General features: G+C 50.1%; 2 protein-coding genes and 1 pseudogene across 2 annotated transcripts; 1 reads left to right on the top strand and 2 right to left on the bottom strand.

The window, feature by feature from the left end:
- The first annotated feature begins 1029 nt into the window (after nucleotides 1-1029).
- Faah (fatty acid amide hydrolase) lies at nucleotides 1030-23120 on the top strand. Its single transcript, XM_051171300.1, is given in 16 exon segments — nucleotides 1030-1496; nucleotides 1498-1596; nucleotides 13046-13159; nucleotides 15398-15532; nucleotides 15721-15854; nucleotides 15951-16157; nucleotides 16390-16430; nucleotides 16661-16785; nucleotides 18280-18405; nucleotides 19034-19131; nucleotides 20464-20563; nucleotides 20813-20853; nucleotides 21565-21604; nucleotides 22036-22144; nucleotides 22577-22722; nucleotides 22935-23120. Coding segments are annotated over 16 exon segments (1740 nt in total). The 5' UTR covers nucleotides 1030-1400; the 3' UTR covers nucleotides 23064-23120.
- Nucleotides 23121-32919: 9799 nt separating this feature from the next.
- LOC127212029 (40S ribosomal protein S19-like) lies at nucleotides 32920-33356 on the bottom strand (annotated as a pseudogene).
- Nucleotides 33357-34638: 1282 nt separating this feature from the next.
- On the bottom strand, nucleotides 34639-45977 carry LOC127211940 (40S ribosomal protein S16-like). Its single transcript, XM_051172034.1, has 3 exons — nucleotides 45803-45977; nucleotides 36141-36565; nucleotides 34639-34674 (listed from the first exon to the last, which is right to left on the bottom strand). Exons 1-3 carry the CDS (start codon nucleotides 45975-45977, stop codon nucleotides 34639-34641), a joined length of 636 nt encoding a protein of 211 aa, XP_051027991.1.
- Between the last annotated feature and the right edge of the window lie 24213 nt (nucleotides 45978-70190).

Here is a 70190-nt window from a genome sequence, read left to right as displayed (position 1 = left end):
TTACAGCAAACACAAAGGACAACAAACGTGGCCACTAGGCCTGGGAAATGACCAGTCTCTCAATCTATACTCCTGGGGGGATTGCAGGCAGGCACCAGCACACCCAGCTAAATTACTCTGAAAACAAGAACAGTAACAACAAAAAGAAACAAAAGCCACAGTGTTTGCTCACGACTTTAATCCCAGCACTCAGAGAAGAGGAAGAGACAGGCGCATCTCTTTGAGTCTGAGGTCAGCCTAGTCTTTAAAAAAAAAAAAGAAAGAAAGAAAGAAAGGAAAGATTGAGGCTTAGTTTATGACAGGGGACAGGAACTTTGATGAGAGAACCTCACAGGCTCTAACAGTCTTCTAAGATACACATAATTACCACCCCTATCAGATTTAGAGGTAAAGACACCCAGGAACTCCATTTTCATTTAGACTTCTGAGATACCCTACTTTCACCCCACAGTGCCTCATCCCCGAGGCAGCAGCGGCCGTACTGCTTCATGGTTAAAGCACCCGCTTTGAGTAAGACTTAAGTTTGAATTTTCACTCAGTCACCAGTGTGACTCAAAAAAGTCATTTAACAACTCTTGTCTTCAAGTTACCTCGCTAGTAAAATATAGAAATGCCTTTCTCACAGATTTCTAGGGGGATAAATGAGATGAATCACATAAAATCCTGTGAGAGCAATCTAGCCAGAATTAGGGTGTGCATGGCGCTATTTTATGGCCCCCAGTGATGAGCACTAGGTCCCCGGGGAGAGGACTCTGTTTCAGACGAAGCTGCTGTTGTTACCTGTGTAAAGTAGATGAGGAAAAAGACAAGACGCCCAGAGACTCAAGGTCTGGTGGTTGGAGGAGAGGCCACCTGGTGGACGCCTCAGAACTTCCTGTGTCTAGAGGGCTAGCCCTGAGCCCAGGTGAAATGGACGTCAGGCTGTGCAGGATGCCAACAACGCTTGGCTCCCTGGGAAAGATGCTGCTGAGATACTGGAGAGGTTAATAAATTCCTCTGCCCCCTGTCTGCTCAGGCCGGCCTGTTCTGGGGGTCTGGCTTGGTTGTCCCGGTGGAAGTTTGAGCGGTGGCGTGCGCAGGGCAGACATGCAGCCAGGGGCCAGGTTAAGGAAACCACCCGTCCTGGTGCTTCAGAGGGCGCCCACGCGGACCTCAGATGCTCCGCCTGCCTCAAAAGGCCGGGTCGCCGGGAACGAGGCCAGCAGGCGGCCAGGCTTGACCTTGACGGTTGGAGCAGCTAGCTTTTTCTGCTGCCCGGCAACGGCGCGCTCCCCGCGGGCCCGCGACTGCGCCTGCCCCTCCCTCCAGCGGAATCGCCGGAGATCCAGGCCGGGTTTTGCAGCCGAGCTGTTGGGTTGCGCGTGCTGATTCCTCTTGATAGCAGTCGGCTGCAGGAAATCATGGTGATGAGCCAAGCGTGGACCGCGCTGTCTGGAGTCTCTGGGGTTGCCGTAGGCTGCTGCTTGTTGGCGGCGGCGGTGGTCCTGCGATGGAGCGGGGCGCCGGACGGCCCGAGGCGCGGCGGCCAGGGCGCGGCGGAGGCAGCGAGCCGGCCTGGAGACCATGGACAAGGCGGTGCAGCGTTTCCGGCTGCAGGTGAAGGAGGGCTCCGAGGCTTGGGTGGGCTGGCGTGGGAAGCACGGCTTGGGCAAGGCAACACTTTCAGCCGCCTGGAGGCCAGAGGGCCAACTGGCGGACTACGCAGATGTGAGCTCTGGAGCAGAACCCCCCTCCGCGAGCTAATGCATCTGGTACTCTTTCCGCGCCAGGTGCAGCGCAGAGGAGAAACGGAAAAGAAAGGGGCAGGACAGGTGGTGGAGGCAGGCGCTGTACTGGGTCAAAGAGGAGATTTACCCCGTACTAGGGAACCTCGATTTGCCGACTATCAAAACGCTACCAAGCAAAACCAAACAAAACCCCCAAAAACGTTAGCGTAAGAACCAACGGAATACACTAGGGTTTAGGACTTTGGAATCATGGAGTGAAAACATAGATGGCCCAGGGCGCCCAGAGAGTTTAAAGTTCATGTTCGTTAATTTGTGCAGAGGGATCTTAAGAGAGGGGTGTAAGTCGGGCGTGGTGACGCACGCCTTTAATCCCAAGCAGTAGGGAGGCAGAAGCCGGCGGAATTCTGTAAGTTCGAGGCCAACCTGGTCTACAACGTGAGTTCAAGACGACCAAGGCTACACACAGAAACCTTGTCTTGAAAACAAACAAACAAACGAGGAGTGGAAATAGACGCCTACGTACGTGTGCGGGGAGTTAGTGGCCAAGCTTCTCTGGAATGTTGTCTTCCGGCTTTCTGCCGCCCACGGGCAGGGTCTTTGAGCACCGTTCTGGCTGCTTCTCTGGATGACCGGCCAACAGGTTTCATTTGTCTCCATACCGCCCTAGACATTTCAGTGTGTAGTTTGGGGAGTGTGAGAAAAGAGTTTGTGGGAAGGAAAAAAAAAGTGTCCGCAAGAGGGGGCTTTTTCCTTCTGTTGTATGAAACACAGACCCCAGTTAGAAGCCCAGATGTTGAACTCTTAAGTGTGCCTGTGGGCTGGAGGACAGAAGAGGCATGTGCAATGAGGACATCTGGAATCACGGAGGTGTTTCTGGGTCAGTATCAGGGAGGATCAAAGAAAATTGCATTTTCAGGTGTTCAGTTGTAGTGAGTAATTTTTTGAGCAAGAACTGCATGAAGTGCGTTGTGGAACTTGGCTCACAACAGTGGAGAGAAATTAGGACTGACCTTTGGATACCCAGCTGTGGTCCTGGAGTGCTCGCAAAACTGTGGCTGGCTGCAATACTTTAAATTTACTCCTCACCTGGGGCTGGAGAGATGGCTCAGTGGATAAGAGCATTGCCTGCTCTTCCAGAGGTCCTGAGTTCAATTCCCAGCAACCGCATGGTGACTCACAACCATCTATGATGTGATCTGATGCCCTCTTCTGGCCTGCAGGGTACATGCAGGTAGAGCACTACATACACAATAATAAAAATAAAATCTTTAAAAAAAAAAAAAAAAAAAAAAAAAAAAAATTTACTCCTCACCATCATTAAGTCCAGGGTATATCTTATGTCTTTTTTATTTTCTTTTTTTACATATACATTTATATAATTACACACACATATATAATAAATTACATACAGCAGGGAGAACCACGAAACAATCAAGAGTTATATAAATGTCACATTTATAGTGTTTTGCCTATTTGTATTTGGCAGCCTTGGAGAAAGCATCTTTCTTATGTTGGTGACTCTAAAATTCTGAATGTAAATCAATATCTATCCCATCTCATCTCTAGCAACTTAAAACATCTATCTAGACCTAAAAACATCTTAACCCCTAAACAACTAAGCTTAATTGTAAAACTAAACTATCTGGTCTTCAACTGCATCAGAGATTTGAGAAGGAATAAAATTAATTACCTGAGTAAACAGGAAGTGTAGGTTAGCAGCTTCCAAAATGAGAAAAAAAAAAAAAAAAAAAAAAAAAAAAAGACAGAGACAGTTCTCTGCCTAAACAGTCACCCAAAACTCTCTATAGTGCTGGAGCATCTTCTTCAGCCCTAGGGCCCAATATATCTGACAGACATATTTGTGAGGCAGGAACTATTAAGGACTTGCTTATCCTGTCTTGGCAGTTTGGCCATCAACTCTGCCTGCATCCAAGCTGCCCATTTTTAGGCAGAATTATGTCTGTGGCCAAAATGAGAACGTTTTGCACAGAGGCTGGTTTGCCACATTTGAAGCCAACTCCATAAGGAGGTTCTTTGATGCTCATCATCTTTTTATTATTATCTAATTAGTATTATTATCTAATTAACCTAAACAGCTTGCAATACCACTTTCAAAGTATTGGGAGTAAACCTTATATCATAGTTGTGTTGTGTGGGTGCAATACTTCATATTAGAGTAGAAACAGATATAATCTGTGCGAAGAATTTGAATTCTTAAATTTGAATTCTTTTTTTTTTTTTTAATTTTTGGTTTTTCGAGACAGGGTCTCTCTGTGTAGCCTTGGCTGTTCTGGACTTGCTTTTGTAGACCAGGCTGGCCTCGAACTCATAGCGATCCGCCTGCCTTTGCCTCCCGAGTGCTGGGATTAAAGGTGTGCGCCACCACGCCCGGCTTTAAATTTGAATTCTATACCAATGTATCAAAATTAAACTTATTTTGCATGAATGTACAAAATTCCATACCGATGAATTGAAAATACCCTTATTTGTGTATTGAAATAAAAGTGTATCTGATTCCAGCCTCTGCTCCCCACGCTGTTTGAAAAGCCTGCCATCAGTCAGTGTTTAGAGCTGACTCCTCCTAGGTCGGGAGGTTCTGATCCCACACTGGCCACCTCCTCTTCTCAAGCACAGGTTCTGCATTTCGTCTCTGGTGGGTCCCTCTTGCGATCCTCACGATGAGCCTGGGTTAGGTCTGGGGAGCCTTGGCTGCTCCCCCAGGTTCTTCAGTGCAGGCCAGCTTTCAGCGCAGCTTGGTGAGCAGGCGCAGGAGTCGGCCCACAGTTCCTGCTTACTGGAAGGAATATTCCCAGCCATAAGGAATATTCTCAGCCATAAGGCTGAGAGGGCTGGGGGGCTGGGAGAAGGCTGGCTCTTCCTGCATCCCCCCACCCCCCAGCCCCCACCCCGTTCCTTCTAAAGTAATTGCCCTTCAGTCTCTTACAGAGCTGAAGACTTAATTCTCTCTCTCTTTCTTTGTTTTTGTTTTTTGTTTTGTTTTGTTTTGTTTGAAACACGGTTTCTCTGTGTAGCTCTGGCTGTCCTGGAACTCCATCTGTAGACCAGGCTGACCTTGAACTCACAGAGATCCTCCTGCCTCTGCCTCCTGAGTGCCGGCTGGGAACGAAGGTGTGCACCACCACCGCCAGGCAAGAGCCTTTTTAAAAAGAATGTCTTAGGGCAGAAGTTTTGGCTCTAAAATACACACTGCTGTTTGCATATCTTCCTGGAGCCAACGCCTAGTCTCAAACACCAAACTTAAGCTTTTTCAGGAAGGGAAACTACCTTTGTGCTTTCAGGGGCTGGAAGCCAAAGGAGCCTCTGGGATAGTTTTACTTGCTTCCTCTTTGTGTTTTAGACAGGGTCCCATGCCTCCCAGCCTGGCTTTGAACTCAGAGCAGCCCAGGATGCATTTGAAATCCTGCTTCTCCTGCTTCAGCCACGCAAGTGCTGGCAAGGTGTGCTACTGCACCCATCTTTCCCTGTGCTTTTTAGCAAACAGAGAAGATGTCCATATTCATATTATCATTCATTTTCCCACCACCTCTCTTTGTGTCTTGCAGTCCAGGCTAGGTTAGAGACCAGCTCAGGAGGCCTTCCCACTCCAGTATCTGGGACTTCAGGTGTGGCCCGCCATACCTGACTAGACCTCATGGGGGGGGGGTAGGAGGGAGGAGTTTGGTGTAAAAATCAGCCCAGCTTTGGGTTCAGCCCCTTCCCTTCTTCACCCCACAGAACCTTCCTACTGGGCTCTGGCTTCCTTGGGGGAAGAGAGAGGTGCCACCTGGGGCTGGCTCCCAAGCGTCTCTCCTAATGCTTTCTCAGCCCATCCCTGAATAACAGATGGTACCTGGGGAAATAGGAGCCAGCGTGCTGGGAGGACAAAGCAGTTTAGTGCCTCTGATGACACTACACAAAGTTAACTTCATGCCAAGGTAGACACAAGCAAGATACCAAGGAGGACATGAGTCACAGTAGTTAACACAATGGGTCTCTTCTCCGGACTCTGAAGCCACTCTAGGGAGAGGCCTATTGCTTGTTACTGTTGACCAATGCAAGCTTATCAGCAGCAGCCTTTCCCCTGTTTCCCCCACCTGCATATGGTTCCTGTCCCAAGGCCCTTGCACGTGTTGCGTCATCTCATGCATTCTCTTGGTAAAAGCTCACTGATCCTACAGATGACTCCCTTCGCCAGACCCACTGTGCTCTGTCCCCCGAGTCTCCCTTGTCCTCTTCTTTGAAATGATTCCACTGGTGAGTTGAAAACATGGTTGCACCATTGAGAATATCTTCACCATCGTTGTGAGCAAATGGAGGAGACATCTTGAAATAGAACAAAAGAGAGAAAAGCCGTGAGAGAAACGGAGACCACCCAAGAATCTGAAATTGGCACAATAGATGTTCAGGAGACACAAGAAACAGTTGGAAGATGGGCAGTGCTTAAAAGATAGGTACAGTAGCTTGCTCTTGAGAAGTGTCTCCATACTGGGTGGCCAATACAGTTAGCTGGAGGTTATCAATCCCTGACCCTCTGTTCCGCATGCAAAACCAAGCTCCCTGATGTTCACAGACCTGCCTCTCTGGGGTGCAGACTTTGGTTATTTGGGCAAGACACGATGTCTCAATTGCCTGATGCTAGCTGAAAATTTAAACGTTGCTCTCAGCGACTGTGTCATCAACTGTCAATAGGGAAAGAACTAAAATGTGTATGAGAGTGGGGGTTGTCTTAGTCAGGCTTTGTGTTGCTGTGAGGAGACACCGTGACCATGGCAACTCCTTTTTTGTTCCTGTTTTTGTTTTTCTGGACAGGGTTTCTCTGTGTAACCCTGGCTGTTCTGGAACTCACTCTGTAGATCAGGCCGGTTTCAAACTCAGAGATCTGCCTGGCTCTGCCTCCAGAGTGCTGGGATTAAAGGCGTGTACCACCATGGCCCGGCAGCTTTTATAAAGGAAAGATTTGATTGGAGCTGGCTTACGGGTTCAGAGGTTTAGACCGTCGTTGTCATGGCAGGAAGCATGTCTGTGAACAGACAGCCATAGTGACGGAGACCTAGCCGAGAGCTCTACATCTGGATTGGCAGGCGGCAGGAAGACAGAGACGTTGGGCCTGGCTTGAACATCTGAAACCTCAGAGCCCACCTCCAGTGACACAATTCCTCCAACAAAGCCATATCTACCCTAACAAGGCCACAGCATCTGATAGTGCCACTCCCTGGTGACCAAACATTCAAACCTATGAGTCGGTGGGGACCGTTCCTATGCAGACCACCAGAGGGGCTGTTGATGGCTTCTAAGTGTCATGTGCAGGGAGGGGTTCTGCAGGTATCTTTAGCAAGGAGGGTAGAGGTGCAGGCAAGCTGCCAGTGGTAAGTGCTCCAGGGTGGGGGGAGGTGTTATGCAGATTTTGGCTTTCTTTTTTCTCTGTTCAGTCATTTAAAAAAAAAAACAAAACACTGAAGAGAGAATGTATTCCAGGGTCTCATGTATTCCAGGCTGACTTTGGACACACTACGGATGTTCTCATGGTCCTCTGGCCTCCACCATGTCTGTTTTTGTTTGGTTGGTTTAGTTTTAGGGATGTTTGTTTGTTTGTTTGTTTGTTTGTTTTTGAGACAGGGTTTTTCTTTGTAGACCTGGCAGTCCTGGCACTTGCTGTGTAGACCAGACTGCCCTCAGACTCAGAGATCTCTCTGCCTCTGCCTTCCTAGTTCTGTTTTTTGTGGTTGTTTTTGTTTTTATTGTTGTTGTTCTGTTTTGGTTTGGTTTGGTTTTTCGAGATAGGATTTCTCTAGTTTTCTTGGCTGTCTTGAACTCACTCTGTAGACCAGGCTGGCCTCGAACTCACAGAGATCAACCTGCCTCTGCCTCCCGAGTGCTGGGATTAAAGGCATGCACCACCACTCCCGGCTTGTCTTCCTAGTTCTGGGATTGAAGGTATTTCCTACCATGGCTGGTATTATATATTCTGGGAATCAACCCTAGTACTGTGTGAGCATTAGGAAGCCATTTTACCAACATAGATATATTCTTAGACCCTTATTTTACTTTGTTGTTGTTTGTTTTGTTTTTTGAGATAGAGACATTATAGCTCTGGCTGGCCAACAGCTCACTTGTAGCTCAGGCTGGACTCAAGATTCATGATAATCCTCCTGCCTCCACCTCCCAAGTGCTGGTATTACAAGCATAATCTTCCATGCTCAGAAAAAATATGAAGCACAATTTGTGTTCATTGTTGGAAGGGAGAGGCAAGAGATAGTTCTTTATACAGTATGATTGCTTTGTGGAAAAAAAAACCCAAATATGGACAGCAATAGTGTGGGTTTTTCACATACTCTTTTGTCTTGTTCATCAGAAACTGGTTTTTTGTTTGTTCGTTTGGTTGGTTGGTTTTCCGAGACAGGGTTTCTCTGTGTAGCCTTGGCTGTCCTGGCTGGACTCACTTTGTAGACTAGGCTGGCCTCAAACTCACAGTGATCTGCCTGCCTCTGCCTCCAAGTGCTGGGATTAAAAGTATGTGCCACTGTGCTGGCCATCAGAAACTGTTAACTCTGTTTTTTTTTTTTTCAGAACAAGGTCCTGGCAGAGTGGACAAATGCTCACTTTTTATATCCTTGGTGTGTGTGTGTGCTGTACTTGCTTTCATGTGTATTTGTATACATGTGTGTTCCTGTGTGTGGAGCCCAGATGTCAGATGGTTTTCTCTACCATTGTCCAACTTACTTTTTGAGATAGAGTCTCTCCTTGGACCTGGAGATCACAGTTCAGCAAGACCAACTAGCCAGCAAGGTCCAGGAATTTCCCTGTCCCCACCTCCCTTTTATTATTATTATTTGTTATTATTTTTAATTATGTGTGACTGTGTTCTGTATGGGGTATACGCGCATGTATGCAGTGCCCACGAAGGCCAGAGCATCTGAAGTTACAGGCTATGGGTGCTAGGAGTCAAGCCTGGGCCCTCTGCAAGAGCAATATGCTCTTAACCTCTGAGTCATCTCTACAGCCCCCTAGATACTTAAACATATATGTTATATTTATATATAATATTTATATAACATATAACATAATTATATTAGAGTTATCTGGTATATTGGAAAGAGATCATGGATCCACATTTTTCTTCTGTGTAACTTGTATTAACCCCTTTGGAGGCAGAGGCAGGTGGAACTCTGTACGCTTGAGGCCAACTTGGTCTACAAAGTGAGTCCAGGATGGCCAGAGCTACAGAGAACCGCTGTCTCGAAAAACCAAAAACAACAAAAAAAGAATAAAACCCCCCAAATACCATCAGGAGCACACTCTGGCCTCTGCAGACGTATGGTGTGCAGACATTTTAAGGGGAAAAGGCCAGATGGGATTTCTCCCTTTTATAGACCTAGCAGGAAGGCCAGCTCACAGGGGCAAAGGCTTGGGCACGGCAGTAATTTGGGGAGCAAAGGGTAACACTAGATGAGGGTCTCGGTAGAGGGGAGGAATATGGCCAGTTTCCAGAGCCACTTAAAGGGCTTGATGCCTGAGTCGATGCAGTGGAGAGACAGAGAAAGAAGGTGATGAGTGCTTAGTCACCGGACACCTGGGCATGGATGCAGACTTGCCTGATTGAGGGTCCTGGGACATCCCGAGGTGGAGCCATATTGTAAGTGTGGGAGCTGGTGATTGCAGGAGGAAGGACAGGAGTCTCCCCATGAACAGCCGACCTGGCAGAGTGGGATGGGTGGAATACCTGAAGGGAGTCAGAAACGACAGGGCGTGGCAGCCAAGAGAGCTGCAGAGAGAGAAGACAGCATCCGAGGAACCTGGAGGCGGCCATGTCTCTCCCCTTGCCCACCTTCAGACCGTGGCTAACATGTCACCCCATCCGGTAGACCCGCCCGTCCATCTATCTCTCATTTCCACTAAGGCCGTTTATCTGCAGTGTCACCTTACATGGGCTGCCTACCCGTGGCTTGTTTACTTGCTTGTGTGTGTTGATTTTTCTGAGTGCAGGAACCTAGCCCTCTTATTCGGTTCTCCATGCGTGACCTCTCACACAGTCTTTTGCGTATGTTTGCTGACTGGCTAAATGGACGTATAACAGAGGGGCCCTAGGAGAACCTGAAGAGAGGGTTGTGTGGTCTAATACCTCTGAAGACCTCAGTGGTACATGGAGGAAGACACAGTTAAGTATTTAGTGGCTCTCTCCCACAACCTTTGCTGCAGGAGCAGGAAGGGTGGGCGGAGCAGTGGGGCGGTGATTCAGTGTAATTCACTAATCTGTCTAATGCCCTTAAGGAGGCCCCAGGTGGGTGTTTGCAGGCAGAGCTGACCCCAGGGACCCCAGGGAGCCTTGGTTGTCAGGCAGCTAGCCCTGGCTAAGGACACTCCTCCCTGAGAGCAATTCTTTCCTACCCTGCCCAGGTACCACTTTTCACCACACCCTGTTGGTTTTTTGTTTTTGTTTTCCCAGGGACAGGGTTTCTCTGGGTAGCCTTGGCTGTCCTGGACTCGCTTTGTAGACCAGGCTGGCCTTGAACTCACAGCGATCCGCCTGCCTCTGCCTCCCAAGTGCGGGGATTAAAGGTGTGCGCCACCACGCCTGGCTATCCCCCTGGCTTTCTTATAAGCAGCAAGGGCCACCTGTCCATGGGTGGCACTGCTTATGATCATTAATTAAGAAAATGCTCCCTGACTGTTAAGGAAGCAAAATGTCTCTGTCACTGTTCTTTTTTTTTTTTTTCCCCCACTTTGGAAGCTGCTAACCTGCACTTACGGTTCACTTAGGTAAATTAATTTTAATCCTTCTCAAGTTTCTGTAGGGTTGAAGACCAGATAGTTTAGTCTTACAATTAAGCTTAGTTGTTTAGGAGTTAAGATGTTTTTAGGTCTAGATAGATTTTTAAGAAAAGATTTCTTTATTTATTATGTGTTCAGGGCTCTGTCTGTATCTGCAGGCCAGAAGAGGGCATCATATCACATTAAAGATGGTTGTGAGCCACCATGTGGTTGCTGGGAATTGAACTCAGGACCTTTGGAAGAGCAGACAGTGCTCTTAACCTCTGAGCCATCTCTCCAGCCCCCTAGATAGATGTTTTAAGTTGATAGAGATGAGTTATGATAAATACTGATTTTCTTTTTCTTTTTCTTTTTTGATTTTTGAGACAAGGTTTCTCTGTGTATCCTTGGCTGTCCTAGACTCACTTTGTAGACCAGGCTGGCCTCGAACTCACAGTGATCCGCCTGCCTCTGCCTCCCAAGTGCTGGGATTAAAGGTATGTGCCACCACGCCGGGTAGATTCAGAATTTTAGAGTCACCAAGATAGGAAAGATGTTTTCTCCCAGGTTGCCAAATACAAATAGGCAAAACACTATGAATGTGATATTTATATAATTCCTGATTGTTTTGTGGTTCATTTTGCTGTAGGTAGTTTATTATATATGTGTGTGTAATAATATAAATGTATATGTAAAAAAGAAAGAAAGAAAGAGAGAAAGAAAGAAAATGCTCCACAGACATGCCCATGGCTAATCTGATGGAGGCCATTCCACTGCTGAGATGACTTTAGCTTGCGTCAACTTGACAAAAAAGAAATGAGCACAATGGCGGATTAAGCCTTGGCTCCATCCCTGCCTCCCAGAAGCTCATGTGGACATAGCTTTCTGTTTCTTGCTGCCGTGTCAGGTACAGAACAGGCTCTTCATACCTGTCTGGAAATGAATGTTTCAGTCGTCCCCCTTTGGGTGTGGTCTTCAGCCACACTCATAGCATCTTCTTTCTTTCTTTCTTTCTTTCTTTCTTTCTTTCTTTCTTTCTTTCTTTCTTTCTTTCTTTCTTTCTTTCTTTCTTTCTTTCTTCCCCTCCCCCCTCCACCGCCCCCTGCTCTCTTTTTTTTTCCCTCCCCAGATAGGGTTTGTCTGTGTAACAAGAGGCCCGACTGTCCTGCACTTGCTCTGCAGACCAGGCTGTCTTTGAACTCACAGAGATCTGCCTGCCTCTGCCTCCAAGCACACTTAGCATCTTAATGGGGCCTTTTTTTGTGACTGCACATCTCTGCCAGTGTTTGTGTGCAGTGGATGGCTTGTGCTGGGTGGGTATGTTATACAAATTTTTTACTTCATTTCATATCTATGAGCATTTTGCTTGCATGAGTATCTGTGCACCACATGTGCCTGCAGAGGTCAGAAGAGGTCATCAGATTGCCTAGAACTGGAGGTACAGGTGGTTGTGAGCCGGCATGTACGAAACCAATCCCAGGTCCTCTTCAATAGCAAATGTTTTCCATCACTTGCCCATCTTTTCAGCCCCACTCCTTACCTTGCTGGTCCTAAACAAAGCATGTCTTTTCTTTTAATTTCAGTTTCTAAATCTGTGCAGTGGGAGTGCTGGGAAGAGTTAAGACGTGGAGGCCATGGGCTTGGTGTTGAAGAGCCTGTGATCCTGTCCCCTGGGTGGGGCTCGAAAGCTCAAGGCTATCCTGGTCATAAGGGAGACTGTCTCAAAAACAAAAACAAAAACAAATGCAAGCAGGTTTGGTAGTGCACATCTTTAATCCTAGCACTTGAGAGAGGCAGGCAGGTCTCTGCGGGTTTGAGGCTATCCTGGTCTACATAGTGAGACCCTGTCTTAAACGAAACAGAATAAACCCAAAGGACGGGGATGGACGCTGTAAAATGCTGTCTTCTGGGCATGTACGACATGGCTGTTACAGTCATGAACACACAGCAGCTGTAAGTGACTTGGACACCCACCACCACCACCACCACCACACCAACCAACCAACCAACCAACCAACTAACCAGAAAATACCATGAAGAAAGTGGGAGCAAGGATAATTGGGAAGGGTGCCAACAGGGGTGTGTGTGTATGTGGAGGCAGGTGTGTGGGGGTATAAGATAAGGTAATTGGGGGGCTGGGAGCATGGCCACAATGCAATATACAACAGTAAGAAACTGTCAGAAGTAGAAGAAAAGAAAATGAAAAATAACCATGTGAATTGGGGTGGGGATGCAAAAACAAACAAACAAACAAACAAACAAACAAACCAAAAACAATCATACTGTGCCTGGCAGGCAGGAGGCAGGTATGTTGGTTGTGCTGCACAACCAGGCATGCTTGTTGTAACAGTGTTCCTGTTCCTCACCGTTTTCCATCTCCAGCAGACTTCCAGGGGTTACATTTGCACTGGCCTGGCATGCCAAAAGCCTACCTAGGTTGGATGTGGTTTCGAGTGTTGGAGCTGCAGGTGGTACCTTTTATCAAGGGTATTAGCAAGCAACAGTGAGCATCAGCCTGTTCACTGTGAAACTGTATGGCAAAAGTCACTGAAGTAGCGTGTCATCCACAGAACCCTGACCTGGACTCAGAGGCCCTGCTGGCGCTTCCCCTGCCCCAACTGGTACAGAAGTTACACAGTGGAGAACTGGCCTCGGAGGCAGTGCTTTTCACCTACCTGGGAAAGGTAAGCTCTAGATTAGCCCTGGCCTTCTCCTCACAGGCTGAGAGGAAAACCTGGCCTGCAATTGTCCTGCTCTGGCTTATGGTAGAACCCAGTGCCAGGGTCTACCAGGGAGTGTGTGTGTGTGTGTGTGTGTGTGTGTGTGTGTACACTGGGCATGTTGTCTTAGCTAGAAACCTGGCTTTCAGCCCAGACTTCCCTCTTCTGCCTCCACCTCATTGGTCACCACGTCTGTTCCCCTCTGTAGCTGTCCAGCCTCTACCCTGCTCTCCATCCACCATTAGCCACCCCATCTTCACTGCTCTCTTCCCTCCTGGCCGGGGCCCTTTTTGTTCTCAGGCCTTCAGGTCCAGCTCTTCATTCTCAGCAACACAAGGCCTGGGGAGATTGGAGACACTGAGCTTGGGGTCTGCCTTGCTTTGGATTGGCAGCCTTTCCTCCGTTTGTCCCTCCCAGACCATTGATCCCATGTTGGCCAGTAAAACCTTCCTGTGCTCGATGCTCCTCCCTGGCCATGTCTACCCCCAAGGGTCAGCTCTGTCCCCCCTCAGACTCCACATGGGTTCTGTGGACAGGCACTGTGTGTGTGTCTGTGCATGTGTGTGTGCGTGTGTGTGTGTGTGCGCTCCCACATGTAGGCTAATGCTCTTGGAGTCCAAAAGAGGGCATTGGAATCCATGGAACTTGACTGATAGGTGGCCGTGAGCCATCCGGCATGGGTGCTGGAAACCAAACGAATGTCCTCTGGAAGTACAGCAAGTACTCTTAGCCACAAAGCCATCATCTCTCCAGCCCTGACAGAAATTATTCTATTTCCCTTTAAGCCATAGTGCCAAACACGTTGTCTTTCATATAAGAAGTGCTCAGGGAATATATGTAAGAAAAAAGCGTAAGACAGAGTATGCATTCTGAGTGTGATGGTGACAGCGAGCATGACCCTGATAGGCAAGTGTCAGTGTCAGGGGGAGGTGTGTAGTGAGTGTTAGAAGAGATGGCAGCTGTGAGCGCAGCAGGGCCAGTGTCGCTGAGAGAGACTCTTCCTTAACAAGGCCCTGAAAGGCTTCTGCACTTTCAGTTCACGGGGCACACTTTAGTTACATGTGGGCTCTTCCGTTCCTGCCTTGGGTGGTCTGCAGTTCTAAGTGTGGCCGTACAGCCTGCTCTTTTCTCCAATTGTCTCCCAGGAGCAGGGGATCACTAGACTGAACCTAGCTGTCCCCTCCTTTACCTCTGGGGTCCTAGGCCCTTGGCTTGGAAGTTCTAGATGTCTTCTGTCAGGATAGCATTTCTTGGGGGTACAACCCTTATTTCTTTATTGAGATCAGTCATCTGTGTGACTCAGGAGTCCCAGGGAAAAGGGGAGGCTCGGCCTTGGGCAATGGCACCGGGCAGAGGTGGGACCCTGCCAGGGTCAGGTGTAGCCCAGCTGTGTAGCTGACTCCCAGCATGACCTGGCATGGAGATCTGCTTCTGTCAGCCTCCTGTCTATCTCCCTGGGCAGAGATATGGCTTGGGAGTATGGGAGCTGTGGCTGGTAGTCATCTTCCTAGCTACCCTCTGCCGAGTGCTTCTGAGGACAACATCTTTTGTAAATTTAATTAATTAATTAAGTTTTATTTTTATTATATATTTATGTATAAGAAAATTATCATTTTATTATTAATTAATTATAATTTATTCAGATTACATTCTAATTGTTATCCCTTCACTTGTATCTTCCCATTCCCTCCCTCCCTCTCCCTCCCTCCCTCCCTTTCTCTTCTGCTCTATCCCCCCCCCCAACCTCTGACAGAAGGGGACTTTTTCCCCCACTATGTGACCACAGCCTATCAGGTCTCATCTGGATAGCCTGCTTCCCCTTCCTCTGTGGACCACTGGGCCTCCCCACCAATGGGAAATGATCTAATCGGGGGGCACCAGAGTTCATGTCAGAGGCAGTCCCTGCTCTCCCCACAACCGTGGAGAATGAGCTTTCCATTGGCTAGATCTGAACAGGAGGTCTAGGTTCACTGCATGCATTGTCCTTGGTTAGTGCAACAGTTTGTGCAGGGGCCCCTGGACCAGCCTTGATGGTCTCCTTGTGGGGCTTGAGGACAGCATCTTGCTCCTGTACCTGCCCTGGCCCCGAGACTCAGTTTCTAAGAGGGCCCTTGTATGAAGTGTAGAAGGGGGGGGGGGGGCGTTTTAAAAAACAGAGGAAGGAAACTTTCTTCTGCCTTGTGTCCATTCCCTTTTCCCTAGGCCTGGGACGTGAACAAGGACACCAACTGTGTGACCTCCTATCTGACTGACTGTGAGACTCAGCTGTCCCAGGCCCCACGGCAGGGCCTGCTCTATGGCGTCCCTGTGAGCCTCAAGGAATGCTTCGGCTACAAGGTATAGCCTGCCTGGTCTCACTCAGCCTTCCATACCGCCTCTGTCTCTGTATCCGGCTCTGGGGACCTTAAAGATCATCTCAGGTCCAGAGGCCTTGGAGGCTCGGTCTGGCCAGTGTGATGGTGGGGGGAGTGTCCTTGGGCTGCATCACTGATGGTGTCTTCTTGGTACCCATCTCTTCCCCTAAGGGCCAAGACTCCACGCTGGGCTTGAGTTTGAATGAGGGAGTGCCATCGGAGTGTGACTGTGTAATAGTGCAAGTGCTGAAGTTGCAGGGGGCTGTGCCCTTTGTGCACACCAATGTCCCCCAGTCCATGTTAAGGTTGGTCCTTAGGAGTCGGTCCTAACCATTGAGGTGGGAGTAGACCGGGGACAGTCGTTGATGTGACCTGGGCTGACTTTTTCCTGCTTCTTCCAGCTTTGACTGCAGTAACCCCCTCTTTGGCCAGACCACAAACCCATGGAAGTCCTCCAAGAGCCCAGGTGGTTCCTCAGGGGGTGAGGGGGCTCTCATTGCATCTGGGGGCTCCCCTCTGGGTTTAGGCACTGATATTGGAGGCAGCATCCGCTTCCCTTCTGCCTTCTGTGGCATCTGTGGCCTCAAGCCTACCGGGAACCGGCTCAGGTACGGCAGGTGCAGGGAGCTCACCGACTCTGCCCTTGGCTCAGCCTTTAAGGTCTCTGGGTTGCAGGAGGGGTTCACTGGCCAGCATCTGGCGAGGGCGCGTGAGGGGGCTAATTATTATCAGCTGTGCATGGTCTCACTTACAGTGATGGGACTTTAGACATGTGCCCTGGGCTTGGGGTGAGTATAGGGTGGCCACCACTTGTTTCCAACGTCTTGTGTTTCTGACCAGCAAGAGTGGCCTGAAGGGCTGTGTCTATGGACAGATGGCAGGTGAGTGAGGCCTGTGGGACTCTTGGCATCCTGGAGGGTGGAGGGTCATCTTGCTCTGCCTCCGTCCCTGCTTTTCCTGTGGGCAGTAGCTGATTGCCGGGCACTGAGGTCTGAATTCCTACTGTCCTTTCTTGCTCTCGCTCCAGAGCCATAGACCAGCCCTTACGCAGACCCAGAGTTCACTGGGGGGTGGGGGTGCAAGTGATGCCTCTTCTTTCTCCTCTCTCCAGTGCAGCTTTCTGTTGGCCCCATGGCCCGCGATGTGGAGAGCCTGGCTTTGTGCCTGAGAGCCCTTCTGTGTGAGGACCTGTTCCGTTTGGATCCTACAGTGCCCCCCTTGCCCTTCAGAGAGGAAGTGAGTGAGGGTGGGAATGGGCAAGTTGTCGGGGGGGGGGGGGGTGAACTCTAGAACCCAGGTGATGTGGACAGGATTGGGCAGAGGCTCTTCTGAAAACCATTCCCCTGTGTCAGAATAGGAGGCCTGGGGCAGCTGCCACTCCACATGTGGCCACCAGGTGGCCCTCGCCTCCATTTGGAACCTCTGTGCTTTTCCCCCTGTGCTGTGAGGACCGCTACTTAGGGACCGCTCAGTAACTCCTCAGGAGAGAAACTGTAGACCTGGGTTGACTTTGCCCTTAGGAAATAGCAGCATCTCTTAGAGTATTCCTGCTCCATCTCCCCAGCAAAGAGGCTGCCTGGCAAGTAGGCTGAATGACTTGCGAGCAGCGGGGAGTGCTGGCTTCCCAAATATGACCAGGATAGGCCATTAATAAGACAGAACTGAACAGCTTACCCCGTGAAGCTGGGGATCCTCGCCTCCCTGGTATCTAAGAGGGGGAGGGGCAGGATGGGGCCTGCCTTCGGTGGGCTAGGATTGGGTCAGGACCACGGTGTAATAGTTAGGGACGGGAATCCAGAAAGAGGAGGCGCTTTAGGTGAGGTGGTGTCCTTGGTACCCATGGAGGGGCTGTTGGGGAACCAAGGAATCAGGAGAGCCATATTAGCTATCTGTATTTATGCACAAAGCTTCTGTGACTAGTCACAGGGGGTGGATGATGTGGACAGAAGAGCAGTGCATCAGGTCAATCATGGGATGCAAGCTCCGCTTGCCAGCAGCCCAGCATCTCTTTCTCCCGTGCAGGCCTCTTACCTTTCTCAGTAAAGCTGCCTTGAAGAGGCTGAGGGTCCCCAGGCAGTAGAGTGGCAAAAGTACTTTTAGGAGTGAGGGCAGGTGGGAAGGACTGTGTGGAGTAGGCTTTCCCCTCTTAGCAGACAGGTTCAAACAGGTATAGCCCAGGTCCCTCTGAGAGGGAGAGAGGGGATGAGGCCCTGTCTGGAGGTCTGGGCTAATTTCTCACAGGAGTGAGTGAGGGCAAGCAGATAGCAGAACCTCTGTTCAGAGGCCAGGATGAATGGTTGGACTTCTGTCTTTGGCTAGCCTCAGTTTCTTCTTATGACTACAGAGAATCCCCTGGTTCCTGCTCTGAGTCACTGTGAAGGCATTTTGTGAGAGAACACCGATGATCTGTGGCTAATCGTTCAGGGGAAGCCGGGCGTGGTGGGTGGCGCAGGCCTTTAATCCCAGTACTCAGGAGGCAGAGGCAGGTGGATCTCTGAGTTTGAGGCCAGTCTGGTCTACAAACCGAGTCCAGGAAAGCAAAGCCTACAATGAGAAACCGTGTCTCGAAAACAAAACCAAAAACCAAAAACCAAACAAACAAAAAAGTCGAGGGGAAAACGTGTTAGAAGGATGCACCTTGTAGCTGTGTTGGATGGAGAAAGTCTCTGTCCAAGCGTCCCGCAGGGCCATTCTCTTCTGCCCCACCCTATTTCTTACGTTTGCGACTAGGTCTATAAGAGCTCTAGACCTCTACGTGTGGGCTACTATGAGACTGACAACTACACCATGCCCAGCCCAGCCATGAGGAGGGCTGTGCTAGAGACCAAGCAGAGTCTTGAAGCTGCTGGCCACACGGTATGGCATCTCCTCTCCTTCAGGGGACTCTCCAGGGCCAGTCCCTCCCAGGCCTTGTCATTCCCTGTTATGTGGTCATTTGGGATGCGAATTTGGCTGTGTGAGACAAGCATAAAGATGGCTCAGGGCGGGCGTGGTGGCGCACGCCTTTAATCCCAGCACTCGGGAGGCAGAGGCAGGCAGATTGCTGTGAGTTCGAGGCCAGCCTGGTCTACAAAGTGAGTCCAGGACAGCCAAGGCTACACAGAGAAACCCTGTCTCCAAAAACCAAAAAAAAAAAAAAAAAAAGATGGCTAAGGCGGGAAGTTCTGGGGCAAATGGTGGGCGAAGGGTTTAGCCTGCGCTCAGCGCTGTGTGTGCGTGCCTCAGCACCATGAACAGTGATATATAGTTCTCTAGGGACTCCCAGGGACTTAAGACTGAGGGACACTGGGTTTTGGGTTCTTATTCTGAGATAGCTTCATGTGTGACTCCAGATTTCTCATGAGGCCATGGGTCAACAAAGCTAACTTTGTAGCTTTGTGGTCATGTGACACAGATCATCCTCAGGGGTGCTGGGGCAGCATATGAGTTATGGGAATCAAAGGTTCTTTCTATCTGTGGGCCTAACACCCTTTGGTCCCTGCAGCTGGTTCCCTTCTTGCCAAACAACATACCCTACGCCCTGGAGGTCCTCTCCACAGGTGGGCTGTTCAGTGACGGTGGCTACACTTTCCTCCAGAACTTGTGAGTGCTGCTGGGTTTCAAGAGCTAGGGTGGGATCAGAAAAGATGTCCAGAGGGGCTGTGCTTAGTGATTAAGAGCACTGGCTGCTCTCCCAGATGATCTGGGTTCAATTCCCACCACCCACATTGCAGCTTAACAATTGTCCGTAAACCCAGTTCCAGGGGAATCTGATGCCCTTTCCTTGCCTCCGCAGGCACCAGGCACCCACATGGTGCATAGATATACATGCAGGCAAAACACTTATACACATAAAATAATAAAATAAAAAATTTTAAATGTGCAGACCCAGGGTGAGCAGCTGGGCCCTGTGACCATCCCCTTAGCTGCAGGGACCTTGCTGTCCTTCTAGCTATGCAAGTTGAGCCTGGAGCTACCTTACCACAGGGACTTTGGAAAGGTGACAATGTAAGGGGAGGCTGGATCGTGGCCCCCTCTAAGCCCAGCTCCATGTGGGGTGCAGGAGGGCAGGGGCTTCCCTGTTGTTTGCTGAGGAAGGGAGTTGGGTCTGGACACCAGTCTTTCTTGGGCCACTTATTCTTTTCAAATCTGTTTTCCTTTCTCTGAGTGGATGTATGGAGCAGACTTCCTTACTTAGCACGAGGGAGGCAGAGGCAGGCGGATCTCTGTGAGTTCGAGGCCAGCCTGGTCTACCGAGTGAGTTCCAGGACAGCCAAGGCTACACAGAGAAGCCCTGTCCCAAGATAAAACATAAATTTAAGAAAGAGGCTTTCAAGAGAGCAGCTAGTTTCTTCCAGCTGTTTGCAGAGCAAAGGCCTGAGAAGGTATATCCTGGAGACACGGCCGGGCTGCCTAAGGCAATAAAACCTGCTCCTTGGTCTCACTATAGGTCAGCTTGGTCCCTGCAGCCTTGCTCAGTCAACTGCCCAGCCTGCCATATGTTGCTATGTCATGTCTCCCTCCCCCAGCAATTCTCCAGCAGCTGAATATTGCCTGTTGGTGGAAGGCAACTAGTCCAGCCCCGAGAATGAGACATTCCTAGGACATTTCTCTGAGCTCTTGAGCCAGATGCGAAACAAATTTCCTGGGCAGCCTGTCCTGTGGCCCCATTCAGAGATGTAGGCTGGCATCAGTGCTAAACCGAAAATGCCTAGGGAGGCACTTCCCGGTCTCTACTAGGGGTGGGACAGAGTCCAGGCACCCCAGTGAGCAGGAGAAACAAACGTGTCCATTGGAAAGAGGCCAAGGAAAGGACTATTGGGTAAAAAGGATGTGGACAGGACCACTGAGTCGCCAGGGCTTGCAGTCATCAAGAAGGAAGAAGTAGGGGAGAGGGGGGAAATGGAGCATCTTAACTGGCCTTTTGTCTTCCAGCAAAGGTGATTTTGTGGATCCCTGCTTGGGGGACCTGGTCTTAATCCTGAAGCTCCCCATGTGGTTTAAAAGACTGTTGTACTTCCTGGTGAAGCCTCTGGTGAGCATACCAGGCATGCAAAGATGCAGCCTCTGGCCCCCATCCCTGGCAGCTCATGGTCTCTGGCCTGTCCTTCCTTCCCTGGCCTCTAGGTTTGGACAGGCAAAGCCTCCTCCTGATGGCTCTCCTCCCCGTTCTTTAACAAACCTGTTTGTCAAAAGGGGTGTGACCTGGGCCTGGGAGGTGGGAGGGCATGGAGGAGGTGGCATAGGCGACCAGTCACTGACCCCTGTGTCTGTTCTGGTGCAGTTCCCTCGGATCGCCGCCTTCCTCAACAACATGCATCCACGGTGAGAACGTTTCCTGTACCCCGATGCCTGCCCCTGTGTTTCCCCAACTGGTCTGGTCTGAGTCCAGATGGTTTTGACGGAAAAATCACTGGGAGAAATAGCTTCTAAGGTTGAGGTGGTCCAGGCAGGGAGGTCAACTTTTGACCATCAGGTGGTACCCTGGGATCATCTGGAGGACGAGGGCCTGAGCCCAGAGCAGGACTGGCTAGATAGGGAACAGCATAGGGGAAAAGACCAGAAAGGAGTCAGCCTCACTGTTGGTAATTGTGGGTACCAGGGGAAACAGGTACAAAGCAGTTAGGGATCTAGTCTAGACCTGGTCCTACCTGCAGGCTAGGTAGGTGGCCGAGTCTTCAGAAGTAGTATATGGGCCACCTCATTTCCAGCATGACATCTGTGGACTCACTCCTCTCACCTCTAGGTACTGAGGACTTTTTGACAGTCCTGCCCTCTCTTGTAGCTCAAGAGCCACAAGGAATCAGGCCTAATCTAGTGCTGGCTCGGCTTTGAAGTCACTACACCACCTAGTCTGGGTCCCTTGAGAGCCTGGATTTTTTTTTCCCCCATCTGGACAGCAGGGCCTTGATTTCCTCCCTCAGAGCTCCCCTGGGGTCCGGTGAGATGTAGAAGTGATAAGAGTAGGGTGTGTGATTGTTGCTGATGCTGATGGCTGTGACCCTGATGGCTGGTGACCTCACTCTCTCTGCCCAGGTCGGCCAGAAAGCTGTGGGAACTGCATCATGAGATTGAGGTAGGCTCTGGGCTCTGGGGAGCATGGGTGGGTGCAGTTGCTCAGGGCATCTGCCAGCAGGCCTCGCTAGCCGCTACTCCCACTGGGGCCCTTGAGTGGCCTGCTACTCCTTCCTCTCCAGAAACCGTGGCCTTGGGTCCTTCTGTGATGGTCACTTGTCCAGTGCCTGTCCTTGGAGTCTGGGTCAGCACAAAGCTACTGGCCTGCGCCCCTCTTTTTTCCTCTAGGACTGTCTTTGTCCATGATAGTAAGTGGCTCTACTTTGGCAGGAAGTATTTTGTCTGTGGTAGAAACAATAGCCTCAAGAGATAGCTTTTGACGTCCTGTAGCAAGTGCTAGGAGCAGGGCCACCTCAGTGGCCACTGAGCATCCTGGGGTGCTGTGGGTCTATCTGAGCACCTCCCCGCCGGTGTGTGCGCGTGTCCCTTCAGATGTACCGCACATCTGTGATTGACCAGTGGAAAGCAATGAACCTGGATGTGCTGCTGACCCCAATGCTGGGCCCTGCGATGGATTTGAAGGCGGCAGGCAGGGCCACAGGTGAGGCTTACAGCCCCTCCCATTCTGAATTCAGCCCTGCGTCCTGTGGAGCTATGGGGTGGGAGACAAGGGAGTTCTGAGGAAACACACTTCTCTGCCCTTTTGGGTGGGCCTCACTATCTTGTTGGCTAAAGAGATGGAAGATACGGGGAGGGAATGAGTTCTCCTTGAAAGCCTGCAGTTCGCGGAGATGATGTTTGAATCCAGGTTGGGTTTAGATAAACCAAGGAAATAGGAACAGCATTCCAGGTCGGGGGAAGGGACATGGATGAAGGCACAGAGTGAGAATCGGGGAGTCTTGCTGGCTCCTGTGCTGTGCCATGGACGTCAGGCCTGGATGTAGAAGCTAGGCGTCGTTTTGTGTGTGGGATGAGGGTAGGTAACCCAGAGAGAAGAGTCTGGCACTGCTACAGCCAGTGTGTTGTGTTCCAGGTGCCATCAGCTACACTGTGCTCTACAACTGCTTAGACTTCCCTGCCGGGGTGGTGCCTGTCACCACTGTGACCTCTGAGGACGATGCCCAGATGGAACACTACAGAGGCTACTTTGGGGATATCTGGGACAATATACTGAAGAAGGTAAAGCCTGCCCATCCCCCACCCCACTGCCCCCTCCCCACCAGACCCAGCTGCCATGGAGGACAGAGCCCTAGCACTCTCAGGCTTTGTCAGCCTTCCTTAAAGTACGCCCCATGCCTGCTGCTTGCCCTCCGCAGCATAGTACACATTTCCTGGACCTGGGGTGTGGTCCCCCTTCATCTCTCCCGTCCCCACATCTGTATCCCCTGCAGGCCATGAAGAAGAGTGTAGGCCTACCTGTGGCTGTGCAGTGTGTGGCTCTGCCCTGGCAGGAAGAGCTGTGTTTGCGGTTCATGCGGGAGGTGGAACAGCTGATGAGCCCTGAGAAGCGGCCGTCCTAAGGGTCATTCACCACCTGCCTAGCTCTGGAGGACCTGAGGCCCGTGTGCTCTGCACTGCAGCCCATATTCAGGGTACTCCCACCTGTGAAGAAATGCCCAGCACAGGGACGAGGGATCCACCTGCCCTCCCCTGGGATCCCTGCGGAAGCACAGGACATGCCCCTGCCCCAACCAAGTCTGGACCTTGCTCCCCTCTCTGGCCTTTCCATCCTGATCCCCTACTTTATATGACAGCCAGCAGGAATGACATGGGCCAAGGCTCACTAGCAGTCAAGAAACAATGTGTTGATGTATTTTCTGGGTGTTTCTATCAGGGTGCTGGGAACCTGCTGAGCAGGCTGACCTGACTGACCCTCTAGAGCCAGCTGCAGTCATGTCACTCTTCTGCTCCAGAACCTCCCTGGTGCCATCACCCACAACACGGACTCAGGGGCATGCCCATGGCACTTGACTGCCCTTCCTTTCTTGTTTGTATTGGGCCCAGCTTTGATGGACACCGGCCCCTGGCCTTCCTTCCCACACTGCATCTCTTTGCTGACATGCCCCTCTTCTAGCATGTATCGTATCCCCCTTTCTCCAGGAAGTATTTTCTGTCCTCTATTTATTTGTTGTGGAGACAGGGTTTCTCTGTGTAGCCCTGGCTGTCCAGGATCTCACTCTGTAGACCAGGCTGGCTTTCGGTTCACAAAGCCTCTTGCCTCAGCCTCCTGAGTGCTGGGATTAAAGATGTGCACCACTACACCTGGCCTCATGGGACATCTTTTAGGGTCATCTGTGACACGCTCTCCCCTCTGCAACCTTGTGCATCCACAAATCTGAACACTGGCCCCGGGAAGGGGCATGTCACCCGGCACACCTGCCAGGGAACGCTTTTAGAGACAGTTGTGAAATCAAGTCGAGATTGTCACAGGCAAATCCAGCTATGTTTTGTCAGCTTGCTGGTTTTGGCCGGCTTCCCTACACACGGGTTGGAGTGGTGACCTAGATTTCTTAAGTGAGTGGGTTCTATAAGGTTTATCCATATGCCCAGCACCCAGCATGGTGCTCTTATCTGTACTAGTGAGTTTCCCAGCTTGTCTCTGACCTTTTACCTTTATCTAACCTACTTTCTTGACTTTGGTTTATGACCACAAGGACAAATACCTCCTTATCTGTCACCAACCTCGGGCTTTCACCTGGTCTAGAGAGCTGCATGTGTCAACTGCCACCAACCCTCAGCCCTTCCCTTCCTCCATCCATCCATCCATCCATCCATCCATCCATCCATCCATCCCATAAATACGTTGAGTTCCTTCCACAGTGTGTTCAGGGTGATCAAACAGAAACCACCCCTGCTTGGATGGTTCTTTATTCTGTGTAGCCACACAATGTGTCCAAAATGCTATAAAGCAGGCTATGATGACGTCGAGCAGGCTACCTGGCCTGCAATGTGTGCAAGAGCAGTGTGTCATGTGTGAGGTAACATCTGGGCTGGGAAATGTGTTGTCCGTAGGAGATGAATGTTTGAGGAACAGTGGAGTTGACGTAGATGCTGCTGACAGAACAGGGTAAGGACAGGTGCAGGTGGGATGGAGAACCCCACCTGCCATCACTGAATTGAATGCCTCCTGTGTGCAAGACTCTTACAAAAGGCCGACAAAGTCCTTGCTTTTAGGGGATTCACTTTCTAGAGGCGGGGGGCATGCAAATGAATACATAAATAAACTGATTTCTGCTGGTAGTGTGAATAAATAAAAAGGTTGGTGTAGTAATGGAGGCTTGCAGCCCAAGGAGAGGTGAGGTACCAAGGCCCAGGTGCCCTGGGGTTGGGTGCAGCTGTCATGTGGCCTCACAGAGGGGCAGGGGTGGGGGGAGGGGCATCATCAGGAGCATTTGAAATGCAACAGGGTTAGTACAGCAAGAGGTAGAATGGTGGAGCAGGGCAAGCTCTGGAGGTGTCTTGAAGGGAGTTAGCATCTGCTTCCAAGTGACCTGAAGCTCACACCCAACCATGTCAGCCACAAACTTGACTCCTGCGACTCCCAACTTCCTAGTGCAGAGGGTAGTCACTGTTCGTTTGGTCATCGTGACCAGTGGCCACACTGACCAGCTTATGGGTGGCTGTGCCTCTCCCTGAGACAGACAGAGGGGATCCCCTCTGTCCTGCTTCCAGACCTCACTCACACATCCTTTCGTTTCTTGGAGGCCCAGCATCCCCAGCATCCTCACTGCCTGCCTCAATCCTCACTTTGTTGGGTCATCTCCCCAGGCCAGTTGTGGCATAGACCTGAGGAGTCTGTCCATCTCCTAGGTGATCCTGTCCTCTGTCCCCACTGAGACAAGAGCCTAGTCAATGCATTCCTCCTGTCTATGCTCACCCAACTCCATTCTGAAGATGTTTACCGAGCACCCAGTAGAAACTTCAAAGCGTTAAGACGGTCATTGCAGCTGGCTGGCTGGGATTGACAGATGAAGATGGGCCTCAGGTGCATCATAAACCTGCCTAGGGTGCTGGAGAGAAGGCTTGGGAAAGGAGCATGGAGACATAGCCTTGGGTCTGCTGTGTGGCCTGGAGCATGTGATAGCCCTCTCTGGGCTTTGGGCTCCCCAGTTTGGGTAGCACACTCCTCCTGGGAGCCTAGTGGGATAGGGGTTGGGGATAGTGCCAGGGGCATGGGGTCCTGTGTACTGAAGATCCAGAGTGTCCTCTGCTGTCCCCTGCCTAGTGATTGATGGTCCCAACGGGCCGCTTCTCTGCCTGAGCTGCTGCAGTTGCTGAGAATGGGTATTAATATTAATTGGGACTAATTAGTTGGATAAATCAATCCACCCCCAGAGAACAGCAGCTCCTCCCTGACTGATAGGAGGAAGTCTGGGCTAATGTGGTGAACTGCATGATGGGAGAGGACTCTTGAAGTGCTGAGGCCCCATCTGTGGGCAGCGGTGCCCTAGGAGCCGCTCCTGTGAGTGCGGCCTGGGCCTCCTGCTGTTGTTTGACTGTGCTGTCCGTGGCTGAGTGTGTGTGACTGTGTATGTGGTGGTGAATGCACCTAACAGCCTGTGAGTGCACTGTACGGCAGCTTCCTCTGGTTGAAACAGTCTCTGTAGAAAGGAGGGAAGCGGCTCATGCAACCTGGGGGGTGGACAAACTCCACATCTGGACAAGGTGTGACTTGGAAGATTTTCTTTTAAATTTATTCATATTACATTTCAATTGTTATCCCATCCCTTGTATCCTCCCATTTCTCCCTCCCTCCTGCTTTCCCCCTACTCCCCTCCCCTATGACTGTTCCTGAGGGGGTCCTCCTCCCCCTGTATATGCTCCTAGGGTATCAAGTCTCTTCTTGGTAGCCTGCTATCCTTCCTCTGAGTGCCACCAGGTCTCCCCATCCAGGGGACGTGGTCAACAGGGTGGGCTTCTTGGTGATGCAGCTGCCTTTGAGTCATCCCCGTGCCTGTAAGTAACCCTTCACCTACACTCCTGTAGTAACCCCAATAAAAACTCATGGTTCCCAAAGCTGGACTTTGGTGAAATTGTTCCTCTAGTCTGCTGTGGGCTCCCTTTCAGTATGTGAGTGTAGGCTCTGTTTCTTAACAATTAAACTTTATTATACAACCCAACTAGTTTACACAAAAGGGAAAAACGATTAAAGAGAAACAAGGGTGAACCTTCTGGTATCCTTTCCACGGGACGGGTCCCTAGGTGTCTCTGGCCTGCACGCTGGCCCGGCCTGTTCGCAGATCCTCTTCCTGATCCACGTGCGCTCAAGCCGAGTCTGAACCTGTTGCTCCTCTCTGTCCTCTCCGCCTGCCTGTCTCTCACGTGCAAGAGGAAGTCTCCCTCTCCCATTGAGGGTCAGTTAGAAACACAATAGTCCAGGTGGAGTCCCCAGGTCCACTTCCTGAATTCCAGGCCCAGGATGGCTCCACCCAGTCTATCTCAAGGTTAATCTCAGGGAGTATCCGTGGTGTGTCTAAAGGCAAAGCCTGCCAAGACTGCTTTCACCTGTGACAAGGCTTACACTCCTTCCCACGTGGGTTGTGTAAGCACAGTATGTTCTGTGTTACTGCTTGGAGTGTGTATGTCATGACGTGCAACTGAGGTTGATCTGAATGTTTGCCAAGTGTGTAAAATGTCTGATAGTTGGGGACAGTTGATTTCTTGAGGGGTTTTGTCCCCGGTTGGTGTGCATGGAGTTACTGAGGTATGCAGCTACCAGCTGGGTACCCACAGGGATGTGTGTCTGGTTGGCTGGAGGAGAGAAGCAGTTTGGAAGAGGTCATCTATCTCTAGGCTCATGGCTCTTAGCTGTTGTTTTTAAACTGCCTAATAATTGCCCCATGTCAAGCTCCACTTGTAGCTGTTAAAATACCGGTATGGCCTAATAATGTTTATTATCAGGCCTATGATTATTATTACGGCAGTATAACTTGCTAGCAATCAATCAAGATACAGACACCAGTTATATTTTAAAATAGCCTTAGTTAACCTGGGGCGGGGCAGACATTAATCCTCTAAACTACTTCCCTTAGTGAGGCAAATAGGTGATACCTGCCCCAATCCCATGCCATCTGGTTTTAATAATTTCTGTCAAGCTCCCTCCCATCCATAATCCCAAATACTTGCTAATGTTCTTCATCTGGGCCAAATCTCCATCCATGCTGGCCATGTGCTTCTCTTTCACCTAACCCATGGTGGCCTTCCTTCTCCTTTCCTCTGGTCTCTCTTTCTCCCAAGATTCTCTCTGTCTCCCCAAGCCTGGGAACCTTTGCTGCACCTATCCCATTTGCCCTGCTCAGATGCGATGGCCTTTTATTAATTAGCATCAAAATACATCAGGCCAACCCCCAACACTTAGCCCCTTGTTCTCCCCACAAGAAAGCCATGCAAGCCTACCCTGGATGGCTTCCCAGTCTGGTCACCCTCCAACAGGAATGCCCTTAAGACCTTACATTATGCCCTTGGATGTTCCAGGCAAGGAGGAAAGTCAAAGTCTCAAACAAACTCATTCCAGCTCAGTGTTGCAAAATTTCACAGGACTCTGAACAATCTACCCAGGAGATTTCTCTGGCTCTTTCTTTGTTCTGGGTCACATAGTCATTATATAAAGATGAAGTCAGGTAAAACACCTGCCATGCAAGTGTAAGAACCTGAGTTCGAATCCCCAGAAGCTGTGTAAAGCTGAGCACAATGGCACATTCTGTAATCCACATTCTGTAATCCTGCGCTCCTATTGCAAAATGAGAGATGAGAGGAGAGTCCCAGAATCCCTCAGGCCAGCTGGTATACGCAGAGGACACCTGCCCTCTCCATCAGGCTGGCCTCCAACTCTTTGGTTTTGGTTCAAGCAATCCCTTTGCCTTCTCAAGTCCCTGGCTGGGACTACAGAGACACACCACCACGTCTGGCTTTAATTCTTCTCTTTGGCATTACTGATCTTTCCCTTGGGATGAATCCTCTCTCTGCTTTTTGCTGAACCAGCAGCTGTTATTCTCACAGGCTCCTGTGAGCTTAGCACTTGCACACTCAGGCACCTCTGTTGTCAGCTAAATCCAGGCAGTTTCAGTAGCATTAGATACTAATATTTTAAAGAATCACTCTGCCTTTATTTGCTCATCTCTATAATGGGGTGAGCATATTCATTACAGAATTGTTTTTTGTTTTTTCCTGATAGGGTTTCTCTGTATAGCCTTGGCTGTCCTGGATTCACTTTGTAGACCAGGCTGGCCTTGAACTCACAGCAATCTGCCTGCCTCTGCCTCCTGAGTACTGGGATTAAAGGCATGTGCCACCACGCCCAGCTCTTTACAGAGTTTTAACATTTATGTGTACAAGTGTTTTGCTTGCGTGTATGTCCATGCACCACTTGCATGCCTAGTACCTGCGGAAGCCAGAAGAAGATGTAAGCTCTCCTGCACCTGGAGTTATGAACTGTCATGTTGGTGCAGGGACTCACACTGTGTTTTCTGAAAGAGCAACAAGTGCTTTTAGCCCTTGGAGCTAAATGTCCATAAATGTACAGATGTTAACAGTGTACACAAGTCCTGTGGAGTGATAATTCTCACTTTAAACAGAAAGCTAATGTTCATGACCAGTGGGTTTTAGTGGTGAGGATTTTGTTGTTTTGTTTTGAGATATACTCACATGTAGCCCAGGCTGTATTTGAACTTACTAAGCAGCCAGAGACAATTTTGAACTCCAAGTTCTTAACATCTCAAGTGCTAAGATCATAGGTGTGTGCCCCCACACCTAGCTCCAGAGTGGGTTTCACATATTTTTTAGGAAACTTGTTGGCAAGATTTTGTTGGATTTCCCCCTCCCCCCATTTGCTGGAATGTCTGCCCTGCTAGCAGATGGGCAGCTTCACCATGTCCTTGTAGTAGGCCTGGCCCGCTCTTCCCAAAGGCCTCAGAGGCTACCGTGCATGAACTATAGGGGAGCCTTATACAAGGGGTCCAGGCCAACACACAAGATACTTGGTTGTGGACGTGCCTCCTGTCCAGGTACTTCTGTGGGAACAAGGACTGGTTCTGGTTCTGGTGCTGGTGCTGGTGCTGGTGCTGGTGGTGAGCCTGTGGACTAATGAACACTGGGACAGTTTCTGTCGGGGCTTGCTACAGCTCATTAGCCCGGGGAGCAGGTTGGGGATAGGTACAGACTAGCCATTGACAGTTCCTTAAGGATTCAAGAGGGTTTCTAGAACATTCCCGCTGGGCTTAGCTCTCTCCTTGGGGAATTATTATGAGGAGCCATAGTTTAGTCATTGGCACAGCTGTGGAGGTATGTTCTAGCTGAATGGTAGCCTGGCCCGCAGGGATTCTTCTCTGGGTCTGGTGAGATTCTTGGGGCACACAGGTTGTGGCTATCTAAGCAGAAGCCCGGGAGTTGAGCGGTTTGGCAGGTAAATGGAGAGTCTTTTCGAACTAGCTAGAGACAGATGACCAAGGAGGAGAAGAGCCCATTGCTGTGCCTGACACCTGGTAAGGGCTTCCCCCAACAAGGCCTCCCCAAGAGTCGTAGCAGATAGCAGTTAAGGTACAAATAGCCTGGGCTAAAAGGCAAGCCTACATCTTCATGACTCCTTGGACAGAAGAATTAACCCCTTTGTTACCAATTGGCTGACAGGAATCCTTTTGTTTTGCCCAGATAGAAGCTGTGAGTAGGCAAAGAGAAACTCCTTCAGTAAGTGCCTGCCTTAGTTAGGGTTTTATTGCTGTGAAGAGACACCATGGCCGTGGCTACGCTTATAAAAGAAAATGTTTAAGCCGGGCGTGGTGGCGCATGCCTTTAATCCCAGCACTCGGGAGGCAGAGGCAGGTGGATCGCTGTGAGTTCGAGGCCATCCTGGTCTACAAAGTGAGTCCAGGACAGCCAAGGCTACACAGAGAAACCAACAAAACAAAACAAAAACCCCAAAAACAAAAAAACAAAAAACCCAAAACCTAACAAACAAAACAAACAAAATGATTAGGGTATTGAGGTATTTACCTGTAATCCCAGGACCCTGTAAGGGCTGAAGCAGGAGAATTGCCCAAGGACGAGAGAGTGGAGTTTGCCAGGGGTGGTGACGCACGCCTTTAATCCCAGCACTCAGGAGGCAGAAGCAGGTGGAATGCTGTGAGTTCAAGGCCAGTCTGGTCTACAAAGTGAGTCCAGGACAGCCAAGACTACACAGAGAAACCTTGTTTAAAAAAAAAAAACAAAACCAAAAGAGAGAGAGAAAGAGAGAGTGGAGTCCTAGGGGAGGGCCTAGGATAGATGGAGTGGTGATGAGGCTTAGGAAGAGCCACATGACTCAGAACTGTTACCGTATTTTAGCCATTGGCTGAGGTTAGCCAAACCAGAGAAGGGCATCGTAGACAAGGCAAAGGAAATCGAGGCAGGGAATAGGGAGGGGGCAGAATCACTGTGGGATGTGCACAGAGTGTTATGCTCCAGGGTTTGAGACATTCTCCCATAGGTTCATGTATTTGAACACTTGGTCCCCAGCTGGTGGTGCCACTTTGGGAGGCCATAGAACCTTTGCAGGCTCTGCCATTGGGATTGGTAAATGGAGGACTCCTTCATGGCATAGCCCATCCCTAATTCTGGCTTGAGTTTTCACTCTGCTTTAGACTGCTGGTGCAATGTAACCAGCCAGCCCACACTCCTGAGGCCCCCAGCTGCTCCTGCTACCATGTCCTCTTGCCATGATGGACCAGACCCTCTCAAACCATGGCCCAAATAACTCCTCCCACCCTTAAACTGCTTCTTTTGAAGAGCCAGAGTGAGCCCAATCAGATCACTACTGTTAAAATCCCAGTATCAGCCCTTAAACCCCAAAGATTTGAGATGGAACAATACTGTTGTGCCTGGATCTCTAGATCCCCAAAGACCATCAGGAGTTCAAAGCCATATGCAAAAGCAAGAAGCCTTTATTTCTGCAGAAGTCCAGCATGCAGGGATCACCGTTTAGACAAAATAGTGGCCTCCAGGTGAACTCACAGGCTCATTTTAAAGGCATTCAGGGGAATTCCAAGGGAGGGGTTGGTGACCTTTAACACAATCGGAGCATTCAAACTGAAAAAGCATGGGCAGACTGAAAAGGAATGGGCAACCTTAGTCAGTGGTTACGAGTTAGTCATATTTCCAGACCAGCAATAAACTAACCTTAAGAAAGCTTATCTTGATGGGCATGGTGGCACACACCTTTGATCCCAGCACTTGGGAGGCAGAGGCCAACCACGTCTATAAAGTAAGTCCAGGACAGCCAGAACTACAAGAGAAACCCTGTCTTGGAAAAACAGAAAACAAAAAGAAAGAAATCTTATCTTCCTCCAGTCAGGTGGTTAGGCCATCCCTGTTTGGCTTCTGTTTTCTGTGGGAGTCCCATTAACTACTGAGCTTAATTCTGAGGAATGGAGGCTCAGGCCTGCTCTGAGCTAACAAGAAACTGACACCTGTCATGGAGTAGGCTAGACTTATTTAACCAGGCCTCCTCAAGAGTTGAAAGGGAATGAGAGGATAGGACATTGCTAAAAGGCTCATGGCTAGAGTCACGTAGCCTCCACAACACTGGCCTGCCTCCACAGGCACTGCCACTCCCAGGTAGAGTGACACAGGCAGGAGTCTCCTAGAAGCCTTTCAAAGGGCTGCAAACTCTCCCTCAGGGCCGCTGCCATTCTGTACAGATGGCTGACCCCCGCATGCAGGCTGTGTCTGCAGAATAAACGCTCTTTGTTTCTTCATACTGTTTTGAGTGTGGGGTCTTCCTTCAGCAATTTTTGGACCTTTACGCTTTCAGGTGTTTTTATCACGGGGACAAAAAAATTCCTAAAGGAAATTGGTGCTGCAAAGTGCGGTTGTTGCTGTGACCATTTGGTTTATGAGCCTTTGTGACCAGTTTTGTAGACTGTGGATGAATCTGAGGCTACAGGCTAGAAAAGGCTGAGAATGCTAGAAGCAGAGGTATGGTTCTGTGGGAGTGAATATGGACAGTAAAGAATGTGCTTATGTGGCCTCAGAGGGGAACAAGGATTTTATTGAGAATTGGATAGAAGCTATTCATGTTATATTCTGACAGAGCACTTGTCTGCATTCTGAGCATCTACAGGATGGCTGGCCGGATGGTTCAGCAGGTGGAGGCACTTGTCATTGAGCCTGACAAACTGAATTTGATCCTTTGAACCCACAAGGTGGAAGGAGACAACTGATTCCCACAAGCTGTCCTCTAACCCTCACAAGTGTTGGCGGCTTTTCCCCTCCCACCCACAGAAATACATAAATGGAACTTTTCATGAGACTGAATTAAAAAGAAATGGGCATCCACGTTATGATATGGTGTATTTTTTTTTCTTCTGATGAATGAGACAATTTATTAACACAGCATCCTTTGTTCTAATGCTTCCTGTTGGCAGTTGCCACCTGTCCAGCGATCCTGTCTAGATCTCTCTGTCCCTGAGGTGTTAGCTTGTGGCCCCCATCTTGGTCCTTTTCCACCATTTCCAGCTCCTCCAGGGCTTGGAGGACCCAGCGGGCCACGCTCCTGGAGCCTCTGCTGAAGTGGCTGGGCCTGACACCGTTTCTCTGCCGTCCTCCATAGATCTTGGTCATGGAGCCAACCCCTGCACCGCTCCAGAGAGACAGGCGCCATGTTGTGGAAGCAGCTCGTGTGGAGAACCAGTTCTTATCAGAGGGGGCAAGCTCTTTATGTTTGGCCAGCTTGACTGTGTCCACGCATCTGGGGACTTTCAGCTTCCCGGACTTTTTGAGGAAGGCTGCCAGAACTCTGACAACTCCTGCTGGTTAACGTCTTCTACAGTAACTCCAGGCATCGTGTGGCCTCTGAGCTGCTAGCCAGGGGAAAAGGCATGGTATTTTTTTATTTACCACCTTTAGACAGATTTATAGAGAAAGCAAAGACCCCAAAATGTGCCATTTGGCAAGCAAAGGAGTATATGCATAAAGGTGTGGGCAGGGTAGATAAGGTGAGTTTTGGCAAAGAAATTTTTTGTTTTGTTTGGTTTTTTGAGACAGGGTTTCTCTGTATTAGCCTTGGCTGTCCTGGAGTCGCTTTGCAGACCAGGTTGGCCTCGAATTTACAGCAATCTGCCTGCCTCTGCCTCCCTAGTGCTGGATTAAAGGCATGAACCTGGCTTGGCAAAGTAGTTTTAATTGTGAAAGAAATTAGTACAATTAAGGAAAAACTGAGTCCTTTGCACTGGGACAATGGGAATAGTGCCTTGAGGGCAATAGTGCTCAAAGGTGTGAAACTGGAGCTCATCGCTTTGGAAGGAGTGCCTGAACAGTAAGGGCCTCAAGAGTCCCTTGCTCGGGCTGGAGAGATGGCTCATTAGATAAGAATACTGTCTGCTCTTCCAGAGGTCCTGAGTTCAGTTCCCAGCAACCACACGGTGGCTCACAACCACCTATACTGGAATCTGATTCCTTCTTCTGGTAGACAGGTGCACATGCAGATAGGGCACTCATATGCACAAAATAAATAAAACCTTAAAAAAAAAAGAGTCCTTTGCTTAAGATTCAAAACATAGCCAGGCGTGGTGGCGCACACCTTTAATCCCAGCACTCAGGAGGCAGAGGCAGGCAAATCTTTATGAGTTCAAGGCTAGCCTGGGCTACAAAGTGAGTCCAGGACAGCCAAGGCTACACAGAGAAACCCTGTCTTGAAAAACAACAACAACAACAACAACAACAACAAAAAAAGACTCACAACCTTTCTAATTCAGCTGCAGACACTTGGCCGTTGCTCTCAGTACCCAACAGACCAGGGTGTATTATAAGCTGGCAGCAGAACTTTGTGCCATTGTTCACATGCCCAGGCATGCCAAACTAAAGAGTCACTGGGGTCATGGTGGCTTGCCCCAAGTTTCCAGAAAGTTGCCAAGGCTAAGCAGCGCATAACAGGGCCTGATTCCCTTCCTGAAGACCCTGAATGAGAATGAAGCTGAATCCTAGGTTGCAATAGAGCTTCCTGTGTGCTGGGAATTCCAAAGACATGGAACACCTGCCAAGGAAAGGTACGGATAATGAATGGAGCCATCCCAAGAGAGAGGCCATGTGTGTTGCAGACAGCAGGGCTGTAGGCCGCAAGGTTCTTCAAACCCCTTGGATCCAGATAATGGCATCGGGGTTCTGGACATGGAATGCAGGGTATGGTATTTGCCCAGCTGCATTTTAATCTTGTTTTGTTTTGGTCTTAGCTTGCTGTATCTTCTTGTTCCTCCCTTTTGAAGCGGGAATGTCTACTTAGTGCCACTGTATACTTGAAGTGTGTAACTTGGTTTTTGGTTTTGTGAGGCCTCATGTAAAGAGTTTGCCTTGAGTTTCAGAAGGGACTTTGGACTGTGGCACAATGTTGGGACTGTAGAGTTGTATTGGGACTTTGGGAGTTAGATAGCGCATGAAATGGCTGTGAGTCTTTGGAGGTCAGGTGAGGAATATTTACATTGCTCTTTTCAGATATTTTGTCAACAACAATGAGAAGGAATATAAAAGGTAACGCTGCCAGGCGGTGGTGGCGCACGCCTTTAATCCCAGCACTTGGGAGGCAGAAGCAGGCGGATCGCTGTGAGTTCAAGGCCAGCCTGGTCTACAAAGTGAGTCCAGGACAGCCAGGGCTACAGAGAAACCTTGTCTCAAAAAACAAAAAACAAAACAAAACAAAAAAAAGGTAACGTTAAGATCCTTGGAACTGGGCTGTCTGGTTTTGGATCTTCTGTTGTGTGTCTTTGGACCAACAGCTTTCCAGCCCAAGTGTCCTCTTCACTGCAAAACCAGATAACAATGTTTCCTACTAGCAGGGCTACTGCAAGGAGTCATATGAGCTATCATAGGTAAGATATTAGCGGTAGGGCTAGCACATATGGAATGTTATGGCACATTTTGTGATAATCTTACATGTGATTATCATTATGATAATATTATTAGAACTTGGATGTGAGGGAAGGGTCCAGGATGGTTCTGAGGCTTGTTGCTTTAGTGACATGACATCAATTGCAAGTTTGAAGAACAACCTTTTTAGAAATATAATACATTTGAGGGCACCTTTGGGTACATGGGTAGGTGAGGAAGTCTAGAGTCTGAAGCCAGGGTTCAGGTCTGACTGTTTAGGTCACCTAGTAGGTGTGGGCTGGTAGAGAGAGAGAGAATGCTACCATCCCAAGAGACTGAGAAGGATCCACTAGACTCTAGCAACCAGAGGGCCCAGAAGGGCTTTCATGTTGCCTTGGAGACAGACTAGGTATGCTTTTGGTGTTATAGATAAGCGCAGGAACATGTGCTAAGCATGCAGGCATGAGTACAGCATTGCCCAATCATGGTGTGTGCTGTGCAGAGTGTGTAGTGGGCCTGAAGTCGTAGGTCTTTGCTCTCTGCTCACCCCATTCCAAATTTTCCGGAGCCAGGCCTGAGCCCCAAGCCTGACCTGGACTTGCTCCTGGACATGCTGGCCCAGAAGCCTGGAGAGTTGAATCTCGAAAGCATCCTCTGTAGAGGATGGTAGGTCAGGACCCTAGCTTAGGACTCTGGGCAGGAAGTCACTTGTTCTACTTAGAATCTTTTTTTTTTTTTTTTTTTTTTAATCCTAGGGTGCTTATTACACAACCCTGATCCTTGATGTGGTATCGAGCATGGGCACCAGGACCTCCGAACTTTTTGAACTCACAGCAATGGGGATCAGCTACAAGCAAGGTCCAATGATATTGGATGAGGATGTCTTTGATCTCCTTCTTAGAAGCTTCATCTACATATTTTTGGCAATAAGCTGCCAGGGCTTTGGAGATGGACTGTCGGATAGCATAAATTTGGGCCATATGACCACCACCCTTCACATGGACACAGAGATCCACACCAGCAAACCACTCCTTGCCCAAAAGCAGAACAGGCTCTAGTAGTTTGATCATCTCTAGGGGACGTCTGTTTACCTTGAGCAGCCTGTTTCCTTGTTTACAGTGCGACACGGCTGTCCCCATCTTCTTGCTTCCAAAGACCTGCGTGGACTGCAGCGGAGTATGAACACAAGGTCCTCACCACGAGGCGCCACCGGAAAAGGGTCTACTTAGAATCTTTAAGGGACAGTTGTGACTCTGATGCTGGGGCTAGCTTGGGAGAGGACACATGCTGCAGTTCTGTTCTGAGCCAAGGATATAGGAAGAGCTAAGTCAGCGAATGCCCTGGCATCGCTCTGACCCTGTCCAGGCCCGGTGTCTCATCTCTTCATTGTTTCTAGTCACTGAAGGTAGCCCACGAGGGGAGCTACCAGGTGGATTTCCTGGAGGAAGGTGAAGAGCAACTGAAGGCCCTAAAGTGGTTTGAGGAGAATGAGAGAAGCTTTCTCTACAGTGTCCCCATGAACCTCAAGAACACTTGTGACTACATGGCGAGCTCACGTGTATGTCTCAGGTATATGTGTTTACATGTGCTACTGACACCTGTAAGCATCTGAGATTGTGACATTGACTAAGTTACTTAACCAAAGATACATATAATTAGATGTATGAACTCAACCAGGAGTGGTGGTACACGCCTTTAATCCCAGCAAGTAGGAGGCAAGGATGTCTGAGTTTGAGACCAGCCTGGTTTACATAGTGAGAGTTTCAGGCCAGCCATGGATACACAATGAAATCCTGTCTTTAAAGAGAAAGAAAGAGGAGACTGGAGAGATGGCTCAGTTTTTAAGAGCACTGGCTGCTTTTTCCGGAGGACCTGGGTTCAATTCCCAGCACCCTGGGTTCAATTGGCAAAACACCAATGCACATAGGATTTAAAAAAATTATTTAAGGAGGGACTGGAGAGATGGCTCAGCCAATTGAGAGTACTGACTGTTCTTCCAGAGGTCCTGAGTTCAATTCCCAGCAACCACATGGTGGCTCACAACCATCTGTAATAGAATCTGATTCCCTCTTCTGGTGTGCATGAAAAACAGTGTTCATAAACATAAAATAAATAAATCTAAAAGCAAAACAAAAAGTCATTAAAATGATCTTGTGCTAGCATTTATTTTGGCTCACAGTTCTAGAATCCAATCAATCATAATGGGTAGGTCACAGCTGCAGCAGCTTGAGGCAGCTGGTCACGTGGCATCCACGGCTGAGACACAGAGGGTGAGGAGCGCTGTTGCCCTGATAGGTTTTTCTTTTTCATTAGGTCAAGGGTTCCAACCCACTGAATGGTGCCACACGGTTAGGGTACAGTCTTTCCAGCTCAGTGGAGAGCATCTCCAACCCAACGAATGGTGCCACCTCAGTGGAGAGCATCTCTCACAGGCACATCCGGAAACTCATCGTTTTGGTGTCTAGGTCCTGTCAAGTTAACAGACACAGTTGACCATCAGAGGCACCACAGATAGGCCAGGCTTGCAGAATCTCCATGCTAACGTGCTAAGTGGTACTGTCCTTCCTGGGTCCTTGTCTCAAGCAGACTTGTGACTTTCCTGGGTTTCTAAAGTTGGTCTCCCATATTAGAGTTGTGCTCTCTCTAGGGTCTTCCAGCAAGCCAGAGTGTTGGAAAGATTCATAGAGTGAGGTCAGTGAGTCTCCTGTCCACAGGGTTGTCCATGGTGGATAGGAATTGAAGATCATGTCTTTAGAGTTCATATCCATGCAGGGAGGGGCTTAGACTTTGCAATTAGGTTGTTTGTTTTTCTTTCAGTAAAGGTCTCGAGCTGGCCTCAAAGTCCTGGGCTCGCGAGTAGCTAGGACTAAAGGTGCGTGCCACTGTTCCCAGATTGGCTAGGTTTTGAGGTCATGGCTGTTAGGGAGAGGGGAGATCTCAAGTCCCTGTGGTAGTCATTTTTAGCTTACATTCACTTTAAAAATTATTTTTAGCTGAGTGTGGTGGCACATGCCTGTAATCCCAGCACTCGGGAGGCAGAGGCAGGCAGATCGCTGTGAGTTTAAGACCAGCCTGGTCTATAAAGTGAATCCAGGACAGTCAAGGCTACACAGAGAAACTCTGTCTTGAAAAACCAAAAAAAAAAAAAAAAAAAAAAAAAAGATTTTTAGTGAAGTATTAATTTACAAATAGCAGGTCTCCATTTGAAAGTAACTTGATTAATTTTTGTTTGGCTTTGTTTTTTTTGCTTTATCTGAGGCAGGGTTTCTCTGTGTAGCCTTGGCTATCCCAGACTCACTTTGTTGACCAGGCTGACCTTGAACTCACAGCGATCCGCCTACCTCTGCCTCCTGAGTGCTGGGATTAAAGGTGCATGCCACCATGCCCGGCATAACTTGATTAATTTCTTACTTGATAATTGCTTCCACAATAAAAATATAGGATAAATCTTTAGAATTTTAAAAAATATATTTTATTAATTTATTCATATTACATATAAATTGTTATCCCATCCCTTGTATCCTCCCATTCCTCCCTCCCTCCCATTTTTCCCTTACTCCCTCCCCTATGACTGTGACTGAGTGGGACCTCCTCCCCCTGTATATGCTCCTAGGGTATCAAGTCTCTTCTTGGTAGCCTGCTGTCCTTCCTCTCAGTGCCACCAGAAAGTGGGACAGAGGGGAAGACTTCCTATTGGGAATCTAGGTGAAAGAAGCAAGGGAGAATGGGGGAAATAGAAGGGTCCAGAGGGTCCTAGAAACCTACAAGAAGAACATTATGATGGGCAGATCTGGGCCCAGGGCTCCTGCTCAAACTATGGCACCAGCCAAGGACAATACATGCAGTAAACTTCGAACCCCTACCCAGATCTACCCAATGGACAGGACATTCTCCACAGTTGAGTGGAGAGTGGGGTCTGACTTTCACACGAACTCTGGTGCCCCATATTTGACCACGTCCCCTGGATGGGGAGGCCTGGTGGCATTTAGAATTTATAGAACATAGATTTCTATCACATATTAGTGACTTCTTGTGACAAAACGCCTGGTAAAAGCAGCTTCCGGGAAGAAGGGCTATCTTGGCTTGCTGTTTTGAGGGCACACAGTCTATCCTGGTGGGAGGTGTGGCAGCGAGAGAGAGGGGCAAGTCTATTCATGCTGATTAGCAGTCCAGAAGCAGAGAGAACAGGAAAGGGGGCCAAGGTACAAAACTTCAAGGCTGGCTCCCCATCTACAATCTACTTCCTCCATCAAGACTCCACCCACCAGAGGCTACACAGCGCCACCATCTGGGGATGAAGCGTGCCAACACACGAGCTCACGGAAGACAGTTTACCTCCAAATCACAACACACCACCTCCAGATTTCCATCTCTTGGCAGGTCACTGTTTGTACTCTGAGTAGCCACTGATCTTATCACCGTGGGCAGAAATGTCTAGGGTCTCACATAAATGAAATAAAAAGCATGAGGATTTTGTGTCTGGCTTCTTTCATTTAGCATATTCATTATTCATTTACTCTTCCGTGCTCTCTGCTTCCCCCACCTCGAACGGCGTATTTTGCACAGACAAAACAAAGGTCAGGACAGAACGGTGCTTGGGGCATTCTTGGGTCTCCCACACGGGTGCTGATGTGAAAGACTCTGCCCTTTGCAGGATGAAACCCAACTCCAAACCCAGACTGCATTTCTCCCCTGGTCTTAAGAACATAGCCTCCTGGCTCCCTCCGCACTCTCTGGCCCACCCTTCACAAGAGTGACAGCTGCAGAGCAACTTTTTCAAGGCAGGATTGCATAGCACACCGGCCGCCCCCCCCCCCCCCCCCCCCCCCCCGGCTTCCAGTACACAGGAGGACTCGGACTAGACTTTCTGCCACCGCTGCTTGTAGCTTTGGAAAAGCCACTTAACCTGCCACCCCCGCTTCTTCGTTTGAATTCAGGAGATAGTAATCTCCACCTTACATGAGGGAAGAGAAGTCAGAGACCACCCCACTAGTGGGTGCTGAGTAAAGCTCCTACAATTCTAACTCCTACTAATTCCCGCCTCCCTGCACTCTGGGTGACTAGGAGAAAACCTAGGTTAGGCGGATCTGGCCATCGGGAGTCATGCAGCTATTCCAGACCTGCGGTTCTGAAAAGTACCGGCAGGGGGCACTCACTCACAGTCTTACTTGAGTCTAGTTCTGATTTCCTGAGCGTTTGTCGGCCTTTCTGTAGAAAGCATCTCCTACCTGAGCCTGCAGGACATCTGAACTTCTTCATGGATAAAGGGGAGGAGAAATTGGCTTCCTACAAGGGCTGATACCAGGACAATACTGTCGAAAGTTCCCAGGAGGTCCGTTTTCTCCATGGCCGCTTCAGTCCTGGCGAGAGCAGTGGTCATTCTCACTGCTTCTTACTCTTTCTCTCTTCTGGTAAAGCTTTACTCCGTCCCTGAACCACACTGTTTGATCTGTGCCAGCCCTGTCTGTCAGGAGGAAGCTGTAAAACCAGGGCTAGTTTGGTAAAGAGGCTTGCTGCCAATCCTGACGACCCAAATTTGATCCCGGAGGCCCATGTAGGTGAAAGGAATACCTTGTGCTCCGACTTCTACACATTTTGTGTGTGTGTGTGTGCGCGCACACACACACACTAATTAATTATTAATTAAAGGGAGAAAAAAACAACAGAATCAGCCATCTTTTTGGTACTTGGGGAGGAAGTAGAGCCTAGAGGCCGGGAGAGTGAAGCACTGTGAATCTTCCTGGTCAGGAGTTACCGCTTCCCTGAACTGAATGTTGCTCTCTGCAGGCACGTCTGAGGATCTCAATTTCTTCACCAGGACAATGGGACTCAAAATATGCGCTTTGAAGGGTCGTACAGAAAGTTACACAGAAGATGAAGCAATGACAGGAGGCTCTTGTGTGGGAGATGATCCGTGAATTCTAGGACTATTTCAGAGGGAATAGCATCAGTTTGTTTAAGTGCAGGGTCTAAAATAAACCAGAGAAAGAAAGAAAGGGAAAGACAGGTGGGGGAGGAAAAATGGATGTGTGTCTGGAAACTGATTTCAGCACAAGTTACCCAGTACAGCATCTGACTTGAATTCTGAGAAATAACAATAAAGATGCTATCTGAGGTGTTTGATCAGAGAGGAGCCTATCTTTCTCTTTCTTAGGAGCTGAGAGAGAGAGAGAGAGAGAGAGAGTGTGTGTGTTGTGTGTGTTGTGTGGTGTGGTGTGTGTGGTATGAATATGTGTGTTGTGTGTTGTGTGTGTTTGTGTTGTCTGTGTATTTGTGGTATGTGTGGTATATGTGTGTGTTGTGTATGTAGTATGAATATATGTGTTGTGGGTGTGGTCTATGTGTGTTATGTGTGTGTGTGTGGTGTGTGTGTGTGGTGATGGTGTGTGTGTGTGGTGTGTGGTGTGTGTGTGTGGTGTGTGTGTGTGGTGTGCGTGTGTGGTGATGGTGTGTGTGTGTGGTGTGTGGTGTGTGTGTGTGGTGTGTGTGTGTGGTGTGTGTGTGTGGTATGTGTCTGTGGTGTGTGTGTGTGGTGTGTGGTGTGTGTCTGTGGTGTGTGTGTGTGTGGTGTGTGGTGTGTGTGTGTGGTGTGTGTGTGTGGTGTGTGGTATGTGTCTGTGGTGTGTATGTGTGGTGTGTGTGTGTGGTGTGTGTCTGTGGTGTGTGTGTGTGTGGTGTGTGTGTGTGTGTGTGTGGTGTGTGTGTGTGGTGTGTGTGTGTGGTGTGTGTGTGTAGTGTGTGTGTGTGTGTGTGGTGATGGTGTGTGGTGATGGTGTGTGTGTGTGGTGTGTGGTGTGTGTGTGTGGTGTGTGTGTGTGGTGTGTGTGTGTAGTGTGTGTGTGTGGTGTGTCTGTGGTGTGTGTGTGTGGTATGTATCTGTGGTGTGTGTCTGTGGTGTGTGTGTGTGGTGTGTGTGTGGTGTGTGTCTGTGGTGTGTGTGTGTGGTGTGTGTGTGTGGTGTGTGGTGTGTGGTGTGTGGGTGTGTGTGTGTGTGTGTGGTGTGTGGTGTGTGTGTGGTGTGTGTGTGTGGTGTGTGTCTGTGGTGTGTGTGTGTGTGTGGTGTGTGGTGTGTGTCTGTGGTGTGTGTGTGTGTGGTGTGTGTGTGTGGTATATGTGTGTGTGGCTTGTGTGAGTATGTGATGTGTATGTGGTATATGTGGTGTGTGTCTGTGGTGTGTGTGTGTGGTGTGTGTGTGGTGTGTGGTGTGTGGTGTGTGTGTGTGTGTGTGTGGTGTGTGTGTGGTGTGTGGTGTGTGTCTGTGGTGTGTGTGTGTGTGGTGTGTGTGTGGTATGTATCTGTGGTGTGTGTGTGTGGTGTGTGGTGTGTGGTGTGTGTGTGTGTGTGTGTGTGGTGTGTGTGTGGTGTGTGTGTGGTGTGTGGTGTGTGTCTGTGGTGTGTGTGTGTGTGGTGTGTGTGTGTGGTATATGTGTGTGTGGCTTGTGTGAGTATGTGATGTGTATGTGGTATATGTGGTGTGTGTCTATTAAGTCCCAGCGAGGAAACTGAGGCACAGGCAGCGTGCCTCCACTCAGGGACTGGACCTAAGTGATACAACCAGCTGAAGAGCAGGATCCAGGGTCCGAATGATCTGGCTCTGGAGTCCAAGGCAATTGACAAGTATATGTGACATCATCATAAAGCAGTAGAAAACGGTTTGAATTCCTGTAAGATGTATGGGTCTCATGACAGAGACATAGCCTTTATGTTCTTTTTCTAAATTGTTATGTATTATTATGAATACAGTGCTCTGTCTGCATGTACACCCACAGTCTAGAAGAGGGCATCAGATCACATTATAGATGGTTGTGAGCCACCATGTGGTTGCTGGGAATTGAACTCAGGACCTCTGGAGGAGCAGTCAGTGCCCTTAACCTCTGAGCCATCTCTCCAGCCCTTGCCCTTATGTTCTTGAGTCTATGGGATCAAGACAATGCATTCTCTGTGGAAATGGAATCTGGCCAGAAATTTGCCATTGGTTATATTTACCTTGCTGTTTGAAGGAATCTCGTGTCTGTATATCATCATTATGGTCAGCGTTTTGCAAAGGGACTATGTTTTCCATGATAACCCAGGGAACTGCAGATGAATCAACAGTCTTTTCAGATTTCACTGAGATCTGAGAAAAGTCAGAACTCAGAGCCTGGACATCTCACCTTCCTGGGACAAGATATTTAGACAAAGGTCAAACCTAGGCTAGGGACTGGCGCAGAAAGACAGAATGCCATAGGAAGTAATGACCACCTAACCAGAGGATGGAAGCAGGATCTGTGCCCCAGAACCTTCTCTCCGAAGGCTGGAACATCTGTGAGACTTCCAGTGTGTGCACCATCACTTTTCCATGAAGGAGGTGGATACCTTGGTCAAGCCAGCCGGGCACCTGGAATGGAGCTGACAGGCCGCCTTCCTGGACACTGTACTGGGTCCTCACTTGTCTGTCACATGTCCCCTTCTTCCATGAATACCACCCTGGCCTCTTGTTTCCCCCTTCCACAACCTCACCAGATTGCTTTTCTCTGTGGTTTTTGTGTGGCTGTTCAGCTCACAGATTCCTCACCTTAGCCCAAGATGGAGAGAGTAGGAGCTCAGTTGATTTTTTTTTTTTCCCTTTTGATCTCTATCCCAGGTGAAGCTGTAGCAACTCCAGTTCCAGGGGACCCAGTGCCCTCTTCTCTTTGAGGTCACCAGGCACACACAAGGGGCACTTACATACACTCAGGCAAAAGCACTCGTGTACATTAAATTAAAAAAAAAAAAAAAAGAATTTGGTTAGCCAGGCAGTGGTGACGCACGCCTTTAATCCCAGCACTTGGGAGACAGAGACAGGCAGATCTCTGTGAATTTGAGGCCAACCTGGTCAACAAAGTGAGTCCAGGACAGCCAAGGCTATACAGAGAAACCCTGTCTCGAAAAACAACAACAACATTTGGCTGAGAGTTCTGACTCTGAGGGAACCGTTTAGAGTGTCTAGGCGCAGGCTGGACAGAGCTATTGCTGGCCTTATTAAGACATTCCCATTTCTTCAGCTCCACTCAAGCCCAAGACCTCAGACAGTCTCAGTGAGAAGGTTGAGGGAGGGAGTCCCTAGTCCAGAGCCTGCGGCCTCGGTGCCGCCTTCCAAGGCTGGTTACAACGTATGGCCAACAGAGGGCAGCATTGAGCTTCACACAGCCGAGCCGTGCCTTCTGCTCTCAGACCCTCTGGAAACTTCCCTTCCATTGCACAGATGGGGAAATCAGTCCTTGGAACAAGTGAGGCGATTTGACATTGGGTTAAAGTTCGCAGATTTTAAGGTAGAGGAAGTAGAATTCTCTTTGGGGTGAAATTACCTACAGGAAAGTGAAAGGGAGACACCACTTGCGAGGCTGACTAAACAGGAAGTCCTGTCCTATTTCAGTCCTACCTTCAGTACTGGCTTTCTCTAATTCTTTGAGCTAACACTTCTTTCTCCTTATTTCCAGTCCAGCTTCACCCCCCCTCCCCGACTTTAACCTCTGGCCCACTAGACAGCAGCGACCTTTTGGGATGGGATGGGGGTGGGCGGGGTCCCAGACAGGGTTCCTCTATGTAGCCTTAACTGGCCTGGATTCACTATGTAGACCCGGCTGGTTTCGAACTCACAAAGATACGCTTGCCTCTGCTTCCGGAGTGCTGGGATTAAAGGCGTGCGCCACCACGCCCCAGCAGCAGCAGCAGCAGCAGCAGCACTTTTATCTGAAATCGCCAGATCTGTGAGACTGTGGACAGGTCCTCCAGTTTTTCCCAGCCCCCTGTGGGGGCCTCCCTGAGGTCCCCTTGCGGGTGCACATAGGACCCTCTGGAACGAGACACTTTCTTCCTACTCTTATTCTGGCACTCGGAAGAGTGCCCATAGATCTGGGCACAGGTTTGGCTGTGACCTTGGGCAGGTAACCTAGCTCCTCCAAACATCTCTAAGAGGGCACTAAAGATCACCTGTGGCACGGAATGGGAGCCCGCAGACCCATAGAAAGTCGGGGGCAGGCGGGAGGGTCTTGGGTTCCCACAGCTCACAGTCTGTGAGGTGGGAGGCCACCTGTCTAAGTGTCCAATTCTAGAATTCTCAGGCGAGAACTGGCTCCTTGCGGGGGGGCGGGGGGGAGTCTGTGAGAGAGCATCAGGGTGGGTCATTATCGCAGAAAAATTTATTTCAGAAACAAGTAAAGTTCTTGGGGGTGACGGGATCTCTACAGCCGCTAGGCCTGAGGCCTCCCACCCAGACAGCCTTTGAAAAGTAAGGGTGTTGGAATTCGGGTTTTGTGTATGTTTGCTGGAATGCTGGTAAGAACTATTGCCCCAATTCCAGCCTCGGTTTCCCCTTTGCGTGCGGAAGAGGTCCCCTTGTGCCCCGTCCTTGCATTCTTGTCATCTGTCGGTGCAATCCTGTCTCATCTCGGCAATCTTTCCCTCCACCCAGTGCCCCGCTCCGCAGACAGGCGGGCAGTGCGGGCGTCCGCGCCTCCGGGGGTCCTGGACCGGAGGGCCGGGTGGTGCGGACGCAGCCGTGCCGGCCGGATCGCTCCCGCCGCGCTGCAGCTAGCTCGGCGCACGGCCGCCCCGCCTGCCGCGCCTCCCCGGGCGCCCGCATTAAAGCGCATATGCAAGCCATGAATTATCAACTGAAAGGAGTCAATTACCGGCTCTAAAAACGAGTGTCTGCGCCCGGAGCGCCCCGGGCCATCCGCCTATTTACGGAGCGATTTCCCCCGCCCGGCAAGGGAGGAGGCCTCGGGAGGAGGGGGAAGCCGAAGACACCGAGCCCTAGACTGAGGGAAAGTGGGACCCGAAAGAGGTCCAGAGGCCGGAGCGGGAGAGACAGCCACTAGGTTTGGGGTGGGGTGGGGTGCACCCCCTTAAAGAGTGAGGGTCGAGAAAGAAGAAAGGTTGTTCCGGTCTTTCCCCTCTTCAAAGCAGTGGGTCTGAAGTGGGGTCGTCTGAAGTGGGGTCGTAGGGACTTTCAGGCCCTGAAGGTCTGTTTAAGGGCCCATCCTTAGGAAGGATGGCCTCCTTGGCTAGAGTCCTGAAGATAGTTCTGGTGTTCAGACCTGGATAGGGTGAGAGGAGAGGCTATGTCATTCTAGTAGGAAAGCAGGGAGCAGACTATCGCGTTGTCTATGGGGGCGGAGGTGGGGGGGGGGCAGCAGGCGTGTGGAACAGGGAGTCAGTGTTGGTGGATTCCGAAGTGGGCAGTCTGCATTGCCCCTCAGCAGGGACAGAGTGCTTGGGAAGGTCTTTGGCCTCCTCTCTCGCTCCAGATATCTTCCTCCGGAAAACGCTGTTCTTGCCCGCCTGCTGTCCATCCTGGTAGTCCCACTCCTGTACCCGCCTCCGCTGTAGCACATACCCCGCCCTGTTTCTTAATCCAGACCTGACTTCCCTAGCAGGCAATGGGCACCATCAGGACTGAGCCTTGTCTATCTTGCTCCATATTGCGTTGCCCAGGCAACTCCGTAAAACTTTCAGAAGGAAGGGAGGAAGGGAGGGAGGGAGGGAGAGAAGGAGGGAGGGAGGAAGAGAGGGAGGCAGGGAGGGAGGGAAGGAGTGAAATAAACGGAGGAGACTTTGGCCTAGCTGTGACCAGGGTAGCAGAATGCATAGACCCAAAACAGCTCTGTTTGATCAAATGGAAGACTTAAGGCTCGCACAGTGCAGGGGTGAGAGCACAGGCTAGCGGGGGGGGGGGGGGTGAGAGGTAAGAGAGGAAGCAGGGATGAGGCGGACAGGTGTCAGGGGACCTGAGGCCTTCAGGCATTAGCGCCAGCAATCACTACTAGAGGCTTTTGGCTTCAGGGATCCTGAAATCCCAGACCGCCTCTGCAACTTCTCATAGACCTATCCATGCTGGGGCAGGAGAAAGTCCTGGCCTTGGAGTCAAATCCAGGTTTTCTTTTCTAGGGTGTGTCTGTGGCTAGGACTCTAACTTCCTGGCCTTAGGTTTCTTACTGAGCACATGCGTGGGATATTGTAATGTCTAGTTCTCACACTTCCTAAACAGAGCAGCCCTATCCAGGAGCAAAAAGCTTGCCACTCCCTAAAGCACTGAAGGAGCCAAGCACCCAGCGATGAGCTATTGCTCTTCTTACAGGAACTGGAAAATTTTAAAATCAATTTTCAGACGATGACATTCCAAGAGGAGGCTGGAATTGGGCATCAAGTTTTGAAGCCAGCCTGACACACCAGAGCCTTTTTCAAGCCTGTGTTCCAGAGGCCCCTGGCTTTGGTCCATATACCTACAAGCCCACTAAGTCCTTCCAGTGGGCTGAGTCCAGGTCCCCCCCCCACCCCCCCCCCGTGTTGTGGAGTGTAGTGAGGGGCGGTGTCACAGGAAAGCCAGGGTAGTTTCGGTCTAGCAGAGGCGGCCTCTGGAGTCCTGTTCCTGCTATTGCGTGGGTCAGGTGTCCAGCCTGAGGAGTTTGCAGCCTCGCCATGCCATTACCAGGCAGCCAGAGGGGGTGTCTGCAAGCGCCAATGCTGGGGTTCCTGAGGCCGCATGCCTATTAGTTGCTGGTGGCTTCATGGTGATTTATTGGGGCTTCTCCATTTCCCCTTGGTCCGCTATAAACATATTTATACCACCAGAGTGACCGATAAATTTCCCTTATGAATCCCGTTATCTCCCCTATTAACCATCCGTCACCTTTTATGCGGCCACGATGGGCCAGGCCAGGGCACTAGGGCTGGGTGGGAGGCCTGCGGCCCACAACCCCTGAGCTCCCGTGAACTCTTCACCTCCCCCACCGCTCCCAGGGCAGCCGCTGCTGTTTCTGAGCCGCCTCTAGGACAAGGACAGACTGAATCAGGCTTGGGGGAGAGATGGGGCGGGGGGGGGGGGGGGTTAGGGGGCGAGTGACTTTGAAATGTGGCTTTCTCTGGGGCCTTGGCTACATGTGTGTCTGTGAGAGGGTGTCGGATCCTCTGAAACCAGAGTTACAGACAACTGTGAGCCGCCACGTGGGTGCCCAGAATGGAAGTCAGGACCTCTGGAAGAGCAGCCAGTGCTCTTAACTGCTGAGCCATCTCCCTAGCTCCTCTCTAGGGCCTCCAGATGGGACTTCCTCTTTAGGATTAACTTGAATCTCTTCTCCTATGCCTCTGGCTTTGCCTCCTTTCTAGTGGCTATGCATTAGGGGAGGGCTTTCTGGCCCTAAATCTGGTGTTTACAATCTGTGGACAGCCTCTCCACATACCTGATTGGGGGGGGGGGGATATTCATCCGAGGAAGTTCTGGAAAGCTTGCTAAGGGATAGAAGAGGGAGAGAAAGGTGGGGATGAGCCTCAGTGGAGGGCCAATAAAGAGAAGAGGGCACACTGGACTTAGGAGTTACCTCCTTTTTCTTTCTTGTTGGGAACCTGTTAATGGGAGTCTTGATTTTAAACCTGTGCCTGGGAAGAGGCTCAACAGTGTACGAGCCCAGTGGTGGCAGAGCAGAGGAGAGCAAAGTGTATTTAGTCTTCTGGGTCTGAGGTGCTTCCTAGTTGGGATGGAGGCTAAGCTCTCTGAAGGATGTCTAATTATTCCCATGCCTAGTAACAGTGTCCTGAGTGGTCTGCAGATGGCAGGGTGTGTGTGTGTGTGTGTGTGAAGAGGATTAGGGGATCTTAGTATGCCAAGAAATAGATTCTCTCCTGACAAGAAAGTCTTTCTGGTATACCTCTCAAGATCCATTCATACTGTTTCCCCACACTGACACCTAGGGGAGGCAGAAGCCATTCTGGGAGAAAGGAGTCCTGGGTTCAGTCCCTACTTTGTCACTGACCCTTTCTTGGCCCCTTAGAAAACCTCTAGCTCAGACACTGGCTTCATACTTCCCTGTTCCATGGCTGCTGTCTCTCCTTAGACCAGAACTCCTGAAGCTGGGGACAGGCAGGGACAAACAGGCCAACTAGTGGCTCTCCTGCAGCTGTTAGCTGTGTTATCAGTTTCTGTTACCTCTCACCTCTATCCTTCCCACTTTGTGCATTGTCTGTCTGTCTGTCTGTCTGCCTTTGTCCACGGCCTGTCGTTGCTGCCCACTCCAACAAGGCTGTTCTCCCTTGGAGAAAGTAAGGCCTTGAGTGTATATCAGACAGCAGTGTGCATGCTCTCTCCCTCTCCGTTCCCACCCCTCCTGCCTTCTCTTTCTCCCACACTCTCCCTCAGTCATTTTCAATGTCATAAATTTTCACGTCTCTCCCCTCCACTCGGCTATTACCTGCGCCTCCGTCATCGGGCAGCGCTCTCGCTCCCAGATGGGCTAGGCCATCTCCGCTCTGCAAATGACTAAGGGGGAGAGAGAGAGGCAGGGAAGGAGGGAGAGAAAGGAACAGAGAGATTGAAAGAGAATGAGAGAACGTGGGTGAGCAGAGCCGCTCCAGAGCAGAAAGGGAGAGAGCGGTAGCCTTAGGGAGGGACAGTTAGTTCCTAAGTCCCTTCTCCCTCCTCTGAATACTGAGGTCATTGCCACCTGGGAGCTTGCCTGGGCTCCAGACCAGGGTAGAGTAGGTGGATTATGCAGTCTGGGGTGTTACCACTCTGTCCTCTGGTAGAGTGGGCCTTGCGGCAGTTCCTCCCTCTCATGCCAATTTCTCTCAGGTGCTAGCTTGCAGGGATGGGGTGCTACTGCTTCCAAGGAGAGCTAGGTTGAGAGGAGAGCTATTCTCAGCAACCCAGTGAGAAGGGGAGGAAGGGCCTGGGAGAGCCAGAGTGTCCAGGGTGAGGGGCATGCTCTCCCCAAAAGGGCCCCCAACGCTATTTCTGGTTGCTTTTTGTTTTGTTTTGTTTTGTCTTTGAGACAAGGTTTCTCTATGAAGCCTTGACTCTCCTGGACTCTCTTCATAGACCAGGCTGTCTTGGAACTCACAGATAATCTGCCTGCCTCTGCCTCCCCGAGCGCTGGGATTACAGGCCTGTGCCACCATTCTCTGCTCACCCCCAAGGCTTTTAAGACCCCTCCCCCGAGATGCTACTGAGAAAGACCTAGGGAAATACACTCCACTGTTGCAAGTGATGACCATGTGTACAGACCCTGGGCCTAGAGCAGACACCATGACCTTCTAAAAGTCACCATGACTACTGCTCTCAATACTTCCTGATGAGTCTCTACCCTAAACTGACCACGGGTGGGGTGTGTGTGTGTGTGTGTGTGTGTGTAATGTAAATATGACCTGCTGTGTTTCTCTCTCTGTCTCTGCCTCTCTTCCTTTGAGATGGGAAGGGGTCTCACTTTGGAACTCAGTATGTAGCACAGGCTGGCCCCAAATGCATGGCAGTTCTTCTGCCTCCCAAGTGCTGGAATTACAAATTTGAACCACCATACCTGGCTTGTCTCTTTCTTAACCTTCCAACAGGGCACAGAGAGATGGCTCAGAGGATAAAGGCATTTGCCTTGCAAACTTGAGGGCTGGAGCTTAGATCCCCATCACTTATATACAAGCCAGGCTGTGCGCCAGACACACACACACACACACAAACACACACACACGCACGCGTAGGCACACACACGTGCGTACACACACACAGACATGTGCTGCGCATGCACAGACAGACAGACAGACACATGCATGCACACACACAGACACACGCTGGGCATGCACAGACAGACAGACAGACACACGCATGCACACACACACATGCGCGCACACAGACAGACAGACACACACACACACACACAAACACACACACACGCACGCGTAGGCACACACACGTGCGTACACACACACAGACATGTGCTGCGCATGCACAGACAGACAGACAGACACACGCATGCACACACACACATGCGCGCACACAGACAGACAGACAGACACACACACATACACACACACACACACACACACACGAGCATGACACACACACATCTCTGGCCCTGTTCTTTCTTCTGTCCCTCCTTGGCTCCGCCTCCTAGCAGGGCTTAGACTGTGTCCAGGGCCTTTGCCTCCCATCTCCTCTCTCCATAGGGATACCTCATCTCCTGCTCAGGAAGCTGAGCCTGACCATCTCAGCCAGCCACATGTCTCCCCATTTATCTTTGTCATGGCCACCAGAATAGTTACACTGTAGCACTTCCCTGCTCTGTCAGTATTTGTTTACTTACCCTTTTACTTGTTTAGCGTCTCTCTCTTTCATCACATTATATGTCTATGACATCTGGGACCATGTCTGTCCCTTCACCAGAGAGAACCCGCCACACCAGGAGACCCTAGGAAGTACTTGTGAGCACATGCCTGTAAACCCTTTGAAGGGCGGAAGCAGGGGGTTGGGGGAATTTGAGGCTAGACCGAACTACTTAGCAGGACCCGGTCTCAAAAGCAAAATAAACAGAAACTAGCCTCACTGGGTGAGCTGGTGTACACGTCCGTCCTCGGTTTGAAGGGAGCCTGATGTGTATTGAGCTAGGGTGATGGTCTCAAGCTACATGTCCCTCTGAAGAAATCTCGGCGTTGTAGATCCCGCTCCTGGGGCGGGCGGGAGGGGTGGGATTATCTAGCTCTCAAGCTGGGACTCTAGCTTGTGATGGGCGCCTATGATTCCAGAAAAGTTTGTCCTCGCCTGGACTTCCCTCATCTTTGGGTGAACATATGCATATTCCCACATACACTTTCACACAGTCACATGGGCATAACGCGATCTAAGCCACAGCCAAGGACAAAATGCCTATACAGGCACATAAAACATCAAGGCACACAGAATGGCGGATCCAGTTACTCTTGTTTCTGTATAGGACAGACACAACCCACAGGTGTGTTTGTGATCAGCCCCCCCCCTCTCTCCTCCCAGATATATGCCTTGTATACAGATGTATTCATCAAAACCAAATATAAACACTTAGAAATCAGTGAAGGAGACACCTGTTCGCTTCCTTATGAGTCCATTCTGTGAACACACACACACACACACACACACACACACACACACACACACACACACACACACACACACCCTCTTCATCATCCCATCTCTTGTAAGACTCTCAAGCTTCCACAGAGTTACTCTGGCCAGAGGCATGTCTCAGCTGGAACTGAGATCAGAGCTTGCTCTGTGGACAGGGTCAAGGTTCACTAGGTAGAGGGAAGTGAGGATCTTCCAGGTCAAAAGTCATTCGAAGGCTGATTTTTAAAAAAAATTATTTATGTGTTTGTTTTATGTTCTGTCTCTCTGTTCACAAATCCACTTACCCCTACTCGTACCATCTCAAGCAGCTGCAGGTAGGACCAAGACTCAGGGTCCGCATCATGAGCCTCTGCAGCTGGTGGAAGGTGTATGGGGGGGAGGGGAGGCGGGCAGGTGGGGGCCGAGCCTGGGCAGATAGCTGTGAGGTACGTTTCCATCTCTGCGGGTCGGGCAGGCGAAGCCATTTCCAATCTGCTCTCTATCATTTTCAATATCATTAATCCCAGACACTCTATTTTCCATGCCTGCGCAGCCAGGCCCCCGAGTGTGCGCCGTGTAAAGTGACACATATTCATCACCGGCTCGTGGCGCCGGCACCGACGCTGATACAATATTAGCGTTGCCCCCCTCCGCATGGGGCCCGCTCCGCCCGGCTCCCCGATGGCACGAATCCATCACCTGGAGCCCGTGTCACTTTCCCCAGCAGCCACATTTGTTTGGGCACTTAGGAGGTAATTGTGGCACATTAGCCAGGGTGGGGAAGGGCAGGGCGCTAGGCCTTTGCAAAGCGGAGGAGACTGAGACATCTTCACGTACAGCCCCAACTAGCTTTGGCTAGTTTCCTAGAAACCGTGCAGTGCCTGGGAACGGACCCAGTGTTGGCGATGTCAAATCTGGGCCTACCAGGAAGTCTGAGAGGCCCAGGCCCAAGCCTTTTCTTGACAATATTATCCGGTCCCAGCACTGGAACAGGTATGGTAACCTGAATGCCACTGGTTTCATACGGTTGAGAGTGCCCACTCTGAGGGAAATTCTGGCCCTGGCCTCAAAAGGGGAGACTCTTACTGTAAGAAAGGTGACAAGGTTCAGTCCTCAGGAACCCTACTGAGTCCCCACAGCAGGGATGTCACCCAGCCTAATTACTAGACGTTAGCCGGATCCAGTTCTTCTGGGAGGACTGCCTGGAGGTGGTGAGCTTCTGGGTACAGGGAGTCTGAGCACACACAGGAGAAGGGAAGAGCAGCAGCCAGGTTCATTGATCTGAGCAGAGGCCAGACTGTGAAAGGGCACGGGTTCTCTCTTCCTCATCCACAGGGATAACACCCATTAACCCTGTCAGTAGACAAATTGTCCATCTTGTCAAATTCCCATTTAAAATGCAAACTCGATTTGACAGTGTAAACGGCGTGGAGGTGGGAGTGGATAATCCAGTGGAGGCTCGTTATCGGGGGGCGGCCCAATGAGAGGGGTCTTCTGGGACGGCCTAACGAACCTGCTGTGATGAACCCTCCCAGCCTGTTAATATCCCGGTCATCCACTCGATACTCTGACTGGCCTGCCGTACTGCCCACCCCTGCAAAAAGTCCGCAGGGCCCCAGCTATCTACCATCCTCCGTCTAAAGGCTTTGCAGTTATAGCTGAGAATCCATCCCTGGCCCTCTGTCTGGCTCCTCCGTAGGTTGTTTGTTGTTGTTTAAACAATCATCCCTTCCCAGGGCTCACTGGGACCCTGGACATGTATCATCCTACTGGACTCAGACTGTAGCTGTCATGTGAGTTAGAATTATCAACCAGCGGAGAAACCGGAGGCTCAGGAGGCCATCCTGCCTGAAGCAGCCGGCAGAGCAGCGGCTTCTCTGGGAAATCCATCAGGCTTGCGTACACTGCTCTATGTTCTACCTCCGTTGTCAATGGCTGTCCTTTCCTTAGCGTCCCTGGCTTCAGTGCTGTCACTTGCTATGTGAGGTTAGGAAAGTGACACCTTTCAAAGCCTCATTTGCCTCATCAGTTTGAGGGGAGGAAAAAAAGTGAACGACGGTTGAGAATTTTAGTAAAAGTTTATGGTTTAGTGAATACCGATAACCACTCCGGTGATGCCTGCAGATGGTTTGGGAGGGCAAAGCATGGTGGGAAAAGAACTTCCAGGACTAGGAGACCCCTGGGCTTCTCAGCTTCATGCCCAGGCTGCTACAAGGAGAAAGAAACCCATGGTTACTCTCTGGGGGCCTGGAGGTTTTCCATCCCAGGGAAGCATTCTGGGACAGGGGCAGCTACTGCCCGCCCCACTGTCTCCTGCCCTGCATATAGCCAGGCTGTTTTCTTCTACCCCTAAATCAGATGGCAGATGAGTACGAGGCCCAGAAGAGCAGCCATGGGTAACTAAGGGTCTGGAGTTTCACCTTATCTCCCGGGGCACCATAGCCCTGCTCGTGCATATAGAGTTTCCAGCCAAGCTACACTTGTCCCTGCGGTGACATGGGGAGTTATGCTGCCCGAACAAGCTTGGAGTTGGTACTCAGTGACCTTATGCAGTGTCCTCTCTGGGTCTTATTGGGGGCTATCACTTCCCAGTTTTAGCTCATTTCTTGCCAGTCCTGTCCAGATACCAATGCTGTGGCTCTGTACTTTCCTACCTACTGTGGTTTCTTACTTCCTCTGGGGTAGATTTGAATCTCTCAGCTGGCATTCAAGGCCTCAGTTCATCTTCAGTTTCTCTCGTGACAGTTTCCTGAACTCCCCTATCTCATTTGCCAGCCTTGAGTTACCCCTTACCCTCATATCTTCATTTGGTCCGCCTTCTATATATCCAGCAGGCCTATCTGCCTTTCCTCACCTAGTTTTATCAGCGATCTGGAAGGGACCCTATCTTGGGGCTGGGGTAGCTAAAGAGGAACAGTGTAGGGGTAGATGGGATTCCCTGGACTCCCCCCATTTGTCTGCCCAAGCATCCTTTGAGGCTGGCCTAATTCCCTTCAGAGCCCAGCTCCCCGTCTTCAGGGTGATGCTTAGGGAGCTGAGAGACCAACGCTAATGCCTAAGAAAGACGTGGGTGGATTAGAAAGCTAGAGGGATTAGGGCCAGAGCTGCTGGCTGATGCTTGAGCTGAGCCCCCTCCTCCTGAGGAAGAGGAGGCTAATCCTGCTTAGCGACTGAGGAGAAGGAGCTGCAGTGCTGGGGGAGCCTCCTTCATCCACTGAAGCTGCTGGGCCCAGCAGACTCAGAAGAAAGATCCTCATCAACTCTCTTCGTCCACCACCTTTCTTTGCCCTGAGAAGTTTTCAACCTGCTGTAACCCTCCCACACTGCCGTGTCCAGCCACATCTCCAACTATTTTTTTAAACATTTTTTGAAATTGTGTCACACACACACACACACACACACACACACACACACACACACACACACACACACACGGAGGGGGGCATGCCTATGGAGTCTAGAAGAGAGGGTTGCAGATCCCCCGGAGCTGGAGTTACAGGTAGTTGTGAGCCTGTGGACATATGTGTTTGGAACCAAATCCAGGTCTTCTGTAAGAGCAGTAAGTGCTCTTAACCACTGAGCTTTCTCTACACCCCCACCCTACCCCCTAACTTTTCTAACTACCTATTTCTCCAAGCACTGAGCTATCACCTCCTATGCCCATCCATCTATTCCATGCTGCCCAGAAAGTCTGTTGTGGGTGTCCTTGGGGGCTGTTGGGTTTATTTGTTTATTCCTGCAGCTTCTGGCAGTGTTTGCTGCTGACCACTCGCATTTGAGTTCCTCCTCTGGAGTTGTCCTCAGCTGCTCTCCCAAGACTACGCCCTCGACCTCCGCAGGTAGAGTCTATAGATGACAATGTAGTACAGAGTAGGAAAACATTACCCCTACCCACCACCCCAGTTCAGTCTGGGACAACTCTGAAAGGCCATCGTAGCACCAGACTGGGCTGTGGAGTTGACTGAGTCTGTCCCTGCACCACACTGGACCTCCAACACTGCTGCCCTTGCCGTTGCTTCCCCCAGCATTCCCCATAAACTTCACACACACTCACATGTATGCATGCACGCACACACACAATCTCTCACCCTTCACTTTCTTCTTTACATTCTTCATTGGAGGATGGATGCAGATTAGGCTGGCCCATAAAAGGCCTGGTTGCAGCTGCTCCTGACCTGGATGCTAGGTGTAGGAGTGGGCCAACAGCCCTTCACTGGGCACTAATCCTCTGGGCTCCTTTGGTTTCAGTGGGGTAGTGTAGGAAGCCACATATACTAAAGCTGGGCCTAAGGTTCTGTCATGGAGACCCAGTCTGAGATCCTGGCCTGAAGGAGGCCTTGGGGAACTGAAAGAAGAACAAGAAAATCCTCACCCGAGGGTTTAATATGGAGCTCGATTCCTGGGAGTCTGGTCTGAGTAAAAAGGGGAACTGTGGCTTATGTCTTCTTCTTCTTCTTCTTCTCCTCCTCCTCCTCCTCCTTCTTTTTTCCTCCTCCTCTTCTTCCTTTTCCTTGTCCTCCTCCTCCCTCCTCCTCCTCTTCTTCTTTCTTCTTTTTCTTTTTTTCTTTTTCAAAACAGGGTTTCTCTGTGTAACAGCACTGGCTGTCCTGGAACTCTCTTTGTAAACCATACTGGCCTCGAACTCACAGAGATCCACCTGCCTCTGCCTCCTCGGTGTAACTGTGGTTTATAAATGGTAGGAGAAAAGAGGCTACACAGCTGATTCTGAAAGGCAACTGGTCTCTAGGCCAGAAGAGACGGGCTGTCTCAGCCTGCCTTAATGACTGACTGAAGTCTTCCCCTGCGGGGCTTGGCTTATTTCCCAAGGAGTCTCTTTGCAAATATGGTGCTGGCCTGCAGGAGGGTAGGCCTTCTGAGTTGGTGGTAGGCGTGTGTGTGTAAGAAGGGTAGGAAATCACTGGCTAGCTGGATCCTTAGCCCCACTCTCTTGATGCTCTGTGGGAAGAGACAATATCCTGGAACCAGGGCCTCTGAGAGATTCTGGCAGTCAGGGTCAAGGAACTGGATGCGAGTCAGTTTGGGATGTGGGGCTCAGTGGAGGGGCCCACTCACACTCGGCTCCCTACCTTTGATGGACAAATGCTAATGACATTACCAGCAATTGACCAGAAACAAATAAATAATTCAGTCTGGCCTGAAAATGGGAGAAAAGTACTTAAATGCTATTGACAAGCCAGTCCCTGGCCTCATTATCCATGCAGACTCAGGCCTCGACATCGACCATGCCCCCAGATTTCTTCCAGCCCCACTGTGGGCAGCCTCAGGCTCCCTCCCACCCACCTGGCTCAGGTTGGTCATGTGAAGAGAGAGCCAGCCCCAAGGCTACCAGGTGGAGAGCAGAGGCTAGGCCAGAGGAGCCTCTGTAGGAAGGAAGTAGTTACCCAAACTACCCTGCTCCCTAAGCCCACAGCTGCCTCTGTTTAGTTATCTCTGGTTCCAATCCTGCCCAGGTACACATTCGGGGGTGGGGCTGGGGCTGGCACAGACATGTGTTCACTAGTATGCACACACAGAGAGCCTGGCCACACTGCTGTATCCTCTTCCAGGACACAGGAAGAGTAGTGACCCCCTGGGGCGGCTGTCAGTCACTGTGCTGTCAGGGGAATACAAACTCATTAAATGTTTCCTTGCCTGTCACAGGGGTTCTTAGTCCCCAAGTCAGGCCTGAGTAGGCGGTGGGGGGGGGGGGGGGGGGGGAGAAGGGGGGAGAAGGAGGAGGAGGAGGAGGAAAAACAACACACACCTGATCCTCTAAAAACACACGGTGTGTTTCTGGTTCTAGGAAAGAGAGAGATTGTGAAGGCTGTGGGCTCCTGGGGAGCTGGCCACTTTGGCATCACAGCACATAAATTCTCCTCCCGGAGAAGTTGACGGTCAGAAGCCAACAACATCCCCTGGTCAGAGAATGGGGAGCCTCAGGGGTTCCCTCACCCAATGCCTGGGTCGGCAGCAAAGACTCAGTGGAGGAGAATCTGGAAGGGAGGTCTGTGACCTGGGTCTGGGAGGTAGACGATGCTCCGGATGTACAGGAAATGGTTCTAAAAGACGTCCATCCTTTTGTACATCATGTAACCCTTTCTTTTGGAGGAGAGCAGAGGTCTGGTAGCCTTCAGTACCCACCTCTATCTAGTACCGTGCTTAGCTCCCCTCTGCCTGGTAGAGACCAGAACACCCAGCCTGCAGTACGCTGGATTCTGTGTGTGCTGGGCGGGGGTGGGGGGTGGGGGTGGGCTGGAGAGCCCACGCCTCCTTCCTCTCTCCTCCCTGTTGCTAGAGGAATCCCACTGTAGCAGGGCGTGGCCTCAGTGCTTCCTTAAGCTGGCCATTTCTCACCACTTTTGCTACCCGACAGAGCTCCAGGGGCATCTCAGTGCCCCTCCCCCTGGCTTCTGGACTCGGGTGAAGAAATCCTCCCTGCTGCTCACCATTCATAACGCTCTTTCTCCTCATGTTTCTTCCACCAATGTGTCCAATGTGTCCCACGGGGAGTCATTTATCCGGATCGACTGGCTCTCCTCCGTGCAAACATTCGTAGAGCATTAACAAGCCTAAAACCCAATTAGCCTTCAATTACTCAGGCCTTAGCCAGATTTTCTGTGGTAGGGACAAGGCTAAGGAATGTATCTGGCACTGCTTGGGTAAAAGCCTTCCACTCGGCTGAACCAACCTGCTCCCCTTTGACGGCCACTTCTGTCCTAGCCAGACTGACACCCACCCTATTCTCCCTCCTGCCTAATGCAAGCATTCTGCCTCTAGCCTCACATTTCTCTTTATTTTTTATTTATTTGTTTATTTTTACTTTTTTTTTTTTTTTGGTTTTCTGAGACAGGGTTTCTCTGTGTAGCCTTGGCTGTCCTGAGCTTGCTTTGTAGACCAGGCTGGCCTCGAACTAGCAGTAATGCATCTGCCTCTGCTTCCCAAGTGCTGGGATTAAAGATGTGTGCCATCATTCCCAGCTATTAAATTTTATTTCATAAATGTACATAACCAACATAAGCTTTGAAAAGACTCAAGAAAGCAGTGCAAAATAATACAAAACAACAAGCTGCCCTGTTACTTCCTATTCCCTAAATCCTACTGTCAGTAATTTAGGGGTTCTCATTCCCTTTCCTTGGCTGAGTCTGTCTCTCTCTCTCTCTCTCTCTCATACACACACACACACACACACACACACACACACACACACTCACGCACACCATATAGTTTATTTATTTACATATGCACACATATTCACTAAACAAAAAAAAATGTAAATAAACAAACTATATGGTGTGCGTGTGTGTGTGTGTGTGTGTGTGTGTGTGTGTGTATGTGTGTGTCTGTGCGTGCATGTGTAGGTCAGAGGACAACTTTCAGAAGTTGGTTCACAGCCAGGTGGTGGTAGCATACACTTTTAATTCCAGTACTCAGGGAAGCAGAGGCAGGTGGATCTCTGTGAGTTCAAGGCCAGCCTGGTCTACAAATTGAGTCCAGGACAGTCAGTGCTATACAGAGAAACCCTGTCTCGAAAAATACTGAGGAGGAGGGTGGGGTTGTGAAGAAATTGGTTTTCTTTTCATTATGTGGGTTCCAGGGATTGAATTCAGATCACCAGGCTTGGTGGCAGTTGCCTTTACCCGCTGAGCCATCTCTGTTCCCCCTACCACACACACAGTTTTAATTTAACATTTTATTTTGGTGTTTTTTGTTTTTAGCCTTATATGGCTTGGAACTCATTACATAGACCAGGCTGGCCTTGAACTCACAGAGATCTACCTGCCTCTGCCTCCTGAGTGCTGGCATTAAAGGTGTGTGCCACTACACATGGCTTATTTTAACATTTTAAAGTTAGGACAGTATGATTAATATTGCTGAACGGCCTACTCCAGTCTCTGTCCAACAATGTCTCATTTATTTCTTTCATCCCTAGCCTGCCTTCCCTCTTCAGCTTTCCTTTACTTCCTCACCTCCCCCTTTCCTGAATTACATCACTTCTTCCTTGCTTTCTCTGCAGTTACTCCCTCCTAACCTTCTTGCTCTTATCCACACCTCCTCTTCCTCCTCCTCCTCTTCTTCCTCTTCTGCCTCCTCCTCCTCCCCCTCCTCCATCCATATCGTCTCATCCTTCTCTTTCCACAACCCTTTCCCCTCCTCCCTGGGTACTGTAGCCCTGGGGGAGGGGTACAGCCAAAGCAGCTATTAGCTCTGCACCCCCTAATACTCTGAGTCTCACTGCCTCTTAACACCTCCCGAGCCTGGGCCTCTAAGCCCCATCCTCTCTAGTCTTTCTCTAATCACTAAGGCTTATTTCTGATTTTCTGAAGTGACAAGGAGCTGGGCTTGGGGGAGGAGGGCTGTCAGGAAGCACCTTCTAGGGCTCGGGGGACAAAAGGATGCGGAGAGGAAGGTCTGGCTGATGGGACACAGTAGCAGAAACCGGGTAGGGCCACCTTACTGAGTAGGTGGCCTCAGTGTTCTGCTTTTGCTTACAGTGTGCGTTTAGCAGTGATTCTCAGCCTTCCTAATGCTGCACCTGTTAATATTCAGTTCCTCATGTTGTAGTGGCTCCAACCATATTATTATTATTACTGCTACTTGTTTTTGTTTTTGCTGGTGGTGTTTTTTAAAAATATTTATTTATTTATTTATTTTTGAGACAAGGTTTCTCTGTGTAGCCTTGGCTGTCCTAGACTCACTTTGTAGACCAGGCTGGCCTCAAACTCTCATCGATCCTCCTGCCTCTGCCTCCCGAGTGCTGGGATTAAAGGCCTGTGCTACCATGCTTGGCTCATAAAGTTGTTCTCATTGCTACCTCATAACTGCAACGTTGCTCTGTTATGAGTCATAACGTAAACGCCTGTGTTTTCCGATGATCTTAGGTGACCCCTGTGAAAAGGCTGTTGATGCCAGGGGTAGGGGTGGGTCGCGACCCACAGGTTGAGAACCACTGCTTTAGCATGTTCTTAGAGGCTAGATCTTATTCTTTCTGTCTTCCTCTGTAAAAAAGAAAGTGAGCTCATTTTGCTTAGAACCTGTCTCTCTACACCGTGGTCTCCTCCCGTCCTTAAAGACACCCAGCCACGAAGATGGCTCAAACCTCTAGTGTCCCCATCTCCCCATGCCCTTTGGATTCTAGGAGCAGGGAAAGTCTTCTTTCCACCCTAGAAATCTCAGTCTCCCCTCCCATGTCTTAAAGGCATTCCTCCCCCTAGTGCAGACAACTGGCATAGATTTAAGGAGAGCAGCATGGTGTTAGAGACATCTAAGGCTTAAAATACATGCTTAGGCTGGGTAGGGGGGTGCACACCTACAATCCCTCTGCAGAGGCAGAGGCAGAGGCAGAGGCAGAGGCAGAGGCAGAGGCAGAGGCAGACAGATCTCTGTGAGTTCGAGGCCAGCCTGGTCTACAAAGCAAGTCCAGGACAGCCAAGGCTACACAGAGAAACCTTGTCTCGAAAAACCAAAACCAAAACCAAGAACAAAACCAAAACCAAACTAAACCAAACCAAACCAAACCAAAAAACCGAAAAATAAAATAAAATAAAATAAAATACATGCTTAAAGAAGAGATCTCGAGAGAGGTGGGATGAGGAGGTGGAGCACTGGGGCCCCACCCAGTTCTCGCCCTGCTGAGTGACTTTGGATGCTCCCTTAGGGGTCTCTGAGCCTTGGGTTCCCTGGAAGTTTTAAGAAGCCCAGCAGGGATACCTGGTTCTTGCCTGGAAGTGCTCCCCCTGTGCTAATTTAATTACATGGCCTGACTGGGCCCAGGCTGGGGAAGTAGTTTAATGGCAGCTGCAGAGACAGTGAGTAATCAAGAATTAATTAAGCGTTTCTGGGGATTCTGAAGTCTGGGGTAGGGATTCCTGGGAGCCTGGCTATGGCTACATAGTGTGTGTGTGTGGGGGGGGGGGGGTCACTCCAGCACTCCACTTCCGCCTGCTTAGGTCTGGGTGAAAGAGTAGTCTATAGGGCCAGGAAAGGCTCTGAGCCTAGGGCCGCCCACTAAGGCAGTGTCTTCTCAGTGGAGCAGAGGCAGGAGTCAGCAGGTGGTGGGGTTGTGTCAAGTTGGATAGGAACCTCTCCCAGGGGCTCTGGCCGGTTCTCTGCAGGGTTCAGCTTGTGTTGATTTTGAGGCTGGTCTGTACAGAGAGGTAGAAAAGTAGCTACGAGTTTCAATGTCAGCTTAACTGTGTACAATACAAATAAGGTGTTCCTGGGCCAGGCTCTTTCCATCCACCTTGTCTCTGTACCAGGTTAGTCCCTTTCACCTTCTCAGCACCGCGTTCTTCAGCCGTCAGGACTGAGCCAACACATCTCTCTTTAAGGGACCTCGGGTCGCTTCTTATTTAACCCCGCCCCACTTCGCTTACTATCAGGTCACTTTGGGGGAACTTTCTCCTGCTCATTCCACCCCCCCCCCACGTTTCTTATGTGTAACCACCAGAATCAAGTTCCACGGAGACAGAAACATCTGCCTCACAGCTGTGTCCTCGGAACTTGAAGTAGGGCTGGGCTAAACGTCTTCAGAGAATAAAGCAAACCCCTCTGAATCTCTGTGCTTGTCTGGAAAATGGGAGAATACTGTATAGGTTCGAAGGTGTCGCGTACTGGGAAGGTGAGAGATTTAGTGCACGTAAGTAAAGGGACCAGCACCGCACCTGGCCAAACTCGCCTGCACCACTGCGGCCACAGGAGCTGCTCACGGACGATCACTAGCGCATCTTGAGCTCAACTTCGGGGCACAGCGACAGATCCAAGCCCCGAGCCCCGCCTGCAGCGGGCCAGGCTCCTTCCCAGGCGCCCCCGCGCCGCCGGCGCTTTGAAGTCCCAATCCGGCAAATAGAGTCAATCAATTATGAAGGGAACAATCTGGCGGCCCCTCGGGGAGCGGCGGCCGAGCGATCCCGGGGGATTAGGCCGCAAATCGCGCTGAGCCTCCCTAAGTGACAGCGAGAGAATCGCGCGCGGCGGCGGCGGCGGTGGCTGGAGCGGGAGGGAGCGCGGCCGCTAACCCGATTATGCAGATCCGCAGGGGGCGCGGATTAGGCCTCGGGGGCGGCTCGCCCTAAGCGGCTCGCGGATTTGGGAAAAGTTTACTCCAGTGGAGGGGGTGGAGACGAGACGGTGGGCTGGGGGAGCGCAGGCCAGTAGGCCTGGGGAGAAGCGAGCCCCGCCGCAGCGCGCTCTTCCAGGCACACGCAAGCACGCGCAACCCTCGGGCGGGCAGTATCCACGCACACACAAGCCCGCAGACGCCGGCTCTGATTCAGCCGCCAGCCCAGCTAACACTCGTGAGCACACACCTCTGACTTGACATTTCACACAACTAAGCCCACCCACCGTGGCCCACACTCACCCTGTGCTGGCTCAATGTCAGGAGTGCCCTCAAAATCACAGATGCAATTCAGATGTTGAACCTCCAAGCAGGCTCGGCAGAAACCCACCAGTGACACACAAGGCTCTATACACCTGCCATTTTGTTTCCCATAGATCTTTCCGGGGCTCCTTCACTCAGTGAGACCACGAGGACAAGGGTATGGTAGTGTCTGTGAGTTTGTGTGTTTTCTATTGTGGCTTCCATTGTCTCTGATCTCTAGGCCCTATCTTGATTTCAGAGACCAAGGACTAGTGGGGTGCATGTGTGGAAGGGGGGCTGCGGTCTAGTGGGCTTGGAAATAGGCTTATTCGTTGGTGATTCTGGCTAGAAGGTCCTCTCCACAGGACTGGACCATCACAAGCTCCTCTGGGCCTGTTGCCTAATCCTTTTATCTATACATTTATATTATCACAACAGGTGTGTGTGTGTGTGTGTGTGTGTGTGTGTGTGTGTGTGTGTGTGTTTACCCATCTGGGAAAAGAACTAAGAACCCAGCTCCAAGTGAACTAAAGGCAGGCTGTCTCAGAAGCTTTTCACCTATAAAGCTGTCAGTGTGGCTTATACACGTGTTGGCATTCAACATATGTTTATGGTAGCAATGTGGTTTTGGATAGCGTGTGTTTGCGGGGAGTGGTATGTGCATCTGTAGCTACACAGCTACAAACATCACAGTCACACACAAAGTCTGTGGACACACACTGACCATACACAGACTCCTGAGAAAGTCAACATGGACAGACAGTAGGCACAGAAGTGCTGCCAGTGTGGCAGAGAGCAACTCCTGTGGCACGGAAGGCGCCCCACTCCATGCCCCAGGCAGCAATGAAATGCCTTTTGGCTGGCCAGATCGATAAGAATTGAGGGGTCAGGGTCAATGAGTCTTTAGCAAGCAGAGTTCTGGCTGCTGCCCAGTTTCCCAAGCTGTGTGTTCTCATGCATGTGACTGTGTACACCATAGCCATCTTTGTTGTCACCAGGAAGGGGTGTGTGTGTGTGTGTGTGTGTGTGTGTGTTAGTCCTGGTATCTGGAATCCATAGTGAGGTGGTCTGGCTGACCATTGGATCTGGTCAGTGGGGGATAAGTGGTACTACTCTCTGGCAGGGTGAAATGTGCTTTGAATATTTCTGGTTAAGATGGTGGTAGTGGTGGGGGGACTTTCATTCTCCTGTATAACCACAGCCAAACCCTGATTCTGTCAGGGTCTGGTTCTCTTGTTGGCCTTTTTTCTTTGAGCTTTTTGGACCTGAGTCCCTGGGAGGCGAAGCTGAAGGGTTCACCCACTGGCCAGGACTAACCAGGAAGTCTGCCCACACGTCCATCAAGATTCCTGGCTCTGGACCGGTAGGTACCCATGGGAGACTCCCCCTTCTCTGTGGAGAAGAAGAAGGGAATTTGGGAGGGAGGAGTATGTGAGGGACACTGGGAGGAGAGGAGGTGGGGCTGCGATCAGAATGTAAAGTGAATAAATAAATAAATAAATAAATAAATGAAAAAAAAAAAAAAAGATTACTGGCTCCACTAGGCATGATAGTGTATACCTTTAATCACAGCATTTGGGAGGCAGAGGCAGGCAGATCTCTGAGTTTGAGGCCACTTGGTCTACAAAGTGAGCTCCAGGACAGCCAGGGCTATGCAGAAAAACCCTGTCTTGAAAACAAAACAAAACAAAAGAAAGCAAAACAATTGGGCTGGAGAGATGGCTCAGATGTTAAGAGCACTGGCTGCTCTTCCACAGGCCCTGAGTTCAATTCCCAGCACCCACATGATGGCTCACAACCATCTATAATGAGATCTGGTGCCCTCTTCTGGTGTGCAGGCACACATGAAGGCAGAACACTATACATAATAAATAATAAATAAATATTAAAAAGAAAAAAAGAAAGCAAAACAAGAATCGTGTCTCCCAATGAAACAATCATGCTGATGCCATACTCAGGAGGGACTTCTCTGGCCACTCATGGGACCAATCTTGGTTTCAGCGACCAAGGACTGTGTGTGTAGGTGTATGTGTGAGAGCAGGGAAATACATTCTTTGGTGATTCTGGCTAGGAGGTATTCTCTACAGGACTGGACCATCCAAGCTCCTCTGGGCCTGTTGCTTTCAGAAGCAGCTGTTAAGAAGGAGGCATGCATTCGTGAGTGTGGCTCAAGTGTGTGTGTGTGTGTGTGTGTGTGTGTGCTATCTGCCATGATAGCTTCAGAGGGTGCTTGGTTACAATCAGTGGCCAGGCAATGGGAGGAGACCACTCAAATAGAAGCCTCATCTTCGAGGCACAGAGGCTGCGGTGGGGGGTTCTTCTAGCTTGTGTGGCTGGAGGAAAGAGAATTAGAAAAAGCACCCTATTATATGTCCAGTTTCTGTGGAATCTTGGCGACATCTTCACAGCTCTTGTCTGAGCAACTGCAGACCTTCTTCTCTGAGCCTGGTCTAAATCCTGCCATACAATCCAATGAATGTGTACTCAGGAAAAGCCGTTAGCTTCTTTACTCCTAGGGTTTCATGATTAAACTTGGGATAAAATAATGCCTTCCTCCTAGGAGCTGTAGAGAAGAACCAGAAAGCTGTGAGACGTTTATTTGTTTCTTTGTGTGTTTTGTTTTGATTTGATTACTTGAGACAGAGTCTATCTATGCCAGTAGTTCTCAACCTGTGGTTTGAGACGCCACCCCCGCCCCAGGGTTGGCATATCAGATATTTATATTATAATTCATAACAGTAGCAAAATTACAGCTATGAGGTAGCAATGAAATACACTTGTGGTGGACGGGGGTGGGGTGGGGTGGGGGTCACCACAGCATGAGGAACTGTACTAAAGGGCCACAGCATTATGAAGGCTGAGAACCATAGACCATGCTGGTCTTGAACTCACTGAGATCCTCTTACCTCTGCTGGGATTAAAGACATGCACCATCATGCCCGGTGTGAGGCTTTTTCCTCCTTTTTTTTTTTTTTTTTTTTTTTTTAAAGATTTATTTATTTATTATGAATACAGTGCTCTGCCTGCTTGTACACATGCAGACTAGAAGAGGGCATCAGATCACATTATAGATGGTTGTGAGCCACCATATGGTTGCTGGGAATTGAACTCAGGACCTCTGGAAGAGCAGTCTGTGCCCTTAACCTCTGAGCCATCTCTCCAGCCCGGCTTTTTCCTCTTATTACTATTATTATATTATTTGTAGTTCAGAATAGGCATACTGCAGAAAGAATCCGACAACCAGTCAGATCTTTTATTATTATTATTATTATTATTATTATTATTATTATTATTATTATTATTATTTTGGTTTTTCGAGACAGGGTTTTTCTGTGTAGCCTTGGCCATCCTGGACTCACTTTGTAGACCAGGCTGGCCTCGAACTCACAGCGATCCGCCTGCCTCTGCCTCCCGAGTGCTGGGATTAAAGGCGTGTGTTACCACGCCCGGCAACCAGTCAGATCTTATCATTCTTTTTTTTTTTTTTTCCCCAAAGAAAGGTGGCTGTAGAGAACGGCTACTTGGGATCTGCTACAACATCTATGCTCTTGCCCATTGAGGCTTCTCACAGGAGGAACGGACCCGCAGACTGAGTTCCCTGCCCCGTCTCTGCCGGTGTGCACGCAGGTGGGTGGGAGGAGAAGCTGGATCTGAAGTGGCTCAGTTGGTTCCCAGCAGAAGCCATTACCTTCCTGGAGAGATCAGCCCACCGGCCATCTGAGGCTGGGGGCAAGTGTGTGGAGTGCAGATCAGAGTGGGACTCCAGGTCTGCTCACGGGCCTCTGTCCCCTACCCTTTCTCCTTCCGTGCCCAGGTGAGGAAGCAAAGTCCCTGTCTAACATTGGGCAGACGGTTCATGTTGGATCTAGGGATGGGGGCAGGTGGTACAGCAAAGACAGAGGGGATCCCTGCTCGCAGCACCAATTAATTGATTGTGCCTACTGTGTGTTGGGCCCCTCTGCTTTCTCTGTTTACTCTGTACCCTAGACACAGCTGGAAGCCAGCAGGGACCTTTTAAAAAAACAAAAAACAAAAAAAGAAAAAACCATCCAGTTATCTAGCCTGGGGGCTTAACTTGGCAATGGAAATGAGACGAGCTCCACGTGAGGAGGGGGAAGGGAGGAGGATTGGACAGGGCTGGGGTGGGGGGGGGGCAGGCTTGAGACCCTGCATGATGACTTTGTAGAGCAAGCTTGCTATTTTATGAAGATTGTTGGCTTATTTGTGGCAAGAGGATCGCTGGTGATTGAGGTGAAGGCTACAGATCTGCCCCCGTCTCCGCAACCCCCCCGCCCCGCACCCCGTTATCCTTTGACGCCGCCTCTGGACTTAAAACCATGAAAAGCACTTGCCTGCCAGATCTCAGGCCTAGAACCCACTTGAGCTTCAGATTCTTTCTTTTCTTTTCTTCTTTTGTTAAGGCAGAGTCTCAGTAAGTAGCCCTGGCTGGCCCGGGACTCACCATGTAGGGCAGGCTGGCCCGGAACTCACCATGTAGAGATCACCCTGCCTTTGTCTCTCAGTGCTGGGAGTAAAGGCAAGTGCCACCACAACACCTGTCCCCGTGTGTGTGTGTGTGTGTGTGTGTGTGTGTGTGTTTACGTGTACCCTCTTTTCTTTCCTTTTCCCTCGCTCTCTCCCTCCCTTTTCCTCTCCTTCCTTCCTTCTTTCTTTTTCTTTTTTCCTTTCGCTTTTTGAGACAGGGTCTTACTCTGTAGCCCAAGATGACCTCGAACTCGTTATGTAGCTTAGGCTAGTCTCCAATTCATGGTACTCTTCCTGTGTAGCTGTCTGAGTGCTGGGATTACAGACAAACCACCACATGCAGTGTTTCTCTCTCTCTCTCTGTTATTTTGTTATGTAACCTCGGAGGTATAGATGTCTCAGCTCTGCCTCAGCCTTTTGAGTGCTGGGATTACGGGTGCTCAGCACCATCCATGTCTGGCCAGGAATAAGATTGTGTCTAGAAGATTCTTTTTTTTTTTTTGGTTTTTCGAGACAGGGTTTCTCTGTGTAGCCTTGGCCATCCTGGACTCACTTTGTAGACCAGGCTGGCCTCGAACTCACAACGATCCGCCTGCCTCTGCCTCCAGAGTGCTGGGATTAAAGGCGTGTGCCACCATGCCCGGCTCTAGAAGATTCTTTCATAGCCTGCATCGAGAGCAGCCTGAGAAGAGTTTCTTTGCCTCTTTAAAAAGAGCTTTCTTGTCGGGCGTGGTGGCACAAGCCTTTAATCCCAGCACTCGGGAGGCAGAGGCAGGCGGATCGCTGTGAGTTCGAGGCCAGCCTGGTCTACAAAGTGAGTCCAGGATGGCCTAGGCTACACAGAGAAACCCTGTCCCGAAAAACCAAAAAAAAAAAAAAGAGCTTTCTTAGCCGGGCGTGCTAGCTCGGCTAGCCAGCACTCGGGAGGCAGAGACAGGTGGATCACTGAGTTTGAGGCCAGCCTGGTCTACAAAGTGAGTCCAGGACAGCCAAGGCTACACAGTGAGACCCTGTCTTGAAAAAACAAACAAACAAACAAACAAACAAGAGCTTTCTTGGCCTTTGTTAAATGCTATGGATACCCTAAAGGGAGACTGACTGGGGCCTCTGGGGCCTCTTCCAACGTAAGCCACTGAATCTACATCAGGCTCTCCTGGCTCCTGTCCCCATTGCTGCTCTTGGTTTCTCTTCGTATCTGCCTCTCCTTTGAATCTATCTCTTATTGAATTTCCCTACATCTTTCTCTCTGGCTCTATGACTCTATCCTTGGCTCTTCATCATCTCTTTTGACCTTCGAACCCTGGTATCTTGCAGGCTGTATCTCTCTGGCTGTCTTGAAGTTTGGTACCATTGGCAAGCCTCTGTGTGGCTCTATGCAGTTTTTAGACTCAGACTCTAAGGCTGCTGCAGCTGAGAGCTGAACAGAGAGGGAGCCTGGCCTTTAGAGTCCCCTGCGGTTGAGAGTCTCCATTTAGACCCAGGTCTGGCCACACTAATGAGGGACATGTAAACCACTCTGAAACTGTCTAAGCCTTAGGTCCCCCCTTTAGATTGGGTTTCAAGGTCCAGGATCCTGTCTATCCAGATGGGTAGCAGCCCGTTTTTCTGTCCCCTTCTTCCTTATCTTTCGTCCATCTGTCTCCATGGAGAAGCAGTAGAGATGATGTTTGAAGACAAACAAACTGAAGTCCAAGCTCTGGATTGTTCTCAGGCTCTACAAGACCAAGTTGTTTGATCCCTCCCAGCCGTGAACAACTTCTTTACCTTTAAAATGGGTGTAAGAACAGTCGTTGTCAGCCCGGCATGGTGGCGCACGCCTTTAATCCCAGCACTCAGGAGGCAGAGGCAGATGGATCTCTGTGAGTTCAAGAGGCCAGCCTGATCTACAGAGAGAGTCCAGGACAGCCAAGGTTATACAGAAAGACTTTGACTAAACAAACAAATAAATAAAAATGGTAAAGCACATTGCACAGTGCTTAACTCAAGAACTAGAAGCCATTTTTATTGCATGTCTCCATTTACACAGTCCAGCACAAACGTAGCTCACAGCAGTCCTATTGGATGCATACATATTTACCTTGTACATTTCCTTCTTTCCTGTCTGAGCC

Source organism: Acomys russatus, chromosome 29, assembly GCF_903995435.1.
Source record: "Acomys russatus chromosome 29, mAcoRus1.1, whole genome shotgun sequence".
NCBI classification, from domain to species: domain Eukaryota; kingdom Metazoa; phylum Chordata; class Mammalia; order Rodentia; family Muridae; genus Acomys; species Acomys russatus.
Note: the sequence above shows the minus strand (reverse complement) of the source record. Positions and strands in the feature narration are given on the sequence as shown.

What these genes read in the sequence shown, in the direction of transcription:
- LOC127211940 (XM_051172034.1), bottom strand. Translation starts at nt 45,977, where the DNA reads ATGCGGGCGCCCGGGGAGGCGCGGCAGGCGGGGCGGCCGTGCGCCGAG. An exon ending in TCTGCGGAGCGGGGCACTGG is followed by an intron (nt 36,566 to 45,802) that starts GTGGAGGGAAAG and finishes CCTCGTGGTGAG; the next exon opens with GACCTTGTGTTCATACTCCG. An exon ending in ACATCAAGGATCAGGGTTGT is followed by an intron (nt 34,675 to 36,140) that starts GTAATAAGCACC and finishes TTCCATGTCCAG; the next exon opens with AACCCCGATGCCATTATCTG.